At 40.8% G+C, this 72,089-nt stretch overlaps 1 protein-coding gene across 1 annotated transcript; it reads right to left on the minus strand.

Annotated features, from left to right (window-relative positions):
* Positions 1–3,382: 3,382 nt before the first annotated feature.
* Positions 3,383–38,675, minus strand: LOC131412594 (cytochrome P450 4X1-like). The gene is given in 15 exon segments (XM_058552334.1): positions 3,383–3,465; positions 3,467–3,562; positions 4,334–4,416; positions 5,743–5,807; positions 7,197–7,330; positions 12,954–13,088; positions 13,090–13,130; positions 13,686–13,792; positions 22,921–23,075; positions 23,157–23,284; positions 25,260–25,387; positions 26,460–26,504; positions 27,675–27,816; positions 38,500–38,636; positions 38,639–38,675. Coding segments are annotated over 15 exon segments (1,503 nt in total). The 3' UTR covers positions 3,383–3,395.
* Between the last annotated feature and the right edge of the window lie 33,414 nt (positions 38,676–72,089).

Consider the following 72,089-nt stretch of genomic DNA (forward strand, 5'->3'; position numbering starts at 1 on the left):
AGAAAAAGAAATAAAAGGGATCCAAATTGGAACTGAAGAAGTGAAACTATCACTATTTGCAGATGACACGATTTTATATATATAGAAAACCCTACAGAATCCACCAAAAAACTTTTAGAATGAATAAATGAACACAGTAAAGTTGCAGGATACAAAATCAACATACAAAAATCAGCTGTCTTTCTACACACTAACAACAAAGTAGTAGAAAGAGAAATTAAGGATACAATCCCACTTACAATTGCAAAAAAAAAGAATAAAATACCTAGGAATAAATTTAACCAAAGAGGTGAAAGACATGTACATGGAAAACTAAAAAACAGTGCTGAAAGAAATTGAAGAAGACACAAAGAAATGGAAAGATATTCTGTGCTCTTGGATTGGGAGAATTAACATACTTAAAATGTCCAACTTCCTAAAGCAATCTACAGATTCGATGCAATCCCTATCAAAGTTCCAATGACATTTTTCACAAAAATAGAACAAGGAATCCTAAAATTTATATGGAACAACAAAAGACTCCCAATAGCCAAAGCAATCCTGAGAAAAAAGAACAAAGCTGGAGGTATCACACTCTCTGATTTCAAAATATACTACAAAGCTAGTAGTCAAAACAGCGTGGTGCTGGCACAAAAACAAACACACAGATCAATGGAACAGAATCAAGAGCCCAGAAATAAATCCACACATCTATGGACAGCTCATTTTCAACATGGGAGCCAAGAACATATAATGGAGAAAGGACAGTCTCTTCAATAAATGGTGTCGGGAAAACTGCACAGCCATATGAAAAAGAATGAAAGTAGACCATTATCTCTCACCCTATGCAAAAATTAACTCAACATGGATTAAAGACTTGAATGTAAGAACTGAAACCATAAAACTTCTATAAGAAAACATAGGCAGTACACTCTTCAACATCAGTCTTAGCAGCATATTTTCAAATAATGTGTCTGACCAGGCATGGGAAATAATAGAAAAAATAAACAAACGGGACTACATCAAACTAAAAAGCTTCCGCACAGCAAAGGAAACCGTCAACAAAACGAAAAGACAACCTAACAACTGGGAGAAGATATTCACAAACCACATACCTGATAAGGGATTAATATCCAAAATATATAAAGAACTCATACATCTCAACAACAAAAAAACTAACAACCCAATTTAAAAATGGGCAAAAGAACTGAACAGACATTTTTCCAAATAACATATACACATGGCCAACAGCCACATGAAAAGATGTTCAACATCACTAATTATTAGGGAAATGCAAATCAAAATTACAATGAGATATCACCTCACGCCCATCATAATCGCTATAATTAACAAGACAAGAAATAACAAGTGTTGGAGAGGATGTGCAGAAAAGGGAACTCTCATACACTGCTGGTGGAAGTGCAAACTGGTGCAGCCACTATGGAAAACAGTACGGAGATTCCTCAAAAAAATAAGAATAGAACTACCATACAATCCAGCTATTCCACTTCTGGGTATTTATCCAAAGAACATGAAAACACGAATGCATAAAGATATATGCACCCCTCGGTTCACTGCAGCGTTATTCACAATAGCCAAGACTTGGAAGCAACCTAGGTGCCCATCAAGAAACGAATGGATAAAGAAGATGTGGTATATATATGCAATGGAATACTACTCAGCCAGAAAAAAAAGATGAAATCCTACCATTTGCAACAACGTGTGGAACTTGAGAGTATTGTGCTAAGCGAAATAAGTCAGAGGGAAAAAGCCAAATACCGTATGATCTCACTCACAAATAGAAGATAAAACAACAAACAAACACATAGAGACAGAGATTGGATTGGTGGTTACCAGAGGGGAAGCGGGGTGGGAGGAGGGCAAAAGGGGTGATTAGGCACATGTGTGTGGTGATGGATTGTAATTAGTCTTGGGTGATGAACATGATGTAATCTACACAGAAGTCCACATATAATGATATACACCTGAAATTTATATAATGCTTTAAACCAATGTTACCTCAATTTTTAAAAAAAGATTGTTATAAAAATAAAAAACAAAAGTACATACAGATGAATATCTTACAACATTGTATAATAATATACATTAACAAAATATTGCACTATTTTCCTATTTAAAAACGTGTATTTTTTGCACATGCATAAATTAGTGTAGTCTCCTGAAAAGAAAAGAAAAGAAAAGAAAAGAAAAGCAGGAAATTCTGTCATTTGAGACAAAAAGGTTGAATCTTTTGTCATTTTTGGAGGGCATTATGCTAAGTGAAATATGCCAGACAGAGAAAGGCAAATACTGCATGGTATCACTTATATGTGGAATCTAAAAAATAAAATAAAAAAATAAAACCCATTAAAAAAAAAAAAGGAGGAATTCCCATTCAGGCTTCACAACAGTTGTTAGCACCAGGAAAATATGTAGAATAGCTTGATAATATTTCAAATGAAGGCTTTCTTAGCAAAGACTCAAAACCCAAAAAACCATAAAGAAAAGTTTATATATCTTACTTCATGAAAATTTTAAAGTTCCATATGGTAACAGACACCATAAATACAGTTTTAAAAAAGTAAAAAATGGTAAAATATTACAAAGGAAAGTTACAAGCAATATTATCCACAATATATGAAGAATTCATATGAATCGATGAGAAAAAGACAAACAACTCCATAGAAAAATAAACGTAGATGATGTACAAATCACAGAGAACCAAACAAAGATAAACACAAATAGCCAATAAGTACGTTTTTAAAACTACAAATAACTTAAATACCCAATAATAGGAAAATAGTTAAATAAATTATACTAGATCCATATTATAGAATATCATGAAGCCATGATTAGGAATGAGATATATTTTCATCAAGTAAAAATAGCAAGAACAATATAGATATGATCCCACCTATAAGAATACATACATACATATGCACATATGAGATATACAAGAGAAAGTCTGAAAGAATGCACACCAAAGTATTCTGTTTTAGGAAAAGCAGTAGGATTGGTCAGAGCAGGGAGGTGTGGGCTATGTGAAGTGGGACTTTTACTTTTTACTCTACGTACTATTCTAGTGTTGAAAATCTCTTACTGTAGGCATACCTTCACCTCTTGTGTAATTCTAAAAACTATTTTAAAAAACTACAGAAAATAGATGGAAGTCACCTGGGAAAATTCTTGGACTCTAGCATTAATAGTAGCCAGAATCAAACAGAAAAGGTCTAAAAATCTCCCAAAGTCATACAGAACAGATGCTTTTGGATAACGTGCAGCTCCACAGAGACCCCCATCCCACCTACCCCTAGCTCTCCCACCACACTTTGATGCCTCTCCATTTCCTTGGACCATTAGCTGTAATTTAACTTTAAAACAAAACGTATATAATCATTGCACCCTGGGCTGTAGCATTAGGGGAGCTTCTTCAGGTGCAAGTGGACCCCACTCTTGGGTTTGAGGATAACCTGGGGCAAGAAGACAAGGCCTGGTGGGGTCTGGAGTCACCTTGAAGCGGAGCAGAATCAGAGCAATGGCCACCTTTAACTCAGCCATGGCAGAGTGCTGCCCGATGCAGTTCCTGCAGACACCCAGGGAAAGAAAGAGATACTTGAAGAAATGCTGTTTCTTCCGACTCTTTAATAAGATACTAGAATAACAAGTCTGATGTTCACAGGAAAGCAACATTTTCACAGTAAACGCCACAGAAACTTCTGGACTTTGGACTCCTTGCTCCTGTAAAAATGTGAGCTGGCAGGCTTCAACTTTGAGTTGCTCATAGATTGTGCCTCCTGTGAGGATCTAACGTAAAACATGATGACTGTAGTTGATAACACTGTATTGTATAATTGAAATTTTCTAAGAAAGTAGAACTTAACATGTTCTCATACATGCACAGAAAGATAAATATGTGAGTTGAAGGATGTGTTAATTAACTAGATGGGGAAGAATCCTTTCACAACATATATGTTCATCAAATCACCACAACGTACACTTTAAATATTTGACAATTTTATACATAAATTATAACTCAATAAAGCTTAAATTAAGAAAAGAAAAGAATTGTTTCTCCTGCATTGGGTGTGGACTGCATTGAGCCTATGAGCAACAGCTGGCATTTTGGGATGGCTTTCTGAGGCTTGGCTGTACAGGATGTGATAGAGAAGAGGATCGTCCTTTGTCAAACTAACTGGTCCTTTCAGGGGCTCAAATAGGCACCAAGATCTACCTCACGGTCAGGTGAGAAGATGGGGTTACATGGAAGAATTTATAGAACTGAGGGGCTAAAGGGAAAAAACTGTTCCCAAGTAAACATTTTTGTGTATTGTTAAAAATTTTGAATTGTCCTCACCTTGGTCCAGCTGAGAATGGTAAGAAGGAGTGGAGGTGTCTTTGATCAGAATTCTCTTGGGAAAACCTCAAGGGGTCAAAGACCTGAAATGAGAGGGCAACCCAACCACCATACCCAAAACACCATTAACACATTTCTTAAACTACTATTTAGCACCGATCAACAGAAATATCCTGTGAGCCACATATGTAACTTCAAATATTCTGGTAGCCACATTTTTAAAAGGTAAAATTAATTTTAATAATAGAATTTATTTAATAGAAGATATCATCATTCCAACATATACTCAATATAAACAATTATTAAGGAAACATTTCACACTTTTTGCACTACATCTTCAAAATCCAGCATGTGTTTCACATTTCCAGCACATCTCAGTTCTGACTAGGCACGTTTCAAGTGCTCAGTGGCCACGTGTGGCTAATGGCTACCACACTGGACAGAGTAACTCTAGACCTGCAGACGTTGTGTGGCCTCCCGGTGGACTAGTCTGCTACCCAGACTAAGTAGGCGGAAAGCAGAAATACTATGGCCAGTGGTATTATTTCCACATTGGAGGTAAGAGTGCACCCATTTAGAAGTCAAGCCAAAACAACTATGTGATCAGTTGTTACTGAGACATGCAGTCTAATTTCCCATTACACGTAACAGATCTTAAACCCTAGCAGATTATGTAAAAGGATATGTCTGTACACGTTGTGAGTGTTTAGAGTTACAAGAACATTGAATCAAGGCACTCAGGTACGCTACACATCTTCTGTTAGCCTCTCCAGATCCTCTCTCCTCCCTTTCCCACCCTGCTCTGGGCACCAAGAAGCTGATCCACATGGTTTCCTGTTAGGTTTGGCCAATAAAAGGCATTGACAAGCGATCTGGAGGGTGGGAGGAGAGAGTGGTTGGCTTGTTTATCCCAGGGCCCCTCCCTCCCAGGCTGCCTCAGGTTGGCTGCAGGCTCTACTGAAGCCGCAACTCGTGTCTGATGGCCTTTCCCAGCAGCAGTCTCTCTCCTGTGTCCCATTGCCCAGCTTGAGTGTCATCAGTGTCCTGCCAGAATCCTGATTGTTACATTGAGGAGAGGGAGTTTTCCTTGCCCGAATTACTATTGGGAGTCTACACTCTCGCAGATACCTAGGTAGGTACTTGGGAGAGCTTGTTAAGTAAATGACTCCTGTACAGATTCTGACAATTTAGAGCAGGTTATGGGGCATTATGCCAATCTGTTCATTCAAAGCAAAGAGAAAGTAGGAATGGGGGAAGAGGAGAGTTTTCCTTTGGGGGAAAACTTACACTTTTGGTTTTTATGTTTATTTCTGTTTGCTTTGTTTCATTGGCCACTTCCATGCATAGCTACAAAAAGTGAATTGCACAGCATTAGTTCTTTAAAGTTCTTACATGTAAGACAGTCATACCTTTGGGTTTTCCCAGATGGCAGGGTTGTGGTGAAGACCCCAAATACTGAGAACAATATTTATTCCTGAAAAAAAAAGGAAATAAAGAGATTACAGGAGAAAGAGCGAGTTGTGGGCTATAGTTGTATCACTCTTCAGTAAGACTTTTCTTCTTGAAGGGAAAGAGGTGGCTCCTGGCAGAGTTCTGTGTGCTGTAGCTGATGCCCACAGTGAAGGACCCATGGGAAGATGAGGCGTGGTGGCACCTTAGTATTCAAAGCAATGATCTGTTTAATACATGATTCTATCTTAAGGAGCTACTGGTATCATGTCAAAATGGTAACCCATATTTACGTTTTCTGCTACCTCTGGAAATTACTTGTATATCTACTAATGGACTATAAAGCACCCACTGGGGACAGTTTGGTCCCCAGCATAAAACAGAACCGTAATTCCATCATGCAGACCCAATAACAAGGTTTTCCTGGTGCTGTTCAGATATGGAAGCTGAGGAATTTGGGCAAATATCCATGTAGTTCAGATATTGAGAAAAAAAAAAGACAGAGGAGAGAGAATTTGAGGATTATTTGGTTACTAGAAATAATTCTGGTAAATTAACTCTGGATCTGTCAACAAAGTCACAGTTAGTGACAGGCTGTTGGTGTTTGCCACAGGCAATCCTGTGAGCTTGTTTCCAAGGGCAAGAGTCAATAGAATACTGAAGCAGATGAGTGAAGGCTGTCTCGTGTGATCCCTGCCTCCCACTCATCCTGCTCAGAAACCTGTGTTGTTCTGAAGAGCACTGGGCTGTGGGTGCAGGATCTCTGCGTGAGTTCTAGCTCTGCTCATCTGCACATTGGGGTCCCCCAGTGGGTTTTTGGCTGCACCAAAAGTATTTTAAAGTGCTTGTTAACTGGCAAGCACTGCATGGTGTCTGCTAAGATCATGTTCCAAGGGGAAAAACAATGAGATAATCTGTTTGAAGGCTCTCTGTAAACTACTATGTGCTGCACACTTATAAGGGTGATATAATGATGATGATGATGATGATGATGATGATGATGATGATGATGATGATGAAGAAGAAGAAGACAAAGACTCCCCTTGAGTCTTCTAGATAAAGACAATGGTGCTCATCTCCCATGAAGTCTCACCTGGGTCTCAAACTCAACCAAACAAGAATTACCTTAGAAAAAACATCCCACAATGGAAGAAACTCTGGGCTGGGATTCTGGCAATGTGGGTCCTGGGCATAGCTTTGCTGCAAATGGCTATGTGCCTTTGGGGAAGTCTCTGAAACCCACATCTGACCAAGGCATTACCCACTGAGCTTTAATAGGGGCCCAACCCTAAGCCAGCTATCCTTAGGATTGTCTTTTGACTCCTCCAAGAGTTGAGAAACCTGCTGGTCTTCATCACTGTGGTGCCCAGGATCCCACAGTCTCTAGGAACATTTAGGAAAATAATGCAAAGACCTGCAGGCAAGGAGCGTCCATCTGGGAAGGTAATGGGCTTGCTGAGTTCTCTGGAAATGGATGGGACTGGAGGGGCCAATCGGAGTGACTCCTTGATGCACATTGTGGTGTATGACATCTCATCCAGCTGGTCTCTGTGAGGACGAGGGAGGGAGGGAAGAGAACTCAGACTCCATAGCCAGTTTCTAAATACTGATATTTTTTTCTATTTGATGTTTGTTCCTGGTAAATATCATCCTCAGGTTAAAGCTATTTTGCAATTGGTTTTTGTAACAGAACATTAAAATGGGACTCTTTCTGCCTCTGGATCAGCTGAGGTCCCGAAGGAAGAGGAACCAAACAGGCGCCAAATCTCCTAATTATAAAGTGAGGAGGGTGCTAAACTAATGGTAAGGATTTACTAAGGAGATTTCTGAAAACCAGTTTTGCAACCTTTAGCTCACCTTATAAATCAACAATGTATGGGACACGGCACCCCGGGCAGGAGCAGATCCATCTTGGGCCTAGGAATTTATTTCAACAGTACCCTCACATGTTTATTAACGTGTTCCAAGCACATTTGTGGAAGACGTACAGGCTGGGTCAGAGTAGATGATCTGGAGCTGTACAAGCTCATGAAGCCAGGTGTGTAACTTCCATGCACTCACAATCATGTCAGGGAGACCAACATACAATTAACTGAAATTCTGAGATGCTCACTGATTCATTCTAAGAATTCCATCAGCACCTACCACATGCCAGGGAGATACAGGATGCACTTGAGACACAAATAATCAAGAGAAACATTGGGGGAATAAAAAGCCAAACTGGGAGTGATGTCAGCATCATGGCAGAGTGAGCTCTTCCCTTAGACTATCCCTGCTAAGGTACAATGAAAAGGACACTCATAAACCAACAAAGGACAATCATACAAAACAACAGACGTCTGAGAGATCCACGCAGCCATATGTCTGAAGGCAGAGGTGCTGGACCCTCCAGGAGGCAGTGGAAGGAGGTAAGGGGATCTCCTCTCCCTCCTCCAATGACAGCAACCTGGGGCACAGGACTGCACAGGGCTCTTAGAGCAGAGTGAGGAGGAGGCAGTCTTCCACAGGAATGCCTTCACTCTCCAAGTTGCCTCCCAGCCCATGGGAAAGCTCCACACCGAGGAGGCTAAGCAATCACGGGGGCATATTCACCAAGCCGAGCAGCCCAGAAGGGCAGAGAGTGAGTGCAGAGAGGGACCGCCCCGGGGATCGTGCACGTGAAAGAAAGCACCGCCCCCCCCCCCCCCCCCCCGCCACACCAGCTTGGCCAGTCAGTGAGAGCAAGGGACTCCTGTGAGAACACCTGTGTGCCCACATGTGTAAAGCAGCGGTAGCCAGTGGGCAAACACAGACAGGCTCTGTCAGCATAGCTTCCAAAAGACAGGCACAGCTGCCAGGGATCACAGTGAGCTCAGAATATACAGCTCCTGCCCAGCCCCCAGTGGCAGCAGGGGGAATCTATGACCAGATACCACTACTATGAGAAAGCACAAATCCACCTCATCAAATAGAATGAAGAGGTGCACTAATACTCCAGACCAGAAGGAAAATGAAAAGCACCCAGAAATCAATCCTGAAGGCACTGAAATTTACAGCCTAAATGATAGAGAATTCAAAATAGCTATCATAAACAAACTCAACGAGTTCCAAGAAAAGCAATTCTGAGGAAAAAGAGCAAAGCTGGAGGCATCACATTCCCTGACTTCAAAATATACTACAAAGCTATAGCAATCAAAACAGCATAGTACTGGTACAAAAACAGACATACAGATCAATGGAACAGAACTGAAAGCCCAGAAACAAAACCCACACATCTGCAGACAGCTAATCGTCGACAAAGGAGCTAAGAACATACAATGGAGAAAGGAAAGTCTTCAATAAATGGTGTTGGGAAAACTGGGCGGCCACATGCAAAAGAATGAAAGTAGACCATTATCTTACACCATACACAAAAATTAATTCAAAATGGATTAAAGACTTGAAGATAAGATGTGAAACCATAAACCTCTTAGAAGAAGATATAGGCAGTACACTCTTTGACATTAGTATTAGAAGGATCTTTTCAAATACCATGTCTACTCCGGCAAGGGAAACAAAAGGAAAAATAAACAAATGTGACCTCATCAAACTAAAGAGCTTCTGCAAGGCAAAGGAAACCATGAACAAAACGAAAAGACAACCCACCAATTGAGAGAAAATATTTGGAAATCATATATCCAATGAGGGGTTAATCTTCAAAATATATAAAGAATTCATACAACTCAACAACAGAACAACAAATAATCCAATCAAAAAATGGGCAGAGGATATGAACAGACATTTTTCCAAAGAAGATATACAGATGGACAACAGGCATATAAAAAGATGTTCAACATCACTAATCATGAGGGAAATGCAAATCAAAACTACAATGAGATATCACCTTACACCTGTTAGAATGGCTATAATTACCAAGACAGGAAACAGCAAATGTTGGAGAGGATGCAGAGAAAAGGGAACCCTCATACACCGCTGGTGGGAATGCAAACTGGTGCAGCCACTATGGAAAACAGTATGGAGCGTTCTCAAAAAATTAAAAATAGAAATACCATATGACCCACCTATCCCACTACTGGGTATTTATCCAAAGAACTTGAAATCAACAATTCAAAGAGACTTATGCACCCCTAGGTTCATTGCAGCATTATTCACTACAGCCAAGACATGAAAGCAACCCAAGTGCCCATCAACTGATGACTGGATAAAGAAGATGTGGTATATACATACAATGGGATATCAGCCATAAAAAAGACAAAATTGTCCCATTTGCAACAACATGGATGGACCTTGAGGGTATAATGTTAAGTGAAATAAGCCAGACAGAGAAAGACAAACACTGCATGATTTCACTCATATGTGGAAGATAAACAAACACATGAACAAAGAGAACAGATTAGTGGTTGCCAGAGGGGATGGGGTTTGGGGGGTGGGCATAAGGGGTAAAGGGGCACATATATGTGGTGACTAACAAATTATAACATACAACTGAAATTTCACAATGTTATAAACTATTATGACCTCAATAAACTAAAAAATACATTAAAAAATAAAAAGAATGCATAAGGATTGAAGAAAGGAGGCTTAAGAGTCTTGAGAGAAAAAAATCCTTTAAAAAGAATTTTTGGAATGCCAAGTGCCGTGGAGAATGGCAGGCGGTGTTCCTCCCCATGTTAAGCAAAGGAGGGCTTCAGCATAGGACTGATAGGAAAGGCTGCAACTCGGAGCAGACAGAAGGTAAGGAGAGCAGCAGGGCAAGGCAGGAATTCCCTAGTGTGTCCTGAGGGCCAATGATCCCACAGAAGGGAGAGCTACAGAACCAATTTGAAAGGAACTCTGACCTAGGATAAGAATTCCTTTGCCCCACAAATCACCATTGCAAAGTCCCACTGAGGGAATCTCCAAGAAACCCACAGATGCTCCATCAAAAGTAAAAGGAAGCATTGACTATTCACCAAGCTCAGAGGGCAAGATCACAACAGTACCAGCTCCTTTCTCCTTATCCTCTCTCCCTCCTGGTGCCATTTCTAGAAGGGTCAGAAACAGCAGCTACGGGCAGGGGAGGAGCTGGTCAGTAAGAAGAGGCCAACAACAACCCCTCACCCACCACTGGCTTCCAGACTCAGAGAAGTACTGAGCTGGGTCGGGGGAGACGTTCCCAGTAGGTGGGAAATTGAAGTTTTTATTATGACACCAGACCAGACAGCTTAATTACTGAAATGAGACTACCCTTGAGATTTAAACAGATGGGAACTCTATGAGATTCACCCAAGATTACACCCAGGAGATGAGAAGAACTTACCCCACACTGCAGGTGTGAAGTGCCAGCAGGAGAAGAATAAAGTTTCTAATTTGCATCCTAGGTGGTCAGGTTGGTTCAATGAAATGACTAACTGTATTCAGTCTGTTTGCATTATTGTATTTCTATTTTCTTTTCTGATTACTTATTTTGAATGCAGACTTTGGCCACTAGTTAATGTGAAATTTTAATTTTGGATTCTTTCCTCCTCAAACCCAGAATAAAAATAATAATTCTGCTTAGCCTGTCACTTTACACATTTAAGCAAACCAAGGTTGTCCATCTCAACCCTGGCGCAAAAAGAAGAGAGGAATTTTAACCCAAAGCAGAAATGGGCTGACATGGAGCCAAATGGAGACGTTGAACAATTTTCCAGGTTTTCCAGAAATTGCTCTTTGCAGTTTTTATTATCTGTCTAAAACAATTATAAATTCTCAGAATCCTATGTGAAAATTTCATTAAATGTAACTATAAAGCCATATTACAGAATAAAAACGTATTTTATTCTCTGTAATATTGTTGCCATTTCTCTCATTACAATAAATGGTAGTTAATGGATGCTCTGGATTTTTTTTTCTCATCTGGCAAAGATTTCTTTATTGTTTTCACATTTCACATAAGCCAAACAAGAATAAGAGGGGTCAATATTTGAGTTGTATACACATCCATCCTAATCAAGGTTAACATATCTAATTAATGTTGGGAGGTGGTATACAATGTTTCCAAATTCAATGAATGAATGAAAAATGTCTAATAAACACTGCTTTTTGTGCTATATGATTAGATCTTTAATTTATGGTAGGAAATGATAATTATTTCCTTCTCAAAAGCGAGATCTCTACTATACCTATAAATTCAAACTATCCTTTATAAATGTTCTAACTGAGCTGACTTTTGCATTTGAAATATGGTGTTTTCCCACTAGTCATGGAGCTGGATTGCCCTCAGCACTTCTGTCTTTCTGCCCCTCTGACCAGCAGCACAATGATATGTGAAATATCTCACTGGGGTAAAGAGTGTAGTTTATATCAGGGACACATGATCTCTCTGCAAATAGCATGTCTGAGAGGCAAATCCATAACCTGGGCTTCATTAACAGCAAGATAGGCTCAAAGTCTAGCAAAATGGAGTTGAAGTTTTCACCTGGCTACTCATACTCATCCTGTAAGAGGCAGCTTAATGTCAGCTCTCTCAGGAAGTCTCCTTGAGTCCCCGTGTCAGGTTAGATGCCTGTCTTCTAAGTCTCTGTGGAGCCAGCACATATCTCTCTCATCACACTCACCATCTTATACTGCAATTATCTGTACGGGGCCTGGTTCCTGTACTAGAGTGTGAGCTCACTGAGGGCAGGACCCACACCAGATATTGAACATTTTTCTAGGGCCACAGTACTTAAAATGTCCTCAGTCCATATTTGCTAAACTCACCTACAGTGTGTATCATTGAGTACTATGTTTAAAGTCCAAAGCCAGTCCTGAGGAGTAAAGGAGGGGACGGGAGAGAATATCCACAATGAGGCTTAAATGATGCAGATGCTCACTCAGGTCCCTCAGAAGAGGAGCCCGCTTGAGCCCAACCAGTCAAGCTCTAAACGCAAGTCTAGGGATCAAGTCCCCATTTCCAATGCACCAGAACATGGGTGAAAGAAATTTTATAGACCACTGATTAGAAAAGCAATGAAATACATAACTTACAGATGAGCGAAGTTCTTCTGCAAAAGACAAAGGGATAATTTGGGGCCCTCTAGAAAAAGAGCAGAATGGTAGCCTGCCTCTTCTGCTTCCACATACACGTATCTTGAAGCACTATGGTCACCAAGGTGCAAGAGGAAAGAATAAAGCAAAATCCCAGGAGGAGAACTAGGATGTAAAGGTTAGGGATGCAGATCTTACTTACCAGGTGATGGAAGACCCGTCTCCCAGGATGCCCCTGATCTCCTCCCGGCATCTCTCCTGATGCTCAGGGCTCAGAGCCAGGTGGCAGAGGAGCCAGGAAATGCCCCCTGCCATGGTGTTCAGCCCTTCCAGATACGGACCGAAGGTCAGTATCTGAGAAGCTGTCGCCATTTTCAGCCTAGAAAGGACAGGAGAGATACTTCTATGCAATGCCAGTTTATAGATGTTTGGAGCCCCCATCAAAATAATGGTTTTAGGGAAAAAATTAGGGTTTCAAATGAGAGTTTCAATTTTAATTCAGTTCAAGAAATATATACTAGGAGCCATACTCGGCCCAGAGTGTAACTGAGAACAAAGTTAGATAAGGAAACAGGCCTTGCAAAGAGTTCCTCCACTCATCCTGCTCGATTTATCCAGATTTTTCTGACCCTCCTCCTCAGGATTTTACCAGCTTATCCTGTGACTCATTCTCCTGTGCTTCCCTAAAGTACCATGTGTCACTATGATAATCCTGTCAAATCAGTAGAAAGTTTAGTCTTATCTGACTCCTTCTAGTAACAAAGTTGCAGAATTCTATCTTTACTTCAAACTGTATGGAGCAAACCCACCAATTCAAAAGTATTGTTAAAATTAGGAGATCAATTTTGCTTGTGTCTCCCCTCCTCCCCACTCATCCACCTACTCACACAATTAACTAGATACATGAGCAGGCTCAGAAATTTGAAAGATTTACCTGGGCAGAAAGGACAACATCCAGAAAATCGTGGAACTTCCTCTTCTGAGTGTTATCCTGCCTATTCTCATCCTTTAGGGATTTCTTTCTATCCTGGATTGCCTTTTCTGGGGTAGAATAATAATTCCCCATTACCAAAGTGACAGCAAAGTCAGTTACAAGTAAAATAAATTACAGAGCAAGCCGTGGCCCATGAATAGCTTCAAATCTTGCCTAATTTCCCAAAGGTTTATTATATTTAAATAGATTTAATTTTTGCAGATGTTTATTTTCCCATCAAATGACAACCATTGACCAAAGCTCCAAAGACAAACACAACAGACCAAAAATATACTTTTATATAACAAGATAGGTAATATAATTAAGACGATTTCAAACTTAGGCACAAGTGACCAATCCTTCTTTTCTTCCTCAAGCTAATATCTGGTTTTCATGGAAAATTATCAAATTAAATAGAGTGAAATGGAAAACAAGCAAAGAAATGCCAACATATGTATAATTGAAGGGGCTAAAAGAAAAAATAAAAATATGGTGCAGAATATTTAAAACATAATCCAAGAAAACTTTCTGGAAATAAGAGAAAATTTAAATGTACATATTAAAGAGCTTAGCCTATGCCTGGAAAAATTGGAACAGAATAACCAATTCCAATATATATCATAGTAAAATTATTTGACATTAAAGACAGAGAAAAGAAAATCCTCAGAGACTCCAGACAAAAAGACTAAAAGTCTTTTAATGATAAGAAAGTTATACTAGCAGCATACTTCTCAAGAACAACAAAGAAATCAAGGCAAGATTAGAACATTTTCCAGAAACTTGAGGAAACGAAGTATGAGATAAGTATTTTATATTCCACAAAATGGTCCTCCAAGTATCAAGTCTACTGAAAAACGATTATCAACCTACATGAACTCAGAAAATACTATGTTCGTGAGCCCATCCTGAGGAATCTATAGTGGACAAGCTTCATCCAACGAAGAGACGACTAGGAAAACATCATAGATTTAATTCTAGTTCTCAGACTAAAATAAGGATAGGGACATGGGCAGAAGAATAACACATAAACACTAAAAATGAAAATAATGCAACTAAAAATAGGAGGAGTAGAGGGGAGAGAGGGGAAAGTAGAAAAAGATCCCTAATAGTTGACCAGGTGAGAAGCGAAAATCACAGGATGTCATTAAAAACTAACAAACCATCAGCCACCAGTCCCCAAAGGACAGATACTGTATGGTTCCACATACACGAGGTACCTAAATACCTAGTCAAATTCATAGACAGAAAGTAGAATGGCGGTTGCCAGGAGCTGAGGGGGGAGTCGAGTGAGGAGTTATTGTTTGATGGCTATGGAGTTTCAGCTTTGCGGGATGAAAAGAGTTCTGGAGATGGACAGCAGCGATGGTTGCACAACAATGTGAATGTACCTAGTAGCACTGAACTGTACACTTATAAAAGGTGACGTTGGTAAATGTTATATTGTGTGTATTTTATCACAATAAAAAATACTGACAAACCAGATAGCAAAAGTTTAAATAAAAGAGGGATTAAGGATCTATGAAAGGACTAAATACTACCATAGACATAGAACAAAAATATAAACCTTTGTAAATGTTAAAAGATATTACATTTAAAAAGAACAAAAAAGATATACCACATAGAGAAAGAAACACAGTGTACTGGGTTGAATAATGTCCCCCCAAAATTTATGTCCACCCAGTACCTGTAAATGTAGCCTTATTTGGAAATAGGGTCTTCAGAGATGTAATCCAGGAAAGATGATGTCATATTGGATTAGGGTAGGCCTAATTCAATTACTGGTATTCTTTGAAGAACAGGGAAATTTGGACACAGACTCTGCTATAGACTGAATGTTTGTGGTCCCCAAAATTCACATGTTGAAACCTAATCCCCACTGTGATGGTATTTGCAGTTGAGATCTTTGGGAGGTGATTAGGTCATAAGGTCATTGTTTATAAGCCACCCAATCTCTAGTATTCCGTTATAGCAGCCGGAATGGACTAAGATAGACACACAGAAGGAAGACAACCATAGGAAGACAGAGGCATAAATGAGAGTGATACAGCTCCAAGCCAAGGAATGTCAAGGATTACTGGCAACCACCAGAAGGTAGGAAGAGGCAAGGGAGGATTCTTCTCTAGAGCCATCAAGAGGAGTCATGGACCTGCCAACACCTTGGACTTCTAGCCTCCAGAACTGTGAGAGAATAAATTTCTGTTGTTTTAAGCCACCTGGTCTGTGGTTATTTGTTATGGCAGCCCTAGGAAACTAATTATAACATAACACACAGTAAAACATAATAACAGGACAATGTTGAGACCAAACATGTCAGTCATTGCAATAAATAAGAATGGGAATGACTTGCTTACCCAATAAAAAGAGTTTCAAATTGGCTTATAAAGCAAAATTCAACTATGTGCTACATACAAGAAAAACACATGAGACGAAGTAATTCAAAGTGGCTAAAAATAAATGGATGGACAAGAATACACCAGACAAATGGAAATGATAAAAAAGCAGGGGTTGCAATCCTGATATCAGATAAAGTAGATTTTGAGCAAAACTCATTAAATAAGGTCAGTTTCTAGGGCTAAAAATCATGATATCACAAGATATAATAGTTATGAACATATGCACACACTACAAACACAGCAGTACCTATTTAAAGCAGAAACTACAGGAAATGCAAGAAAAAATAGGCAGAATCACATGAATAACAGGAGTCTGTAACATACCACTCTCAGTGCAGGACAGGTGAGGTGGACAAAGATAAGACATAGAGGATCTAAATGAAATAATAAAGAAGAACATATGGGGAGAAATATCAACCACCATACCTAATAAGAGAGAATATATCTTCTTCTCAAGAGCATATGGAAAATTTACAAAAATCCATCATATATTAAATGATTTTTGACAAGGGTGCCAAGACTATTCAAGAGAGATAGGACAATCTTTTCAACAAATGGTACTGGGAAAGAAAACATTAGCAAGTTTCATAAAGGGGAAATATTAAAAACAATGCTCTATAACTGCAATAAAACTAGAAATTTTTAAAAATCAAAAAATAAATGGGCTGGCCTGGTGGCGTAGTGGTTAAGTTCGCATGCTCCACTTTGGTGGCCTGAGGTTCGTGGGTTTGGATCCCAGGCTCACATCTACACACCGCTCATCAAGCCATGCTGTGGCGGCATCCCACATAGAAAATAGAGGAAGATTGGCGCAGATGTTAGCTCAGGGCCAATCTTCCTCACCAAAAAATTAATTAATTAAAAGCCTTTCCACCTAGAAATTTATAAACCTTCAATTAAATACCTTTGGGGTGAAAGGGAAATACAAATAGAAATTACAGAATCTGAGAAAATAATGATAATGAAAAATTTACCCATCAAAATACATGAGATATATTTAATCAGCGAACAAAGGAAAATTCATAGCCTTAAAAACATATAACAATAAAAAATAGAAAACTCCATCTTAAAATTCAGATGGAATCAAAGGACCCCAAACAGCCAAAACAATCTTGAGAAAGAAGAACAAAACTGGAGGACTCACACTTCCTAACTTCAAAACTTACTACAAAGCTACAGTAATCAAAACAATGTGGTATTGGCATAAGGATAGACACATATCATATATGAGTAGATTATATGAATAGAATAGAGAGCCCAGAAATAAACCCTGGCATATATGTTCAAATGATTTTTGACAAGGGTGCAAGACTATTCAATGGAGATAGGACAATCTTTTCAACAAATGGTACTGGGAAAACTAGGCATCCACATGTTAAAAAAAGAATCTAGGGGCTGGCCTGGTTGCATAGTGGTTGGGTTCGCACGCTCTGCTTTGACAGCCCAGGGTTCACGGGCTTGGATCCCAGCCACGGACCTACACACTGCTCATCAAGCCACACTGTGGCGGCGACCCTCATACAAAATAGAGGAAGATTGGCACAGATGTTAGCTCAGCAACAATCTTTCTCAGGCAAAAAGAGGAAGATTGGCAACAGATGTTAGCTCAGGGCCAATCTTCCTCACAAAAAAAAAAAATCTAGACATAGATCTTACACCTTTCCCAAATACTAACTTAAAATGGATCATAGACCTAAATGTAAAATGTAAAACTATAAAACTTCTAGAAAACTACACAGAAGGAAATCTACATGACCTTCGGTTTGGCAATGACTTTTTAGATATAATATCAAAAGCATGATCCATGAGAGAAAAAAATTGATAAGCTGGACTTCATTAAAATTAAAAACTGCTAAGCAAGAGACACAGTTAAGAGAATAAAAAGACAAGCCACAATACTGGGAGAAAATATTTGCAAAAGACACTTCTCATAAAGGATTATTATCCAAATATACAAAGAACTCTTAAAACTCAACAATAAGAAAAAAAACCTGATTAAAAAATGGACCTAAGACTTGAGCAGACACCTCACCAAAGAAGATATGCAGACAGCAAATAAGCATATGAATGGATGCTCCACATCATCCTGTCATGAGAGTGATGCATTTTAAAAACAACAATAGGATACCTGCTACACATCTATTAGAATGGCCAAAATCCAGAGCACTGACAACATCAAATGCTAGCAACGACATGGAGCAACGAGAATTCTCATTCATTGCTGGCAGGAATGCAAAATGGTAATGCCATTTTGGAAGACAATTTGGTAGATTCTTACAAAACTAAACATTTTTTTACCATACTATCCAGCAATCATGCACCTTGGAATTTACCCAAAGGAGTTGAAAACTTATGTCCACACAAAAACCTGTACACAAATGTTTACAGCAGCTTTATTCAAATTGCCAAAACTTGGAAGCAATCAAGATGTCCTTCAACAGGTGAATGGGTAAACAAACTGTGGTACATCCATACAATAGAATATTATTTAGCAATGAAAAGAAATGCACTATCAAGCCATGAAAATACAGGGAGGAACTTTAAATGCATATTGCTAAGTGAAAGAAACCAATCTGAAAAGGTCACGTACAGTACAAGTCCAAATAATGACATGGAAAAGGTAAAACTAACAGTAAAAAAAATCAGTGGCTGCCAGGAGTTCAGGGCGAGGCAAGGAGGGATGAATAGGTGGAGCAGAGGGGAGTTTTCAGGGCAGTGAGACTATTCTGTAGGATACTGTAATGTGAATACACATCATTATATATTTCTCAAAACCCATAGAGTGTAAAACATAGTGAACCCTAAAGTAAACTATGGATTTTAGTTAATAATAATGTATCAATATTGGCTCATCAGTTATAACAAATGTACCACACTAATGCAAGATGTTAATAATAAGGGAAACTGTGAGTGTGGGTGGAGTGAGGAAGTATACGAGAACTCTCTGTGCTTTCTGCTCAATTTTTCTGTAAACCTAAAACTCTAAAAAATAATTATTAATTTAAGAAAAACATACTACAAAGTGTCTTTAAATAAATCAGTTTGAGAGGGGGACATCAGCGTCATGGCCGAGTGAGTTATTCCCTTTGTCTCTCTCCTCTAAGTTACAACCAATCAGACATCCACTGACCAACAAAGGACTCCCTACACAGCACAATAGAACACCTAAGAAATCCACACATCTATACATCCAAAGGTGGGTGGATTGGACCTCTGGGAGGCAGTGGAACTAGGGGAACAACCCCTTCCCCTCCTCCCACAGCAGCAGTCCAAAACTGGATTCTCACACTGGCACATGCACCTGTGTATAGAGGCTACAGGGACAGACAAGATACTTGTAGCTTAGCCTCTGTCCCCTAGCAGCGGTGGGTGGCACACACTTCCTGAAGATTCAGGACAGAGTGGAGCCAGTGACCCAGCCCCCTCCCCCTCCTCCAGCAGTAACCTGATCTTTCCAATAGTGGGGACAGTATCCAAAACACAGATTTTCCTACCTGGCGCAGGGCACCCTGACCTGAGTCTTCAGAACCCACCCGCTAGCACCAGTGACCAGAGCAGACAAAGAAACTCACTCCCTGCTTAGCCCCAGACCGCCCCCCACCCAGCAGTGGCAGGTGGAAGCTGCAAACTGAGGCTTCAGGAACCACAGCAGAACCTGTGACCCAGCCCCCAGTGGCAGCACCCCGAATGACAGCTCTAACAGCAGCAGGGGCTGCATACAAGTCCCCGGGTCCCCAGGCCCCTAGCAGCGACAGCAACATCCATGAACCCAGCACTACTGGCAGCGATGCAACCAGCACCTCCAGACATCCCAGGAGCAGCAGCACAGGTAGTACTTGTGGCAGCAGCATCCAAGCCAGTGGAGAGCCTGTGGAGAGCCAGTAGGGGAACATAAGACCCAGGTGACCCCAGAAGCAGCAGAAGTGCTCACAGCCTGGTGAGCCCAGTGGTAACACCTGAGACCGCAGCAACATCATAAGCAGCAAGGCAGCAGCAGCCTCAGCAACAAACAGTGCAAGGAGGACACTGATGGTACCTCTAGCAGAGGCAGTGGAGGTTGGAAAGCGCAGGCCCTCACATACAACCAGAAGCAGCTCAGAACCCAAGTAACCAAGCCCTACCCAAATAAGAAAGGTGGTTACTACCACAAATGTGCCAGCAGAGGATCAACTCATCAAGTACCATGAAGAACTAGAGTAACACACTAGCACAGAAAGAAAATGACAACTCTCCAGAAACCAAACTTGAAGTCACAGAAGATTACAATCTAACTGACAGAGAATTCAAAATAGCTGTCATGAAGAAACTCAATAAGTTACAAGAAAATTCAGAGAGACAGTTCAATGAGTTCAGGAATAAAATTAATGAATAGAACAAGTACTTCACCAAAGAGATTGAAACTCTAAAAAGAAACCAACCAGAAATTCTGGAGATGAAGAACACAATTAATGAGATGAAAAATAATGTAGAAAGCATTAAAAATAGACTAGACCATAAAGAAGAGAGAAGTAGTGAGCTCAAAGATAGAAATATTCAGATGGAAGAGGTGAGAGAAATAAGATATTTAAAAAATGAAAAAATTCTGTGAGAAATATCTGACTCAATTAGGAAAAGTACCATAAGGGTAATAGGTATCCCAGAAGGAGAAGAGAGGGAGAAAGGAGCAGACAGCTTATTCAAAGAAATAATAGCTGAGAACTTCCCAAATCTGGGGAAGGAAATGGATATACAAGTACCTGAAGCTAATAGGACACCTAATTATCTCAATGCAAAAAGACCTTCTCCAAGCCATATATTAAAACTGTCAAAAGTCAATGAGAAACAAACAATATTAAGGACAGCCAGAGAGAAGAAAATAACCTACAAAGGAACCCCCATCAGGCTTTCAGCAGATTTCTCAGCAGAAGCTGTACAGGCTAGGAGAGAGTGGAACGATATATTCAAAATCAGTGCGATTCTAGCACATGAACAGATAGACAAATGGAATAGACAAGGAAGTACAAAAATAGGTCCAAGTACATATGTCAATTTAGAATATGATAAAGGTGGTTATTCAAATCACTGGAAAAGAGGGAACTTTTTAATAAATGGTGATGAGACAACTGGAGAACCATTTGAAAAAATCAGATCAACACTTCACATCATACGTAAGAATAAACTCTAAATGAGTCAGAGATCTAAATGCAGAAAAACAAAACCATACAAGCACTAGAAGAAAGCACAGGTGAATTTCACTACAGTCCGGGTGTAGGGCAGTGGTTCCCCACCAGGGACAACTTTGACCCCAGGGGACATTGGGTAATGTCTGCAGACATTCTCAGTTGCCACAACTGTCAGAGTCCTACCGGCATCGAGTGGGTGGATGTCAGGGATGCAGCTACACCCTACAATGCACAGGACAGCTCCCCACAGCAGAGACATATCCAGGATAACGTCATTGGTGCCACGGGTGAGATACCCTGGACTAGGGGAAGGCTTTTGACTATTACTCAATATCCAGATGCAATAAAAGAAAACATTGAGAAATTTGACTAAAGAAAAATTAATGTTTTTGAAAAGGTTTTATTTTGAACAAATGTAGCATTTAATCTTTTCCCTAATACTTTGCATCTTGTTTTTTCATCATAATACGTAATACAAAGAAAACATAAAGAATTTTTTCACCAAGTCCCATGTAGATGCCCCCAAATCCACTCCTGTTTCCTCCAATGAGCCACACAAGCATTAACATTTTCTGTGTGGGCCATGACATGAACAGGTTGAGAACTCCTGCTATAAATAATGCCCATTTCTGTCTTAATTGTTTCTAACCTGCTTATCTGAGTGTCTTCCTTACAATATCTATGTTCATGTGGGCACGTGTGAGTGTGCATGTAGGTGTGTCTTGTAAACTTCCTGGGGCAAATATATGTGATATTTAACATTTATTCCATGCCAGACACTTTATGCAAGTGCTTTACATATATTACCATATTTAATCACCACCACAAACTATGAGATAGGTTCTTTTCCATCCCCATTTTACAGATGACACTGAGACAAAGCAGTAAGTCACCTGCCCAAAGTCACACTGCTAGTAAGTGGTGGAGCTGAGGAAGGATTAGCGAACTGCTTGATAAATATTCTCCCTATGGTGTTCACGAGAAGCCATGGTGAATTGCTTAAAAAGCTTAATCTATTCATGTTTGTTTTGTTGAAATAATTTATTTTTGAACCGAGCTTCTTTTATTTTCTTTTTTTATTGTGGTAAGAACACTTACCCTAAGATCTACCCATGTAACAGATTTGTAAGCATACAAGAGAGCGTAGTGAACTAAGGGCACTGTGTTGTACAGCAGAGCTCCAGAACTTACTCATCTGGCATAACCGAAACTTCACACCCATTGAATGACTCCCCATTTCCCTCTTCTTTTGAATGTGTGTCCATGTTTACTCTGTTCTCCTCTTCATTCCTATGTTGCATGAATGCTTTCAGCTTGTCATCATTACTGCAATCACTGGGCAAAAAGCCATAGGCCATGTGTACTTTGAAACACTAAATGCCCACTTGTTATGCTATATTGGTATTAATAAAAATTGTACGTAATAAAAACTGTATAATATATAGAAAATTTCTGATAAGACTGCCACTATGGATGTAGCAAACTCCTCTAAAGGACATGTATTTCATTGGAGCAGTGTCCACATAAGAGCTCCATTAGGACAAGAATTCTTTCTCTTTTCACACTGAGGCCTATTCCTCTAGACAGACACGGTACAGTGATGACAGTGTATGGCCCTGGGGAGTGAAACCCAAGAACTACCTGTGTACTGATGCAGCATTTTGCATATTTCCTTTAGGCGGTGGCCCTCGGGGCTGAATTTGAAAAGTATGTTGTGGTGACGTAAGAAACAGCACAAGCGGTAGAAGATGATTTTGCTGGCTTCCAACGTCAATTTTACATAAAGATCACGGGTGCTAGAAGAGAAAGTGGGGATAATGTCAATAAATGACTTAGATACTGGCAAACAAGTGTCTTTTGGTCCTCCTGTCACTGACCTGTTTATCTGGCAGTTGGTCTCCCGGCTGAAAGCACATTTCATGAGTATGTCCAGGGTCATCAAGTTGATGTGCTCAAAGACCTCCACAATTGTGTCCTGAGTGTCACAAATCTTCTCCCACTTTGCCTGGCACAGGAGGTCAAATCAACAACATCACCATCATCAGACTGCCTGTATCTGAAGGCTCCTCCCTAACCCCGCCCTTATGATGTAGGGGAGACGACCCTGACAAAGCAGGAGCCAAACGGTATGTGAGTAAATAAGTCAAGTGCTTCCTTGACATGAGGAAGGGGAAATGCACCCAGCTGGGTGAGAAAGAGCCTGGGACAAATCCGGTATCCGGTAAACGGCTGAGTTAAGTATCTTTGGCCTTTCTGTTACTACCATAACTCTGCTTTAAAACAAATCAGAGTCTTGGTAAAAAGTCTCTGATACAAAACCCATAATTACAGGGCTTCCTCCATCATCAGTCCCCAAATTGCTAGACACCTGACCCCATCACTACTCTCAACCATCAAAACCACACTTAAAAAAAACTTGGAATATTTAAAAAAAAAAACGTTTTCGATTCGGAAGCGACGGACAGAGAGAAGCCGGGAATAGGAGCAGCTGCTGGACCTGGTTCCCAGCCAAGTGCTGCCTGTGTCCACTTTACTTCCCCCAAAAATAAACTACTCACACCCCCTGAAATGTTTTCTGGCTTAAACTGCCACAAAGTTCCTTGACGAGCATGTATTTGTCATAATAAGCATTCTTTGTATAAAAATACAAATAAATCTAAATGTTTATGTTCAGATCAACCTACATTTGTTGAGCGCCTACGCCTATGGCTGAGTGCTAAGGATTCGGAGGCCATGGAAAAAAAGGCAAAGAGATTTTTTTAAAGCTTTTACCTAAATGTCAATTGTTTAGTCAATTGCTTTTACCCTGAATTATGTAAGTTTTACTGAGTACAAAAAGTGAGTTGAGAAGAAATGAGAGCAAAGAGGAGGCTCCAAGCTGGAGGCACTTTGGAACAACTCAGCGGAGGGAGGAGCTGTGAGAGGAATCTCAGGGAAACGTGGGACTGAGAAGCCAGGAAGATGGCAGTGGTTTATCGAAATGGAGATAAACTCAAATACCACCACCGGCTGATGTGCACTTGTGTGTAAAGCTGCACAGCACCCGAATCAGAACTCTATAGCCTGTACCTCTAGCTCTCTGCCTTGAGAATTCACACACGTATTTCACCACAATCCAGAAAATTCCAGGTTAAATCTGCTTTGTGAGGTTGGCTGAGAACCCAGCCAACCAGCTGGTAACAGAGGATCTATGGAAAAGGGACGGGTTAGCAGAAGGTGGAGGGAACCTTTGGCTTTGTCTGTGGTGTTTGAAGTGTCTATGATGAAACTGTATTAATGAATCAATTGTCTGATTTTTAAATAAGTACAATTTAAAAATATATCACGTACAGTGGAGTTTTGGAATAGAACTCATTTGTACATCATAGAACATAGGAACATAGGAATGTTCCTCTGCAACGCCTTCCTGCCCCTTTGGAAGGGCTCAAGTCAGCTCCTAACGATCATCTTCTGTCTACAAGAGGAAACTCTCATCTGTGACTTTAATGTAGACACTTATTCTTTGCTAGGGCCTTTACAGCCTTCAGGCGAGTCCATTCCAAACTCCAAACCTTTGTTCATGCTGACTCACTCTGCCTAGGATTCCCCCTTCCATATTATCCACATATTCAAGTCCAGCTCAGATTTCATGGCAAATTGGAGTCTCCTCTGAATCTGAAGCTGTTATAGCTGCTCCTGGTTTCCTTACTCGTCACCTACAGCACTTACCGTCTGAATCTCACTACTTGGTCCTTGGTTTACTGCCATGGGATCTCAAAATACATCTAAGACAGACAACCAGATCTTCATCTTTTCTTATCACACAAAGAACCATCGCAAAGGTTTACATAGACACCTATTGCTCAGTGGGTACTTGTACACTCATTAATTTCTAGAAATCATCCTCCTTTGACTCTCACTACCCACTAAACGTATGTCCAATCCATTCCCTGTTGGAAGCATTCTGCAACACAACAGAGCACTTCTGTCCCTTCACTTACCAGCATTGTGCTCACAGAATGGGCCATCACCTCGACATATGATTTCAAGATGTTAAAATTGAATCCAGGAGTTAGTAGGCTACGGTGCTGGAACCACTTGGGTCCATCAAGACTCACCAGTCCTTTTCCTTGAGAAATAAAAGGCACACAACCTCATGCCACTTTATTAGATGAGATGAGGATGGAGAGGTGAGGAACACAGACATCATGGAGCAACCGCGACGCACAGGTAGTCATGACATGGTGGATTATCAAAGTAGTGCTCATCTATTAAGATTGAGCTGAGTTTTGGGGCCGGCCCGGTGGCGCAAGCAGTTAAGTGCGCACGCTCCGCTGCGGCAGCCCAGGGTTCGCCGGTTCGGATCCCGGGCCCACACCGATGCCCTGCTTGGCAAGCCAGGGGCAGCGTCCCATATAAAGTGGAGGAAGATGCGCACAGATGTTAGCTCAGGGCCAGTCTTCCTCAGCAAAAAAAGAGGAGGATTAGCAGATGTTAGCACAGGGATGATCATCCTCACAAAAAAAAAAAAAAAAAAAAAAAAAACATTGAGTTGAGTTTGATGCTTACATCTGGAATGGATGTATTTAGTATTGTGAGAAAGACCCCAAGTTTCGAAGCCTGATGAGAGTGTTAATCCTGAAATCCCCAGTTACTACCTTTGTAATATAGTCATGTGTCGCTTAACGATGGGGATACATTCTGAAAAATGTGTTGTTAGGTGATTTCGTGGATGTGCGAACATCACAGAGTATACTTACACAAATCTAGATGGTACAGCCTACTACACACTTAGGCTATAATGTACTAATATTATGAGACCACCATCATGTATGTCGTCCATCATTGACTGAAATGTCGTTATGCAGAGCATGACTGTAATGAAGCCACTTAACCTTCCTGAAGCTTGGTTTTCTCAATGATAAAGTATGATAATAAACATGTACTTCACTCTATCGCTGTGCACATTAAATGAAGGTGTATACATAAGGCACCTAGTCTGGTCTCTAGCTCAAAGTAGACACAACAAATATTCATCTCCTCTCCACTCCAAACCAATCCATGAACTATACCGGGAACACAAAATTCACAAGGAATTAACGCTTTTGTGAATTCCGATTTGAGTTTCTTTGGAATGCTCTCCCATGGAAAGGGGACTTAAGTGAGAGAGTGGGGTACCCCTCTCCTTTGCACATACATACCAAGACACGGAATCAAAACCTTGTACAGGTTCTTGGACTTGAGATCTGCAGAATGAAGCAGAGGAAACAGGAGACAGCATTAGAGGAAAGTAACCAGTCACAGCTGGTGAAGGTTCTCTTCATTTGCCTGCACCAACCACAAACAGTGAGCAAAAGGGGGCCCAGAGCTCACTCCCTGCAGCCCTTGGCAGGCCCAGGGAAACCCCACGTCTTGGTTCAGGAACCAGAGAATAGCAAGCCCATGAGACAGACAGGTACACAAACCCAGATTCTTCCCTTGTTTACACGTCCTCCAACAGACACAGAGATTGCCCAAGGGTCGCAAGTTTCCAGAACAGGACTTGGGGCAATGTATCATATCCTTTTCGAAAAGCAAGTCAACTCTTAGAGCAGGGGCGGCAGACACCAGAGAGTGAGGCGCTAATGCCTCCTGGGGTTCTCGGGAACTCTCACTGGACGTGCTTTACAGCTCTTGGCCTTTAAGAGGTGAGCTTGAGACGAATCAGCTGGGGGATGGGGAAACATGGAGACTTTCAGGGAAAGGCTGTTTTCTTTTATTAGGTTTTACTAAGAGGAATGGAGACAAGGGCACAGGAAAGAAAGATGAGAACATCAGACCTTAGTTTTACAGAGTTCATGGAGCGAAAACTGGACATTTTAATTTTGTGCTATGAGATAATCCACCGTGGAAGCCTTGGAAAAGGGTTGGATGGGAGAGTCAGATGACCTGTGCCCCAAGAGGGAACACAGTTGAGAAATGGGCAGAAATCAAAAACAAAATCTGGACCACAATCAAGAGGGTAGACTGGTAAATTAATGACCTGGCACTCAGGTTCAGGTACTGAACAGCAGAGGCAGAGCCAATTCTGAATCCCCTGAAGATTTCTGCTCAAGAAAGGGCTGGGGGTGGGGAGTGTTGCTGACACAGAACACACAAAAGCAAGAGAGGCCAAGGAAGCCCCTGGTGATCTGGTGGTGCCACCTGGGCTCTAAGATACACTGACCTAAAAGGGCCCATGAGAGCCTGAACTAGACGGGGGGCTGGGGAACATGGGACCCCCTTCAGGATTGATGGGAAACCTCCCCACCCTTTCTCCACTGTCTCTTAAAGGCCCAATAGAGGCCTCTGCTGCAGAATTCCTTTAGAATCCTGCCTGTAGGCTGTGCATATAACTCCTGGGAGGATTAGCTTCCTGAGATTCCCTCTTTTCTTACCTGTTCTGCTCAGAAATGTCTTTGCATAGTCTGGGTCATAGATATAGAAAACTGCCTGGAAGGGCCCAACCCAGCAAGGAAAGGCACAAGGGTATTTTTCAACAAGTTCCTCAAGCTTCTCCATTTTACCATCCTGAAGTAACTGCAGTGAAAAAAGTGAAGGAAATTGGAGAAGCCAACCAGTCTGGACTCGCCCCTCCTACAGGCACAAACTGAGCTCAGGGCCCAGACTGAAATCGCACAGGCAGAAGGGCCCAATCCTTTTTCTGGAAGTGGCTGAACTGCTTTCCTTGGGATTTCTAAGCTTGGGATATAATTTTCTAAACAAGGTTAGCGTATTTATTTTCTCACTATAAATACATGTTGTATCCCCAGACCAAGTCACTATCAAACGACACATACTGTGAGCTGTTTTCCCAACAGAGAGGGTGGAGTGAGCAGAGTCACACACTCTGTCTCACCACGAACGTCACACACTTAGATTAGAAGTGGAGTCTGGAAGATGAAAAAGTTCTTTTTTCCTATGTGGGAAGCAAACTGTTAGTAGATTGACATGGCCCACCAACCAGCTGACCGCACCATTCCCTCTCTCTATTTATTGATGAGTGATTCTTTCTCATGACTTAATAGTAAACACTTCTTTCTAAAAACCTGCCAACTCCATCTACAAAGAAAATCCAATTTTTTCCCTTATGACAGTAAAAGGCTCATTTATACAGGTGTGTGAAGCTTGAAGCAAACTCAAATACAAAACTCTCAGCTTCCAACCTTTATAAATCAGTACAAATACTACCATCAGAAATGAACTTTTTGCCTTGACAAGCAGATTACTAATGTGTCATTTAAGCAGTTCCTCCTCTAAATCACTGACAATGAGACTCATTTACATTCACTTCTTGTATAAAGTGGGGGGTGGGGGGGCACCCGTATGTGTGTGTCTGAGTGTATGTGTTTGACCGGGTGTACGTGTGTGTCTGGGTGTACGTGTGTGTCTGGGTGTATGTGTGTGGGTGCATGTGTGTGTCTGGGTGTATGTGTTTGTATTGTATGTCTGGGTGTATTGTGTCTAAGCATATGTGTGTGTGTGGGTGTATCTGTGTGTCTGGATGTACGTGTGTGGGTGTATGCGTGTGTCTGGGTGTACATGTGTTTCTGGGTGTACGTGTGTATCTGGGTGTATGTGTGTATCTGGGTGTACATGTGTGGCTGTGTGTGTGTGTCTGACTGTATGTGCATGTCTGGGTGTACGTGTGTGGGTGTATGTGTTTGTCTGGATGTATGTGTGTGTCTGGATGTATGCGTGTTTAAGTGTATGTGTGTGTGGGTGTATGTGTGTGTCTGGGTGTACATGTGTGTCTGGATGTATATGTGTTTCTGGGTGTGCCTACACATTTGAGCATGATCGTGGGGGTCCTGACTTGCAAAGAAAGCTTAAGGCTGTCAAGTTCTTTCTTGTGTGACCAGTCACACAGGATTTGCCCTGTGACTGTTTGTTCCTACCCTGAGAAGGGTGTTTCCACCTCAGAAGAGATGGAAAACTTTAGCTCCCAATTTCCTCTGTTACCAGCTAGCCCCTCTAAGCCATGAAGTGCTCCCTGCATAGTTTAGGGCCCCTAAAATGTTGAGACTCTTGACATCTAATTCCTGAAATGCTACAGACTTTTTGCTCCCATTCCCACAACAAAGCCAGTGATAAGTGCCCACTGATGACCCAAGCAGTGTTTCCCAACAATGTGAATATTTATTCATCTGCAAGCAATAAACAGACGAGAATTTATTAAGTGCCTATTATATGTGCCATAGAGATTCAGATAAATATAAGACAGGCAAGATCTTTGCCCTCATGGAAATTATAGCCTCATATGAAGATTATTTCTTTAGGTTAGACATTGTCAGGGATACCCTCAGCCACAAGCATTTGGTTATACTTTTAGTAACTTATGTGTGGACAAAAAGGACAGAAAGCTATTGTGAATCTTGTAATTTATGAGTTTATATTTCTTCACCCACAGCAACATCTAAATACATTTGAAAATACATATTACACATATTTAGGAAATGGTCAGAAATATTCGGAAAATGCTTAGTACCCAGAGAAACAGCACCTCTTCCTACACACCTTATCTTATGCATCTCTTCCATCTGGATGTTCATCTATAACCTAAAGTTATATATGAATGTTAAATTAAATTAAATTTCAGAACACCAGAGGCAAAGTAAAGACGTTACAACTGCTAGACAGGAAGAGCAAAGGGTCAAATAACAAGTATTAAGAACGAGAAAGGTGAGAGGATTCTGGAAAGATGGCAGACTAGGAAGTACCAGTATTCTGTCTCCCCACCTAGACAACTATCACACTGGCAGAATCTGTCTGATGTACCTATTTTGGAACTCTGGAGTTGAAGCCTTGCAACTTTCAGGGGGAAGGCTTAGACTGTAAATCGTGGATAATTTTGGTCAATTTCAGCTCTTTGCACAGTAGCAGCTACCCATTCCCCACCTCTAGGCCTTTGGCAAGCAGCTGCAAGTGTTCCCGGAGCAGCTTGCAGACAGCTTGTGGGAGCCAGAGGAACAAAAAGACCCTGTCCTCCAAATATTGGGAATCTGTCCTGTGATTACTGCTTCCTTCCTCTGTCACAGAGGTGCAGACAAAAAGGCCAGTGGCCATTGTTGTTGCACCTCCCCTCATTGTTGCAAGCCCTTCCCACTCTGGCTGAAGGGACTTCCAGGGGATTTACGGTTGGTGACTTTTTCCCCCATCACTTTTCTCTTTTTTCCCTTTTGAGAGCCAGACATTGAAGACTAGGACATTCAAAAGCAACTGTACATATGGGGAAAATTAGAAAGTGACCGCACATGCCCAAGGAAAGGTATAGATCCAGAAAAGACCCTCAAATACATTAAGTTTACACCTCATGCTGATCCTTGGCATACAGAGAGCCTCAAACAACTAAAAACAAAAAAAAAGCAAACCCTGGGGAAGGGGGAGAATCTGATTTCCAGAGTTATCATATCATTAGATTGAAATGTCCAGCTTTCAACAAAGAATCACAAGGCATACAAAGAAAAAGGAAAATATAGCCCATATAAAGGAAAAAATTAAATCAACAGAAACTGTCCCTGAAAAAGACCTTGTGGCAGCACTACTAGACAAAGACTTTAAAATAACTGTCTTATAGATGTTCAAAGAACTAAAGCAAGATGTGGAGAAAGTCAAGAAAATGATGTATGAACAAAATGGAAATATCATTAAAGAGATAGAAAACCTAAAAAGAAACCAAAAAGAAATGCTGGAGATGAAAAGTACAATAACTGAAATAAAAAACTCACTAGGGGGATTCAAAGGTAGATATGATCAGACAAAGAGAGAATCAATGAACTTGAAGACAGAACAATGGAAATTACTGAGTCTGAGGAACAGAAAGAAAAATGATTGAAGAAAAGTGAACAGAGCCTAAGGGACCTATGGGACACCATCAAGCAGACCAACCTACAGTCCCAGAAGGAGAAGAGAGAGGAGAAGGGAATAGAGAGAATATTTGAAGAAATAATGGCTAAAAACTTCCCAAATTTGATGAGAGACATGAATATAAACATCTAACAAGCTCAGTGAACTCCAAGTAAGATGAACTCAAAGGGATCCACACTGAGTCATATTATAATCAAACTTTTGAAAGACAAAGACAAAAAGAGAATCTTGAAACCAGCAAGAAAGAAGTAGCTCATTACATACAAGGGATCCTCAATAAGATTATCAGTATATTTCTCATCAGAAACTTTGGAAGACAGAAGACAGTGGGCTGATATATTCCAAGTGCTCACAGAAAAAAAAAACCCTGTCAACCAAGTGTCCTATAAGCTGGCAAAACTGTCCTTCAAAAGTGAGGGGGAAATTAAGACATTCTCTGATAGACAAAAGCTAAGGGAGCTTATACCACTAGACTTGCCCTGCAAGAAATGCTCAAAGGAGTTCTGCAGGATGAAATGAAAGGACACTAGACAGTAACTCAAAGCCATATGAAGAAATAAAGATCTCAGTAAAGGTAAATACATTGGCAGTTATAAAAGCTAATATTATTGTAACAATGGTTTGTAACCCTACTTTTTTTTTCTACATGATTTTAGAGACTAATGCATTTAAAAGAATTATTAGTTTAGGTTTGGGGCTACAACATATAAAGATATAATTTTATGACATCAACAACTAAAATGGGTGGGGACAGAGTTGTAAAGGAGCAGAGTTTTTGTATGTTATTGAAGTTAAGCTGATATAATTCCAAATTAGTGTGTTATAACTTTAGGATATTAAATGTAATCCCCATGGTAACCACAAAGAAAATAGCTATAGAATATACATAAAAGAAAATAAGAAAGGAATTTAAATATTTCAGTACAAAAAATCAACTAAACACAAAAGAAGATAGTAATGCAGGAAATGAGGGACAAAAAAAAAGCTACAAAGCATATAGAAAACAAATAGCAAAAAGACAAAGAAAGTCCCTCCTTATCAGTAATTACTTTAAAAGTAAATGGATTAAACTCTCAAATCAAAACACAGAGATTGACATAATGTATTTTAAAAAAACATAATCCAACTATATGCTGTCTACAAGACTCATTTGGAATCTAAAGACGTAATTAGATTAAAAGTGAAAGGATGGAAAGAGATATTCCATGCAATAGAAACCAAAAGAGAGCAGGGGTGGCTATATTAATATCAGACAAAGTATACTTTAAATCAAAAAAGGTTACAGAGACAAAAAGGACATTATATACTGAAAAAAAGTTCAATACAAGAAGATAGAACAATTATACATTTTTTGCACCTAACGACAGACCATCAAAATATATGAAGCAGAAGCTGAGAGAATTGAAGAAAGAAATAAGCAGTTCTACAATAATTGTTGGGGATTTCAACACCCCATTTTCAATAATGGATAGAACAATCATACAGAAGTTAAGTGAGCAAACAGAGGACTTAACACAATAAAACAACTAGATCTAACAGACATATACAGAACGCTCTACCCAACAACAGTGGCATACATATTCTTTTCAAGTGCATATGGGACATTTTCCAGGATAAACCATACATTAGGCCACAAATTAATTCTCAGTAGATTTTAAAAGATAGATATCATGCAAAATATCTTCTCCGACCACAAAGAGATGAAGTTAGAAATCAATAACAAGGAAAATGGAAAAATTCACAAATTTGTGGAAATCAAACAATCTTACACAACCAATAGATCAAAGAATAAATCACAAGGGAAATAAGAAAATACTTAGAGATGAATGAAAATGAAAATACAACGTACCAAAATTTATGGAACACAGAAAAGGCAGTAAAGGGGGAAATGTATAGCTAGAAATACTTACATTAAGAAATAAGAAAGATCTCAAATCAACAAACTAACTTTACAACTTAAGGAACTCGAAAAAGAAAAACAAAACTAAACCCAAAGCTAGCAAAGGGAAGGAAAAAATAATGATTAGAGCAGAGATAAACAAAATAAAGAATAGAGAAAACCAATGAAACTAAAAATTGGTTCTTTGAAAAGATAACAAAATCTACATATCTTTAGCTAGATGGACTAAGAAAAAAAGAGAGAAGACTCTTCTTTTTTTTTTTCTTTTTTCTGAGGAAGATTAGCCCTGAGCTAACATCTGTTGACAATCTTCCTCTTTTTGCTTGAGGAAGATTTGCCCAGAGCTAACATCTATTCTGATCTTCCTCTATTTTGTATGTGGGTCGCCACCACAGCATGGCCACCAACAAGTGGTGTAGGTCCACACCCAGGAACTGAACCCAGGCCACTGAAGTGCAGCATGCCACAGAGCCAGCCCAAGACTCTTCTTTCTTAAATGACTAAAATCAGAAATGAAATTGGGGACATTACTACTGATTCTACAGAAATAAAAAGGATTATAAGAGAGTACTATGAACAACTGAATACCAACAAATTGGATGAAATGGACAAATTCCTAGAAACACAAAACCCACCAACACTAAATCACAAAGAAATAGAAAATCAGAATAGACCGATAAGTAATAGGGAATTGAATTAGTAATCAAAAATCTCCCAACAAAGAGATGCCTTGGACCTGATGGCTTCACTGGTGAATTCTACCAAACATTTAAAGAAGAACTAATACCAATCCTTCTCAAAATTTTCCAAAATATTGAAGAGGAGGGAACATTTCCTAACTCATTCTGTTAGGCCAAAGTCAGACAAAGTCACTACAAAAAAGGAAAACTACAGATCGATATTCCTTATGAACACTGATGCAAAAATCCTCAACAAAATACTAGGAAACTGAATTCAGCAGCATATTAAAAGAATTATATACCATGACCAAGTGGGATTTATCCCTGGAAAGCAAGGATGCTTCAACACATGAAAATCAATCAATATAATACACCACATTAACAGAATGAAGGAAAAAAAACCTCATGATTATCTCAATTGATACAGAAAAAGCATTTGACAAAATTCAACACTCCCTCATGATAAAAAAACATGCAAGAAACTAGGAATAGAAGGAAACTACCTCAACATTATAAAAGTCATATATGAAAAACCCACAATGAACATCACACTCAATGGTAAAAGATTAAAAGATTTTCCTCTAAAATAAGGAACAAGGCAAGAATGCCCATTTTTGCCACTTCTATTCAACATAGTACTAGAAGTTGTAGCCAGTGCAATTAGGCAAGAAAAAGAAATAGAAGGCATCCAAATTGGAAAAGAAGAAGTAAAATTATCTCTCTTCACAGATATTATGATCTTATATGTAGAAAACCCTAAAGATTCCACCAAAAAACCCTGTTATAACTATTAAATGAATTCAGCAAAGTATAGGATACAAAGTCAGTTGTATTTCTACACTAAAATGTAGAAAACCTACATTTCTACACAAAACCCAGTTGCATTTCTATACACTAACAATGAACAATCTGAAAAGAAAATTACAAAAACAAATACATTTACAATAGCATCAAAAAGAATAAAATACTTAGAAGGTGAAACCAAGTATTGGAAAACCAAGTATTTCCAACCAATGAGGTGAAAGACATGTACAGTGAAAACTACAAAACATTGCTGAAAGAAATTTAAAAAGATATAAATAAATAGAAACATATCCCATGTTCATGGATTGGAAGACTTAATATTGGTAAGATGTCTATATTACCCAAAGCAATCTACAGATTCACTGTAATCCCTGTCAAAATCCCAATGATGTGTTTTACACAAATAGAAAAATCTATCCTAAAATTCATATGGAATATCAAAGGACCTTGAATAGCCAAAACAATCTTCAGTAAGAACAACAAAGCTGGAAGACTTACATTTCCTGATTCCAAACTTACTACAAAGCTACAGGAATCAAAACAGAATGGTTCTGGCATGAAGATAGACATATAGACAAATGTAATGGAATAAAAAGCCCAGAAATAAACCCTCTGATATATAGTCAAATGATTTTTGACAAAGGCACCAGGACCATTCAATGAGGAAAGGACAGTCTTTTCAACAAATGGTGCTGGGAAAACTGAATATCCACATGCAACAGAATGAAGTTGGACCCTAACCTAACACCATATACAAAAATGAACTCAAAATAGATCAAAGACCTAAATGTAAGACCTAAAACTATAGAAGAAAACATAGGGCAAAAGCTTTACAACATTGTATCTGGCAATGATTTCTTCAATAAGACACCAAAGGCACAAGCAAAAAAGAAAAAAATAGACAAACTGGAGTTCATGAAAATTAAAAAATTTTGTGCATGAAAAGATAATATCAACAGAGTAAAAAGGCAACCCATAGAATGGGAGAAAATATTTGCCAATCATATATCTGATAAGGGATTAATACCTAGAATTTATAGAGAACTGCTAAAATTCAACAACAAAAAACAAACAACCTGATTCAAAAATGGGCAAAGGACTTAAATAGACATTTCTCCAAAGAAGATATAAAAATGGCATTGAACACATGAAAAGATGCTCAATATCACTGATAACTAGGAAAATGCAAATCATAATTACAAGACACTACCTCACACCCATTAGGATGGCTACTATCAAAAAAAAAAACAGACAATAACAAGTATTGGTGAGGATGTGGAGAAATTGGAACGCCTGTGCACTTTTGGTGGAAATGTAAAATGGTACTGCCACTATGGAAAACAGTATGGTGGTTTCTCGAAAAATTAAAAATAGAATTACCATATGATCCAGCAATTCCACTTCTGGGTATATATCTAAAAGAATAGAAAGCAGGGTCTCAAAGAGATATTTGTACACCTATGTTCACAATAGCTAAAATGTGGACACAAGCCACTGTCCATCAATGGATGAATGGATAAACAAAATGTGGTATATATATTCAATGGAATATTAGCCTTAAAAAGGAAGGAAAGTCTGACGTATGCTATAATATAGATAAACCTTGAGGACTTATGCTAAGTGAAATAATCTAGTCACAAAAAGATAAATACCACATAACTCCACTTATATGAGATACTTAGAGTAGTCAAAATCATAGAGACAGAAAATAGACTGATGGTTACCAGGGGCTGAGGAGAGGCAGAAATGGGGAGTTATTGTTTAATGGATATAGAGTTTCAGTTTTACAAGATGAAAATAGCTACAGAGTTGGATAGTATTGATAGTTGCACAACATTATAAATGCATTTAATATCACTGAACTGTACACTTTAAAAAATGGTTAATATGATAAATTTTATGTTGTCTGTATTTTACCACAATAAAAAAGTTGGAAAAAAATCAGAAAGGTATCAGAATTTTCAACAGGTATCCTGAAAGCTAGAAAACAATGGAACAATGTCTTCAAAGTTCTGAGAGAAAATTATTTCCAAAGTATAATTTTATACCCAGCCAAACTATCATTCAAGCTTGACATTATAATAAAGACCTTTACAGCCATTCTAGAGCTCAAAAAATTCACCTGACATTCCTTCACTCATTCTCAAGAAGCTACCCATAAAAATGATGAAATAAATCAAGAACAAAAGAAGACAGCATATCCAGGAGACAGGAGATGTGACACAGGACAGCACAACATCTGTGTATCAGGCCTAGAGACCAACCAGTCCAGACTGGAACAGGGGAAGTCTGCAGAAGAAATGCCTCCAGAAAAGCATATGGATGGACAGATTGTTTGATATGCTTGAATATTTGGAAATACTATTGAGACGTGTTTGACAGATCTATTAAAGCATTTGTAAAAAAAAAAAAATAGTGATAGATATGGAAAAACTAAGCATATGAGAAAAGGAGGAAGTTAATAACACCATGGGGGAAAAAAGCTCTATGCAAAAAGGAACAAAATCCACCATTAGGTCAGTGGCAAGTAACATTTACATAATCAAAAAATATAAAGACTAGTTTTTCTATTTAACAAAAAAATACAATATAACTATACTGGGACAGTAAAAGATGAGGTATAAGTGATTACTCATCATGAGGTAGTTAATAAATGGATATCTAAAATTACTAAATTAAGAAGTGCAACACAGAGCCAGCCCTGACCGCCTAGTGGTTAAGGTTCAGTGCTCTCACCACTTCGGTAGCCCGGGTTTGTTTCCTGGTCATGGAACCACACCACCCGTCTGTCAGCAGCCATGCTCTGGCAGTGGCTCACCCAGCAGAACTAGAAGGACTTAGAACTAGGATATACAACCATGCACTGGGGCTTTGGGGAGGGGAAAAAGAAGAGGAAGATTGGCAACAGATGTTAGCTCAGAGCCAATCTTTCCCTGCAAAAAATAAAAAGATATGCAACATAGTAATATTACTTTACAAGTAAGGATGTAAATAAACAGATGACGACTTGAAAGCAGTTGCCTTAGGGAAGAGAACTAGGAGTAGGGGAGACAGAGGATCACTTAGCAGCTCTGCTGGGAACACACTCCCCACCCCACTCACCCTTTACCACTCTGCTCAGCCTTTCAGACTTTCCTTCCTCCTTTAGGTAGAGATATGTACTTCCCTCCAAGATCCCCTTATCCCTAGGCCTCTGTCAAAGCACTCATTACCCTGTATTTTCATTTTCTCTCTGTGGTCTAAATATGCATCCGACTTGGGCCCCCTGAGAGCAGGCACCTGTCTCCTCCTTGTAATCCCATCACCTATCACACACCTGCCGCTCAAAGTTGGTTGAATGACTAAAACAAGGAATCAGGGGTGGGAGTGAAGTGAGAACAGCAGAAACCAAAAGCTCAGGGTCTCCCTCTACTTGACAAATTTCATGTAGTCACTATTTTTTGAGTGATTGGCTGGGGCTGCTCCCTACTTCTCAAGAATCTTAGGAAAAGAAAGTTAATTTTCTCTGGTTGGAATGGACTAAGGGTGGCAACTATTGCGTCCAATTTTGCATATTTTCTGCAATTAATAAGTGTTACTCAGGATAACATACTATTTTTTAGCAATATATGTGGAAGGCTTTTTAAAATGCAATACAAATAAGTGCAATATAAATAAAATGCATCTATATGCAAGAGATTGGTGAAGCAATTAGACACAGACCTGAGTTACACCACGCTCTCTTTTTCTGTGTTCTGTCTCTTTAAATAACCCCCTCCCAGCTCCCCAAGATTCCTCTCTAATGGCTCCAGGGTGTTTCCCTTTCCCTGTAGGCTGTGAGGGAGCAAGTCTGGCGTAAGGAAAAGATGCCCAGAGCCACACGCTGGGCTAGAGAGGTCTGTGCAGGTCGGAGGAATGGGAGGAAGGGAAGGAAGCAGCCGCCTCTCCCCGCCCAATTTCCAGCATCCTCCTTCTCCTCTCCCTTCCATCTACCTTCCGGTGCCCGTAGAACCAGTGGGTGGGGGGCGCGGGGAAGGGGCGCAGGTCTCGTAGCAGCCGCTGCCTCCGCAGGTAGAGCTTGATGGCCTGCATCAGTCCCAGGGCCAGACAGAACACGAAAGCCAGGTAAAAGGCCGCGCCCAGCGCGTCTCCAGCCAGGAGGACTCCATCGCTGTGCGCCGCGCGGATTGCCGGCAGTCTGCGCGGCCGAGGAGAGCGGGAGCGTTCTCGAGCCCCGCGCTTGGGGAGGATCACCCAGCCCACCCGTCTCTGTGGCCTCCGGGAAGATCGAAGAGGAAGAAGGAAGAGCGGTGGGAGGGGCAGCTCGGGCTCCGCCGGAGGAGGCAGGAGCGAGTTCCCGGATTTCTAAGCCTGTCTCAACTGATGCAAACCTTCATTCGGGACGACTTCTTGTGCCCCCCTGGAGTGTCACACGTCATGTGTGACAGTTTTCAGTCGCAGGAGGTCTGAAATTAGGTTTTGAAATAATGCCAGGGCTGAGGTCATTGTTTCTCTTTTTTGCCGCAAATAGTAAACTGCTATACAAAAAACTTTCTTTCCTACTCTGAAATTCCATGAAAACCCACAGGGGTCTGGGGGCTGGTGGTGGGCATGTATGATCATTATACATACACAGTGTGGCCTGTCCACTGGTGTGCTGGTAAATGTTTCACAACTGGTTCTTGCTCTGTTTTCTAGCGTCTACCAATGTCCACCACCTCCTGTTTCAAGCTGCCAACAGAGGACACTGAACGCTGCATGGGAAGAGATGAGAAATAGCATACCATTATATAGTATTTCCAGCATACATACAATCAGGGCACGCTACATAATCTGTGGATCCCAGCGCAAAATGAAAATGCGAGGCCCTTGTTAAAAATGTATTAACAGTTTCAAGATGATGACGGCAGAGTGTTCAACCAGGCATGCACCCTTCTGAGTGCAGGGCCCTGTGTGACTGCTCAGGCCCATGCCCATGGAGCCAGCCCTGGTTACAAGAGACGTAAATAACCTCAAGAGCATAGATGGTAGTAAAATAATTAGAAAGTAATGACTTCTTAGTATTTATTACCTAATGGGTGGTGAACTAGGATCCAACAACCTGACTGCCCAAGCTGCTATCCCCACTCCCAGCCTTCTTTATAGGCATTGCCCACAGTTCATTCATTCATTCATTCATTTATGCTAAGACAGGCACATGTTAGGTGCTGGATTTATAGCCCTGAACAATAACCTCAATCTCTGCTACAGCTCCCTGTTCTCCTCCCCATCACTGTCCCTCACTCTTCAAGCCCCACCCCAGTCTCTGGAGCCGGATTTCATCTGGCAGGTTAATAGTTAACACTCCAGTGGTAATGACTTCATTTGGACCAAGTACTGGCCCCTTGAATGTTCTATATGCACCACACCTTAAGTGTGTCAGCTCCCTCTTCCCCAGACCTTTCCACCTCCTGCCCACCTCCATCCCTCAACCAGGAGTTGTTATTCAACAGTGTCTCAGAATCTTCTGGTTTATGCAGTCTCTTCTGGGTAACTCATGGCATTTTAGTTTTTCAGATTCTTCTATGCCCTGCTCCTTCCGCAAATCATGATGGGTGTATGGTGGCCTTCATATGACTGCATCATGGTGCTCAGGCCGAAGACCTGAGATCCATGCTCTGCCCTCAGGAACCCAGCTAGTCTCAGCCTCATGAGATCTTGTCTGGTCTGGTCCCTGGGTCCTTTGTGCTGACAAATAGTAGGGAGTGGTTGGTGAACTTCTAGTTAGTTCTTTCAGCAGGGTCAGGGGCTGGGGACTCCTTAGCTGACCCAGTCCCACTCAGGCTCTTGCTAGAGGTGTTAATCCCTCTGAGACCTGGCTAGTCCATCAGCCACATTCCATGTCTTTCCTTGGAAAACAAAGGAACTCTGGGACTTTTTGCACTATACGCAGGACCTAGGAGAGGCTCGAGGGTGCTGGCTCAAGCCTTCTCTCTGCTTCACTGCCATTGTCACTCTGCTTTCTACAAAAAAAAAAAACAGCAAGGCAAAATCCCCTGTACTCTCAACTTTTCCCTCAATCTATCCAAACCCCTATCCCAGGATTTTACCCCAGAAGGGAAAAATCAGATATTCTCCTGACCACCTGCTTCCCAGCCTCTGCCAATTTTTGCTCTAGTCCACCAGGCTGGAAGAGGTGGGCTTTTCCAGAACCTCCACTTCATGTAGAAGAAACTTTCCTTATGATGTCACCTGTGTTCTCTCTACCCCGATAGAGAGTGAAGATCTAAAACCTACTCCAACAGGACATGCTAATGGGGGATTCAGGAATTTAGAAAATCATTTATTCTGGCCAAGGACTGGCTTTCAATACGTATTGCAACTCAAAACTCCCATTTTGGGGACCAAAAGCAGAGCATCAATCCCTTCCTTCTCTTGGCATTCCTGTGCAAATGTCCACCGAATTGAATTTCCTTGGCTGCAGTATAGGGGACAGGGGACACTGAAAAAGCCCCAGCAACATAATGATGCCTGGTAGGCCCAGGTAAGGAGTTCAGACTTTACCTAAGGCCGTGGGAATCCACTGAAGGGATTTAAGACGGAAAGTGACATGGTTAGATAGATCACTCTGACAGCTATTTGGAAGACAATAATAGCAGGCAAATAGTTATTGTGTGCTTACTAAGTGCCAAGTACTGTTCTAAAGTGATTTACATGTAGTAACTCACTTAATCCTCATAATAAACATTTGAGGTAGATATTACCATTATCCCCATTTTACATGTGTGGAAACTGAGACACAGAGAAATTATGCAGTCTGCACAGGGACATCAAAGGGTAAGAATGGGATCAGGATTTGAATCCAGGCAGTCTCGAGAATCCAGTTCCCAGGATCTTAACATTTAGGAGAACAAATTATGTGTGTGTGTAGGGAGTGTAAAACTGGAACGAGGAGACCAGTTTTAATGCTATTGCAATATTCAGATATGATGTGATGGTGGCCTGGACTGGACAGGTGCCATGGGACAGAGAGGCAGAATGAATGGGAGAAATATTGGAGTGTGTGTTTGATGGGAGATATGGGCACAGTTGGGAAGAAATCTAGGATGATCCCTATGTTTCTATTCATTGAGATAGAAAAAGCAAGAAGAGCCAATCTTCTCTAATACCCCTCTGGCCTCCCCCGCCCATCCTGTGTCTTCTGTTCTTCTTAAACTGTCCTCAAGACCTACCTCCTCTGCAATGCTTCTCTAACCAGCCCAGGACATGGGAATCTACCCTATGAACAATTAAAGCATTCATTTTCTTTTTTTTTAATTTTTTGTTTATTGCAGTAACATTGGTTTATAACATTGTATAAATTTCAGGTGGACATGATTATACTTCTATCTCTGCATAGATTACATCATGTTCACCACCCAAATACTAATTACAACCCATCACCACACACATGTGCTGAATTATCCCTTTTGCCCTCCTCCCTCCCCCCTTCGCCTCTGGTAACCACCAATCCAATCTCTGTCTCTATGTGTTTGTTTATTGTTGTTGTTATCTACCACTTAATGAAGGAAATCATATAGTATTTGACCTTCTCCCTCTGACTTATTTCATTTGCATGATACCCTCAATGTCCATCCATGTTGTCGCAAATGGCTGGATTTCATCATTTCTTATGGCTGAGTAGTATTCCATTGTGTATATATACCACATCTTCTTTATCCATTCGTCCTTTGATGGGCACTTAGGTTGCTTCCAAGTCTTGGCTATTGTGAATAACGCTGCAATGAACACAGGGGTGCATGTATCTTTATGCATTGGTGTTTTCAAGTTCTTTGGATAAATACCCAGCAGTGGAATAGCTGGATCATATGGTAGTTCTATCCTTGACTTTTTGAGGAATCTCCATACGGTTTCCATAGTGGCTGCACCAGTTTGCACTCCCACCAGCAGTGTATGAGAGTTCCCTTCTCTCCACATTCTCTCCAACACATGTTGTTTCCTGTCTTGTTAATTATAGCCATTCTGACGGGCGTGAGGTGATATCTCATTGTAGTTTTGATTTGCATTTCCCTGATAGTTAATGATGATGAACATCTTTTCCTGTGTCTGTTGGTCATCTGTATATCTTCTTTGGAGAAATGTCTGTTCAGGTCTTTTGCCCATTTTTTAATTGGGTTGTTAGTTTTTTTGTTGTTGAGATGCATGAGTTCTTTATATATTTTAGATATTAACCCCTTATCAGATGTATGGTTTGCAAATATCTTCTCACGATTGTTAGGTTGTCTTTTCGTTTTGTTGATGGTTTCCTTTGCTGTGCAGAAGCTTTTTAGTTTGATGTAGTCCCATTTGTTTATTTTTTCTATTGTTTCTCTTGCCCGATCAGACATGGTGCTTGAAAATATGTTGCTAAGACCGATGTCGAAGAGCGTACTGCCTATGTTTTCTTCTAGAAGTTTCATAGTTTCAGGTCTTACATTCAAGTCTTTAATCCATTTGGAGTTAAGTTTTGTGTATGGTGTAAGATAAGGGTCTACTTTCATTTTTTTGCATATGGCTATCCAGTTTTTCCAACACCATTTGTTGAAGAGACTTTCTTTTCTCCATTGTATGGTCTTGGCTCCTTTGTCAAAGATTAGCTGTCCATAGATGTGTGGGTTCATTTCTGGGCTTTCGATTCTATTCCATTGATCTGTGTGTCTGTTTTTGTGCCAGTACCATGCTGTTTTAGTTACTGTAGCTTTGTAGTATATTTTGAAATCAGGGAGTGTGATACCTCCAGCTTTGTCCTTTTTTCTCAGGATTCCTTTAGCTATTCTGGGTCTTTTGTTGTTCCATATAAATTTTAGGATTCTTTGTTCTATTTCTGTGAAAAGTGTTGTTGGAACTTTGCTAGGGATTGCATTGAATCTATAGATGGCTTTAGGAAATATAGACATCTTAACTATGTTAATTCTTCCAATCCAAGAGCATGGAATATCTTTCCATTTCTTTGTGTCTTCTTCAATTTCTTTTAGCAATGTTTTATAGTTTTCGGTGTACAGTTCTTTCACCTCTTTGGTTAAGTTTCTTCCTAGGCGTTTTATTCTTCTTGTTGCAATTGTAAATGGGATGGTATTCTTAATTTCTCTTTCTGCTACTTCATTGTTAGTGTATAGAAATGCAACTGATTTTTGTATGTTGATTTTGTATCCTGCAACTTTACCTTATTCGTTTATTACTTCTAAAAGTTTTCTGGTGGATTCTTTAGAGTTTTCTATATATAAAATCATGTCATCTGCAAATAGTGACAGTTTCACTTCTTCCTTTCCAATTTGGATCCCTTTTATTTCTTTCTCTTGCCTGGTTGCTCTGGCTAGGACTTCCAGTACTATGTTAAATAGGAGTGGTGACAGTGGGCATCCTTGTCTGGTTCCTGTTCTTAGAGGGATAGCTTTCAGTTTTTCACCATTGAGGAAGATATTAGCTGTGGGTTTCTCATATATGGTCTTTATTATGTTGAGGTACTTTCCTTCTATACCCATTCTATTCAGAGTTTTTATCATAAATGGATGCTGTATCTTGTCAAATGCTTTCTCTGCATCTATTGAGATGATCATGTGATTTTTATTCTTCATTTTATTAATGTGGTGTATCACGTTGATTGATTTGCGAATGTTAAACCATCCCTGCATACCTGGAATAAATCCCACTTGATAATGGTGTATGATCTTTTTAACGTATTGTTGTATGCGATTTGCTAGTATTTTGTTGAGGATTTTTGCATCGATGTTCATCAGTGATATTGGCCTGTAATTTTCTTTTTTTGGGTTGTCCGTGTCTGGTTTTGGTATCAAGGTAATGTCGGCTTCGTAGAATGAGTTAGGGAGCTTCCCTCCCTCCTCAATTTTTTGGAAGAGTTTGAGAAGGATAGGTATTAAGTCTTCTTTGAATGTTTGGTAGAATTCACCGGGGAAGCCATCTGGTCCTGGACTTTTATTTTTGGGGAGGTTTGTGATTACTGTTTCAATCTCCTTACTGGTGATTGGTCTATTCAAATTCTCTACTTCTTTCTCTTATAATCTTTTGTATTTCTGAGGTGTCTGTTTTAATTTCTCCTCTTTCATTTCTGATTTTACTTATTTGTGCCTTCTCTCTTTTTTTCTTGGTGAGTCTAGCTAAATGTTTGTCAATTTTGTTGATCTTTTCAAAGAACCAGCTCTTGGTTTTATTAATTTTTTCTATTGTTTTTTTTTTTTGGTCTCTATTTCATTTATTTCTGCTCTGATTTTTATTATTTCCCTTCTTCTACTGATTTGGGGCTTGATTTGTTCTTCTTTTTCCAGTTCCTTTAGATGCATTGTTAGATTGTTTATTTGAGATTTTTCTTCTTTGTTGAGATAGGCCTGTATTGCTGTAAACTTCCCTCTTAGAACCACTTTTGCTGTATCCCATAAATTCTGGCATGTCGTATTTTCATTTCATTTGTCTCCAGGTATTTTTTGATTTCTTCTTTGATTTCTTTGTTGACCCAGTCGTTGTTCAGTAGCATTTTGTTTAATCTCCACGTATTTGTGGCTTTTCTGATTTTCTTCCTATAGTTGATTTCCAGTTTCATACCGTTGTGGTCAGAAAAGATGCTTGGTATTATTTCAATCTTCTTAAATTTATGGAGACTCGTTTTGTGGTCTAATATGTAATCAGTCCTGGAGAATGTTCCATGTGCATTTGAAAAGAACGTGTATTCTTCAGTTTTTGGGTGGAATGCTCTGTATTCTGCTAGGTCCATCTGTTCTAGTGTGTCATTTAATGTTTCCTTATTGATCTTCTGTTTGGATGATCTATCCGTTGGTGTAAGTGGAGTGTTAAAGTCCCCTACTATTATTGTGTTACTGTCTATTTCTCTTTTTATGTCTGTTAATAATTGCTTTATATATTTAGGTGCACCTACATTGGGTGCGTAGATATTTACAAGTGTTATATCCTCTTGTTGGATTGTTCCCTTGATCATTATGTAATGCCCTTCTTTGTCTCTTTTTACAGTTTTTGTTTTAAAGTCTATTTTGTCTGATATGAGTACTGCTACTCCAGGTTTCTTTTCATTGCCATTTGCATGGAGTATCTTTTTCCATCCCTTCACTTTCAGTTTGTGAGTGTCTTTAGGTCTGAAGTGTATCTCTTGTATGCAGCATATATATGGGTCTTGGTGTTTTATCCAATCAGCCACTCTATGCCTTTTAATTGGAGCATTTAGTCCATTGACGTTTAAAGTAGCTATTGATAAGTATGTACTTACTGCCATTTTTTAACTTTTTTTCTCAGTGTTTAGTAGTCCTTCTCTGTTCCTTTCTCCTTATATACAGAATTGATGGTCTCTTTAGTTTGACCTCTGTCTGAAAGCTCTACTCTTTAACTCCCTTCCTCCCTCCTTTTATGTTTTTGATATCATATCTAACTTCTTTTTTGTGCATTTGTATCCATTGCCCTCTTATCACGGAAATAGATAATTTTTCCTATTTGTGGTCTTCTCTTTTCCCCTTAAATAAGTCCCTTTAACATTTCTTGTAGCACTGGTTTCTTGGTGACAAACTCCTTTAATTTTTACTTGTCTGGGAAATTTTTGATCTCTCCTTCCATTTTGAATGATAACCTTGCTGGGTAGAGTATTCTTATCTGTAAGTTTTTTCCTTTTAGCACTTTAAATATATCTTGCCACTCTCTTCTAGCCTGTAAGGTTTCTGCTGAGAAGTCAGCTGATAGCCTTATGGGGTTTGCTTTGTATGTAACTTGTCTTTCTCTGGAAGCTTTTAGGATTCTCTCTTTGTCTTTAATTCTAGACATTTTGACTAATATGTGTCTTGTTGTGGGCCTCTTGGGGTTTATCTTGTTTGGGGCTCTCTGTGCTTCCTGTACCTGGATGTCTGCTTCCTTCCTTAGGTTAGGGAAGTTTTCATCTATTATTTCTTGAAATAGATTCTCTGCCCCTTTGTCTCGCTCTTCTCCTTCCAGGACACCTATAACACAGATGTTAGTGCGCTTGATCTCAGAGGTCCCTTAGACTGTCCTCACTCTTTTTAATTCTTTTCTCTGTTACCTGTTCAGCTTGGGTAATTTCTTCTAGTCTTTTGTCCAGCTCGCAGATCCGTTCTTCTGTATCCGCTACTCTGCTTTTGAGTCCTTCTAGTGAATTTTTCATTTCCAGTATCGTATTCTTCATTTCTGATTGGTTCTTTTTTATATCTTCCATTTCTTTGTTAACATTCTCACTGAGTTCATCTATTCTTCTCCCCACATCAGTGAGCATCCTTAACACTCTTAGTTTGAACTCCCTTTTGGGTAGGTTGCTCATTTCTGTTTCACTTAGTTCCTTTTCTGGAGTTTTGTCCTGTTTCCTACTTGGAATGTATTCCTTTGCCTCCTCATTTTGCCTCTTTCCCTGTGCTTGTGTCTACGTATTAGGTAGGTCAGCTATGTCTCCTGCTCGCGGATAGGTGACCTTATACAAGTGATGCCTTAGGAGTCCTGCAGTGTGCTTCCCTCAGTTCTCAATGTTCCAGGGATGATCCCTATGTGGGCTACGTGTGTCCTTGTATTGTGGCATGTTTGCTCTCCCTGTATGCGCCCAGGTAGGCCAAGTTATGCTCCTGGCCAGCTGTTGTAATGCTCAGCTGTTTGTAGTTGTTGTGGGCCCTTCAGTCTCTTTATCAGGTATGGGGAGCCCCAGCTCAGTTGGCTGAAAGTTCTAATACCACATTTGTGTTGCAGTATTTCTTTTAAGTGAGTAGGCCCCCAGCGTGGCAGGTTGTTAGGTTCAGGGGCTTATAATTGCTATGAGCCTCCAGCCTTTAGGTCTCTTGTCAGCTCTCTGAGGATTGCAGCTGTGTGGGGCTGGCCTCAGGCACAGGAGCACCCAATTTTTTCAGGCTTTGGAAGGTGGGGCAAACCCCCTATGTGGGTCTTTGAGAAGCACAAGTCTTCTGCAGCTGACAAGCCCTGCCGCCTACAGGTCCACATACACAGTCAACACAGTCTTGCCCCGTGTGTGTACCCTGACCTCCCGAAGTGGACCCAGTCTCTCCACAGTGGGAGCCCCACACACTCCACCACTGCCCCACACTCTCCACCTGCTCCTTGTGCACGTCCTGCCCCACTGAAGTCGGCTCAGTTGCCAGGCTGCAGAGAATACAGTCACCAACCTATGCAGGCCCACAAGTTGCCTGAGGGCTTGTTGTTGGGTGGGGCCAGTCTCTAGGGTGGGCTGCCCACCCTGGCTGAGCTGGATTAAATCAGTGCTCTAGTGGGTGGGGCAGACCTGGGCTAGCAGGCCCCAGGGAGAACTCCAATGGCGTCTGTGTCAGCACGCCCACACCAGGCCACAACAATGGCCGCTGCCAATGTCCCAGTCCCTGGAGAGGTCTCACCTCTCACCAAGATGCACTCAGGGCCTATCAGGTGAGTCTCTCTTCAGCAAAGCACTGTGCACCTTTCTTTCTGGTGATTTTAGGTTGCTTTCTGAAATGGGTGTGTTTGCGCATGGGCCCTTTAAGAGCCAGTTTTAATTTCTTTGTGAACCAAGTTCTGTGGGTACTCCCCAATGTTTTAGTAGCAGGCAAAGTCAGATATTATGCCACTGGTCTCGTTTGGGCTGGGTCCACAAAATGCCTACAGCGGGGGTGTTCCCCGGCTCAGGACCCTGCGCCTCCAGGGAGGATGTGTACCTTTGGGCTGCTCCCAGGCGGCCGAGAAGCTGGCGGCTTGTGAAGGTGGCGTTTTTTCTCTCCAGAAGGGAGTTTCTGCCTCTTCCACCTCAATTAGGATTGTCCTTTGTTGCAGGATTTCCTCTTATCCAGTTTTCAGTTCTGTCTCAGGGGTGATTTTTCCACGGGTAGTTGTAAATTGGCTGTGTCTGCGGGAGGAGGTGAGTTCAGAGTCTGCCTATGCCGCCATCTTGACTTCTCTCTCAAAGCGTTCATTTTCATACCTCTCCTTGGACACTCCATTTGTTCATGTTTTCATTTACTATCAATTCCACAATCAGCTATCCTGTGCAGCCTCATTGTGTAACTCTTTCTATATTCAACTTATCTTCCTAACTAAGTTTTAAAATTCTACCATGGTTCAAACATTTTTTTTCATCTCTTGGATTCCCTTGGAGCCCATCTTTGGGCTAGGCACACAGTAGATGTTCTATAAATAGTTATTTAATTTACTTGAACTGGGGAGAAAAATGGGTGGTGGGGGAGATTTAGGAAAAAGCAGGATGAGGAATACAGAGTAATGATCTACAAAGCAAGTGAGCAACAAAGAAATGGAGACATCCCAGGTCAAGGAATTTCTCTACTAAGAGAATAAATATAAGGCAAAGGTGGGAAGGGAGGGGAGGAGATGAAGAGTAAAGTAAAATTATGGCCGTTTTCACAACAGGGAGCCTGGTGCTTGTTCATAAGGGAGACGGTGCTGATGGAGAGCAAGGATGGAAGGGGCTGAGGGAGGGGCAAGAAGAGAGGAAAAATAGGTCCAGGAGATGAATGCAGCATTGAATAGAATAGAGGAGCTGGATGGCCTGGGGCACAGAAACTTCAGAGATGGCCAGTCCCAGACGTTTTCTGAAAGTGTGGAGGCTGGGTAATGATCACTTCATTCTGCTCTTAATTAACACAGTAGTTGTAGTTTTTAAGGGATTTGTTGACTGAAATAAAGAGTCTAGGTAAAGGTTAAATGAAGGCATTTGTTCAGTCATCGAAGTGAGGAACTCGAGTCCTGGAAAACAGTCCAACAGAATATTCTGAGGAACTGCTCCCGGGTCTACAGAGCTGAGTGCAGTTTATATACTTTTTAACAAAGCAGTTACATGCAGGAAAGGACTTACACATCTAACAGTCATATCCTTCAAAGAGAACATAAACAAGAACTTTTGGTTATACATCAAACAAGGCTTGTAATGGTGGTGGTATCTACATGTGGAGGAAGGTGAGGACCAGGGTCGTTACTTTCCCCTCAGTCTCTAAGAAATGCAGCTGGGAAATGTGCAAGCGAGGGACTCATTATCTTTTCCTGTAGTGGATCTGTCCAGCTGGCATCTTCATTCATGAGATGTGGGGTTCCAAGGTCATTCTAACACAGGCTTAAGATGGCCTGCATGGCTGATTCCCAGTACAGCATGGATTTTATTCTACCGACTTAAAGCCTGTGCAGCTCACTTGCTAGATTCGCCTGTTAGCCCAGGGAGAGGTGTCCCAAAAGTTTGTTCACAGATTCAACTGGGAAGACCAACACATTAGAGGCATAAGAGGCAGGAGAGGGGAGAGAGTGAGCAGATTAGATCTCTGATGCCAGATATCCTCAATTTTCCTAGAAGATCCTGAGGCATCTTCTGCCCTGGCAGAGGCGAGGCGGATTGAGTGCCTGAGCAGGGTGGGGATTTGGAACAGCTGCTCCAGTTAATACTGAGGGCACTAGCAAGCGGGTTGTTAAAGGCTGAGGAACCAGTGGAATTTACAAAGCAGTTTTCATGCAGAGAGCCAAGGGCACATGGTTCCGTTCTTTTCTCCCACAACAGCCTGGAGATAAGAGAATAGGATGTTCAGGAAGGAGAACAGTCCCCATCCTCACTGCTGCTTCCTGTACACCGGCCAGTGCTGGATGATGCCAGGACACAAAGACAGATCAAGGGTCAGCCTTTCCCTGGGACAGCTCACAATCTGGTGGAGGGGACAGATAGATGAGCAAAGAGAGACAGTACAATGGATAAATGTTACAACTGAAAGGGCACATACGGATTATCTAGACCTCGTCCTGTCTGACGAATAAGGAAATTAAATCCAAAAAGAAGAGCGGCTTGCCCTCAACCCCATCTCTCCAGATGGAGAATTCTAAGATCCTTTCTCCTCTCCTCCTTGTCACCATGTGCACACCAGTTGTGCTGGTCTCCCCAGTTCCTTTGGATGACACATCCAGAGACTCAGGGAAACCTTTGAATGTGTCTGATCATATTGGTCTGTAACCTCAAGTATTTCCAGTATTTTAAAAGCTGGGTGGGGAAGTGTGAGCCTCCAGAGGAGGAAGAGGAGCAAGCAGAGAGGTCTGAGGGCAACCAGGAGCATCAGTGCCATTGAATACAAGGAGAGAGCACGGAATCACTTGAAGTGAAAGATGAATGTCGAGTGCTCCTCAGATAACAGGGATCGAGTTTAAAATGTGTTTCTTGGAATTAGTATCATGGAAGTCAGTCATAACCACAGGAAAAGTTGTTGAAATGATAGATATAGCAGGCAAAATAAAGTGGGTTGAGAAGTGAACAGGATGGCAATTAATTGAGACTGTGGAGAAAGCATTAATTCTGAAAGTTTGGCCATGAAAAAGAGAGAGAGTTAGGATGTTACCCAGATGGAGGTGTGAGAGTGGAAGTGAAGCTCTCTCTCTCTGTGTCTCTGTCTCTGTCTTTCTCTCTCTCCCCGATTCCTAGAAGAGTGAGAGATGTTGGGATCCATAGTTTAGTCACTAGCCTTGAACTAGAAGGAAGAAGGAAAGGTTGGGGCAGATGCAGAGTTTCACATTTTGTGGTATTTCAAACCATAACAGAGAATGGCACAAAATATAAATTCCATAAAATCCCATAAAAAATCTCCAGGTCATAGACAGTTTTGAATTATATTAATATCACTCAATTTTACAACCTCAAGATCCAGTCTCTATTATAAATGTACTAACTTGAAATAGTTGAATTTAAGAGAACACTGAAGTCATCTGATCAAGAGTATACTTGTATAATATCAAGTTAAATAAATTGTTATTCTCAATACTAAGTTAAATGCCTTCAGCAGGCCCTCACATTTGTTTGAATTGGGTGCCGTTCAAAAACTAATAACTTTACTTGAGCATCACATAAGTAACATAACTATATAGTTATGAGGCTCTGTCAAGCTAGACCCTCATCTGGAGTAATAATAGTGTCAAAATAATGCTGATCCCATACTGCATGCCAGGCACTTGACATGCACCGACTGTCTCCACTCTCCCAGGCGCTTGACATGCACTGTCTCCACTCTCCCAGGTGCCTTACCTGCACTGTCTCCACTCTCCCAGGCGCTTTACCATCCCCTCTCTACAGATAAGCAAATGGAGACCTAATCTTGACATAGGTCTGTCCTCTGTGTCACACGGTGCCTCCAAGGTATCAGAAGACTCCTCCCCTGCCAGTTCTTCTCATGATACAGACACATATAGTGAGTCATAAATATATCAAAATGTTCTAATATTAACCTGCGTTCATTACTAACTAAACATTAACATTTTTACCCTGGTAAGAAATAAAAAAGGAAAATCAGCCTGAATTACACATTTTGAAGTGTTTGATATTACCAAATTCAAATCATCTATTTCTAAGTATTTTTCCACATGACTGCTATTCATATTTCCTCAAATTACTTAAATTCCTGACACTTAGAGCAGAGTTACCTACTCTAACTAAAATGAATTCTGGACCCCACTCAAAATTAGAAAAATATACCCAAGTCCCTACATTCTTGTAAAACAGGACCCGAACTTCTCTATGGACAGCAAAAAGAGCTTATTTTTCTATACGTAAATACCACATAACTTTGTTAATAAAATGGTAACCATTTTGGTAAACCACAATGCTATATAAACAAATATGGAAACTTCAAACTTTAAAGAAAAACTTGACAAAGCATAAAGACAATGCTTTGCCTTTACAAGTACATATATACAATTTTAATAAATTTAAAATATTCTTTGTAATTTGACATCAGCAAAATTATAAATAACTGTTACTACTTCCATTATTTTCAATTTCTTGAGCTTCCGTGATGAATAGCACTAGCTCTATTAATCATGGTTATCCCATTGTGTTACTTAAATAGTTTTTAATTTTTAATATGGAGAAAAACATTTTACTATAGAGACAAAGATGGGAATAGTCAAAATAAACTTAATGAAGAGACTATTTTGCAAAACTTGCATGTATATTATATTTATGATAATGATCTCAACAGATTTGCAGAAGTATTAATGTTTTCAATTTCATCCTTAATGATTTTATTCAAAGCATTAATTGTATTGGTAATAGTTCTGATGGGTCATTTGATTTTTTTTTTGCATCCTTTATATTTTTTACAATAGATTTTCATCCACTTGAAATAATTGGGCTGGAAGAAGAAATGCAAGTATGTCGGCATCAGTAGTTTAGTTCTTGAAATATGATAAATGCTAGGTAATCGCTCTATCAATTGCATAACAAAAATGATGTTTTGTAACCTTTTGGCCTAAAAATCTGCTCAGAGTTGGGAGCATCTCATCTGGATCTCAGCCAGTGGGAAAACAAAGCAAGAGAAGAAACCAGCTTTCTGCCCTGCCTGTCCTGCATTAAACCTTCCCCAGGACAAGAAACCACCGAACCAGTAAATGGCAGCAAGAAAGAAGATATGTGGATTAATGTCTCCAAAAATTACCCTACTTTGCGTTGGATCCACTTACAAATCACACCACTCACCAGCTTCCCGCAGTGCTGCTTCTGTGGAGGGAACTAACTCCTGGACTCATGTGGTACTTAAGCAAGTGGCAAGCTCTCTAAGCCTCAGTTTCCCCCAACTGTAAAAAATGGGGATGACAATAGCACCCACCGTCAGTTATTGTGAGAATTAGATGAGGTAATGAATGCATAACACTGCACACGGTGCTGGAGCCATGAACGCACACGTGTTTAAATACTGTAATTATCAGAGAGACAAGGGCTCCAGCCAGGGGCCCAGGGAAGAGAAGCAAGGGGCATGTCATTCATCCATTCCGTCACTACACAAATATACATTAAACAAATAATATGTATACTACACAAACATATTCCATCAATAAACAAATACACAAAGAGCTAGAGAGACTGTCATGCAGCTTACTATCTACCATGTTTCCCCCTGGTGAATGTCTATTAAGTGAATGAATTAACCACGGTTCAAGCCTCTTCTTAAATGCTTTAATCCCTGCATTTTCAAAAACTCTAAATGAACCAGCTACACCAGCCCACCATTGAGGAAATGGTGGGGTGGCCTTTGTTATGAGAGGTTCGGGGATTTGATCGGAGATGCAAAAGAAACTTTCCACTCCAAACAAATGGACTGAAGATACATTTTATCATATAGAGGATAGTAAAGGCAATAGTCTGCAAACAGATCCGAATAGGTCAAACATTAAGAGGGAAAAACATCAGCTCGACTGGAAAGGGAAAACATCCACATCGACTGAAATAGCGGCAGATTCTAATAGGTCATATAATGAGAGGGAAAAACATCAGATCGACTGGAAAGGGAAACCATCCACATCAACTGAAGGGAAATGACACAAATCAACTGGAAAGAGAAACACCAGGTTGACTGAAAAGAGAACACATCAGATTGGTTACTCACAGCACCCACGTCCCACTGCTGGGGAGAGTCCCTTCAACTGACATGGCTGGGCGGGAATGGGATCATCAGAGGTCCTGGGCCGGGCGACCCCTCCACAGGTGAGACTCTCACCAGGCCTCAGTTTTCAGTAGTTTATATAAGCAGTTACAGAGTTTACAGAGCAAGCATTCAATGTTCCCGTGCACAAATGGTTATCAGTGGCATACGTGCACTGAGCCTCCTGGCTATCGTCCCAGCCCGGCAGTTGTGTACGAGCTTTGTTTTCCCTGGTTATCGTCCCAGCCTGGCACAGATGGCCAGTGTGCCCCAGGCCATGATGCCCAAACAACCTTGAAATGATACAAATTGCAACTATCTCCGTGGGAGAAAGGCCAGTTTCTGGGAAAAAGGCCAGTTCCCACCACACAGATAGCAGCTTTTTTTTTTTTTAATTTTATTTATTTATTTATTTTTCCCCCAAAGCCCCAGTAGATAGTTGTATGTCATAGCTGCACATCCTTCTAGTTGCTGTGTGTGGGATGCGGCCTCAGCATGGCCGGAGAAGCGGTACATCGGTGCGCGCCCGGGATCCGAACCCAGGCCGCCAGCAGCGTAGCACGCCCAATTAACCGCTAAGCCACGGGGCCAGCCCAGAAAGCAGCTTTGTATTTCTTTGTGTGCTGGTGGCTGTAGGTTAATGGAACGGCCAAACATGCCTGTACTCATGTCAAGACAGCCTTCCCCCCAGAATGAAGCTGAAAGCTGGGAATTACTTGATGTGCTGTGAAAGAAACATAGCCCAAACCTTTTCAACAGAAAAGAAACATGTTCAAATGTGCACATGGAGTAAAGTAACAAGATTAAGTAAAGGACTTTAATTATTTTTTGTTACAGACAAAGGGACTGACTTTGAAGACAAATGGACTTTAAGACTCTTTTGAAATTTTTTGAAAATCCACACTTGGAACACAAGGAAGTGGAAATAATAAGAGCTTACAGAAATATGTCACTTTCAGAAATATTCCCTCACTTGATCCTTCCAACCCCTCTGTGAAATGTAGGGCAACATAAGATTCACGTCACAGACAAGGACGCGGAGACACAGAGCGCTCCCAGCATGAGCCAAACGTACAAGTGAGTCTAAATCCAGGTCCCTGGGCCCAGCTTGGGCTCTTGACAGCTGTTGCAAAAGGGCTGGCATGTGTATTTGTTTCGCATTTTTGCCAGGCTTTCTCCCAGGATTTTCTCAGAACTGGTTGGAGGGCATGCATGAGCTGCCAAGGAAGGAATATGTAGGGAAGGAGAAAGGGGAGGTCAGACGACCAGCCACTCTTCAGTGGGCCTAAGGAATCAGAAAATTGAGCTAAGGAATCAGAAAAAATGCAATGTCTGGGATAGGGGCTGAGTTACATAAGTCAGAGAGACCCACCTGAGGATCTCCAAGGGATACTAATATCTGGGCACAGATGAGGAAGTCATGGTCAGGGTGTGGATCAAAACCCAGTGCAGAGAATTGGGGTGTAGTGATGAGGATAGAGCTAAATCCCCCAGATTCCAGGGTGGAATAGACAGCCTACCCTCATGTTCCAGAGGCCCTTCCTTAGCTCATATTTTGAGAGTCAGAGTGGAAGCCCCTCAGTCAATTCTCTTGATGCTGGGGGCTCAGGAAGTGTTTGCCCTCCCCACCCCTCACCTTGGTCTGGGTGCTTCCTATATGTGCTTGGTATTTTTAAAGTAACTTAGGCTCTGCATGAGGTCCTACTCAGACTTCTTAATGAGCCCAGTGGGTGCCCTGTGTGGTTAACTGACATTTTGGTCCCTGAGGGATTAATGGTGACTTCTCTAAGTGTTCACAGGTCCATTCTCTTCCTGTCCAGCCTAACAAACTGTTGGCTCTACCTTTGAAACATTTCAAATCTGATCCCTCCTCTCTGCTGATGCCATGGTTATAGGTCAGACCTTCTAGCTAGTCTCTCTGCCACCAGGCGATCTCTCACCCAGTGGCCAGTGGGATCATGTCAATGCCTTGTTTCAAAACCATCATGGGTTTTGAATCGGTACTGCCCATAAAAAGCCCTCTTCTCGAGACAGCATACAAGGCCCATCACAAGTTACACCCCTATGCTTACTTCCAGCTCTGTCTTCCACCGCCCATACCTCTTTTCACCCCTCACCCACACTGAACTTCTCACCCTTCCCTAAAAACATCGCTCCGTGTTTCCCTTTGCTCTTCCTTCCTTCTGATTCCTTCTAAATTCATCTCCTCCCCAATTGCATGGGCTCTGAAGATCCCAGCAGAAAATTCACAGCCAGGAGAGGATTGTGGAGGAAAAGGCCAGGGATTCATTTCATACCAGGAATACCCCTGGGAACAGTTTCAGCCAGGTCTGTCTTGAGGCCTCTCCTCCCACACACCCCTGCCCCCAGAGCCTTACTCAGTCCCACAGGAGGTAGTGGATTCCAGGTCTACAGCTGACTCTGCCCCAGCTGCTGTCATTGTTCTCACTGCCACCAGGTGGCACTGTTGGAAACTGGTTTTGCTCCCTGTCAGGCCACCTGGGAGTGCTGCTGAGGGACCACTGAGCCTGCCCAAGCTTCAGTCAGGGACCCCACCTACAGGGTTGCCAAGGTCACAGCTCTTTTTAGTCGACACCCTCTCCCCATTTCAGCCACTGTTCCTCAAAGCACCGCACCAGAAAAAGCTACCAGAACCAGCCACAAACCAAGCCAAAAATCATTCCTTTCCAGGGGGCCGGCCAGGTGGTGCAAGCAGTTAAGTGCATCCGCTCCGCTGCGGCAGCCCGGGATTCGCCGGTTCGGATCCTGGGCGTGCACCAGTGCACTGCTTGGCAAGCCATGCTGTGGCAGCATCCCATATAAAATAGAGGAAGATGGGCATGGATGTTAGCCCAGGGCCAGTCTTCCTCAGCAAAAAAAAAGATGATTCCTTCCCCTGAAAACTCCTAAGTCCTCAGGTTGAGCTTAGTGTGCAGTCTAGAACCTCCCTTTGCATGAGGCAATTTTATTTCTATGGAATTACTGCCCTTCCCTCCACTGAGACCGTCCGGACCACGTTGTTGATCCCCCAGATCTCCCTAACTTCCAACTATGCAGCTGAGGATGGAGTACTCGTCCCTTCCTTACCTGTCTGCATACAGAGCTTTGACTCAGAGAGGGACAGATTCTGCAAAACCTCACAAACAAAATGTCCTATTGCAGCCTGAGGTGTCCCAGATAAATGGATACCTGTTCTCCCACAACTCAAGGGACTCGCATAGGACAAAGTGAGTCAGCTTCAAGGGGAGCATCTGGTTCTTCTTCTGTGAACAGCAGCTGAAGATTTCTCAGTTAAGACAGTGCAGCTCGTATAGCTACACGAATGGAGGAGGCAGGAATAATCTCAGAGGAAGGTGTCTTAGTTTTCTTTACTCCTGTAACAAATTATCACAAACAGTGGCCTAAAATAACACTCATTTATTATCTCACAGTTCTGTAGACCAGAAGTCTGACATGGGTCTAGCTGGGCTAAAATCAATGTGTCAGCAGGGCTGCATTTCCTTCTGGATGATCTAGGGGAGAATCCATTTCCTTGCTTTTTCCATCTTCCAGAGACCACCCACATTCCTTGGTTCATGGACGCCTTCCTACCTCTCCAAAACCAGCAACATTGGATCTCTCTGACACTTCGTCTGTAGTAACACCCCCCTCTGATCACAGCCAGGAAAGGTTCTCTTCTTTTAAGGACCCCATGTTATTAGATTGGACCCACGCAAATAATACAGGATAGTCTCCTCATCTCAAAGTCTTTAACTTAATCACATCTGCAAAGTCCCTTCTGTCATGTAAGGCTACATATTCACAGGTTCTGAGGATAAGGACATGGACATATTTGGAGGGCTGTTATTCTGCCTGCCACAGAAAGGAATCCAAAAGTTAACTGAGGACTTGGTCCAAGTAACTAAGCGAGTGTTTGAAGCTGACATATTGGGCAAATACATCCAAGATAATATAGCATATTGGGTAAGATCCCTGGCTCAGTATTCAGAACAAACCAGTTTCAAATAATGGGCACAATTTACTATCTGTGTAGCCTTGAGAAAGTTGCTTTGCCCCTTTGGAGACTTAGTTTCCACTCTTATAAAATGGGCAGTTTTACAGTACTTATTCATAAGACATATACCAGAAGCCCTGGGTCACCTCCAAGATCCCCCTGTAGAACCACGGCTCTCATTCCTCAGGGTCCCTGCTGTGTTGGGTGCTAATGGCTCAAAGCAGCATCCCTCTCCAGGGATGGCCCTGCTGCAGCCAGAGGGCAGAAAGGACTGAAGACCAGCTCCAGGACTTAATTCCAAGAAGAACAGAGCTCCAAAGGAGGTTAAATTTTCAACCTCATCAAGACTGCCACACCAAGGTCAGGGTACCAGTTGGACAGAATGAGACCCTAATACATGAGATAGGACATCTGAGTCAATGCACTTGAAAATCTTGGGTCGCCAGATTTCCCACAAAAAATTCCAGCCATTTGAAAACAGCTCTTGACATGCTACTGGGCCCTGGTAGAGATAGAGGGCCTAACCATGGAGCACCAAGTGACCATGTAGCCACAATTGTCTGTTTGAGCTGGTTCTGTCAGACCTACTAAGTCATAAGGTTGGGCAGGCACAGCAGCACTAGATCATAAGATAGAAGTGGTACAACTGGGACCACATAACTAGGACCAGAGGACACAAATAAGCTGCACGAGCAGATGACTCAAACCTTCATGTTGTCCACCCACTGTTGCCTGGTCAAGTCTCCCTCAGTTCATACCAATAGCTGAATGTGGGGTCCTTTATGACCCACTGAAGGAAGAGAAAAAATGCTGATCTTGCTGCACACATGCGTGGGTTCAGTATGTGAGTGCAAGTTGATAATGGATTGCTGCTGCTCTACAGCCCCACTCAGGGGCGGCTCTGAAGGCCAGCAGTGAGACGAAATCTTACCAATGGACAAAGGTTTGAGAAGTGCATCTGGTCATCCATTTAATGAGAAACAGAAGTGATTCAGAATAAGAATACAAATGGACACATGAGCAGTGGTGAATGGCTTGGCTGGTTTGACTGGGGCTTGGAAGGAGAAAGATTAGAAAGTAGGGGACAAGGAGGTCTGGGAAAGCATGTGGAGGGAAAAATGGCAGTGGGCATGAAGTCTGAAGATCTTTGTATGCTATCCTAATACTCACCCAAGAGCTTCTATCACAGAAGGGGCATGAAAAACCCGGTAGACAAAGTGACTCAATCAGTTAACATCAGCCACCCTCTGTCATCACATGTCCCAGTACTGTCACAAAGGGTCCATGAGCAGAGTAGCCATAGTGGCAGGGATGGAGGCTATGAAGGGGCCCAATAACATGGGCTCCCACCTACTCACTAAGGTTGACTTAGCTATTGTCACTGCAAAACATCCATCCTGCCAGCAAAAGAGACCAATGCTAAGCCGAGGAAACAGTACCATCCCCTGAGAAGATAAGCACACGAGACGTGTTGTATCCTGAAAAAGACAGAATTCATCTTTCATGGATTTGGCCAAGTTCCACTTATGGGTTTACTATGCTTGCCTTCAGGACTTCAGCTAACACCACTGTCCAAGGGCTCACATATTGTTTGACATATTAGCACAAGATCTCACATAACATCACCTTGGACCACGGGACCTGCTTTACAGGAAAGGAGGTGTGGCAGTGAACACATAACCATGGGACCCATGGGCCCGTCACATACGGCCCACCAAAAAGTTCCTGTCCTGAAAAGGTGATGGAATGGCCTTTTGAAGGCACAGCTGAGGCACCAACTTGGAGACTATACCATGTGAGGATGGGACCCAAATATACAACCTACTTATTGACCTGTGGCCTTGAGACCACAAATAGTCATCTCATCAGCCTTCCTCTTCTAATTTTTCCAAGGAATTTACTGTAGGAAGCAAGTGGACCCCAGCAGTGAATAGGGTGTATTGTAGGGATATTATGGCACACCATTGAGAGCCCCCTTCAGGACTCAGGCACTTATTCCCCTAACTTCCAGGAGTATTAGCTGCTGATGGCTCACATCTGAGTTCCTCTCTGGGAAATTGCCTAGGCCACACGAACCGGCCTTACCCAAGTTTACACTCATCCTTTAGGGGTAGCCAGCAACCAATGACTGGTCAGTGTGGAGGTACAATGGTGAATTCCCCTCACCTCCTCTCAGGAAATCTCACTTTCTCAGAACTTTCCTCTGACTCCATTCAGATAGGAAGTGGTGATACACAATGTTCCCAACTGAAGAGAAATTTGACAGCTCTGTGCTTTCGCTTGGATGGGAAATACAGGCAAATATTTGGGTTTAGAAGACCCTCTGCCAGAGTGATATTAGGGAAGACGGCAATGTAGGAAGCTCCAGGAATCCATATCTCCACTGAAACAAGACTTGAACCGGCAGGAGGTGTCTGAAGCAACTGTTTTGGAACTCTGAGTCCAGTAGAACACGTGCAGCATCCAGGGGAGAGCTTGATGAAAAGACTGGTAAATTTCACTAAATTTCAGCTTTCTACACTAGTGGCTACCATCTCCCATTCCCCAACCCCAGGGCAGGCAGCTGTGGGGACAGTGGCTCATGTTCCCAGGGCAGCTTGCTGGAGCCAGGGTGGACAAATAAGGCCTTGTCCTCCCTGAGTTGCAGTTGTGTGTTTGGGTAACTGGTTGCTGCTATTGGATGCTGAGGGACTAACACAAATTGTTTTGGCCCCCACAGGCTGAAGTGGCTTCCCAGCTAAGAGGGGATTTGAAGTGACAGGATCTATTTCTCCCCATCTTGTGAGCCAGACTTTAAAGAAATATTTGTCAGGTCACTGGCTGAACACAGAGACAATGGAAAGCAACTGGCTGCCCACACACAACAAGGAATCACACTTTGCAAAAATAGTTTGGATGAGTCACAAAAGGATGGCTCCAGCCCTCAAAAGCAAAATCCAAGTAATCACTGAGCAATGAGAGAATTAGACTTCCAAGTTGCTACAACATAATAGTCAGAACTTCTAGTTTTCAACAAAAAATTACAAAACATACAAAGAAACAGGAAAATATGGCCCACTCACAGGAGGTAAAGAAAATGATATAAACCATTGCTGAGGAAGCTCAGACATTGGAATTATTAGGCAAAGATGTTAATCAACACTCTTAAATATATTCAAGGAGCTAAAGAAAACCATGGACAAAGAACTGAAGGAAATCATGAAAATGATGTCTGAACAAAATGAGAATATCAACAAAAAGATAGAAATTACAAAAAGGAATCAAACAGAAATTCTGGAGCTGAAAAGTACGATAACTTAGAGGCCATATATGACAAACCCACAGCCAACATCATACTCAACAGGGAAAAACTGAAAGCCATTCCTCTGAGAACAGGAACAAGACAAGGGTGCCCACTCTCACCACTCTTATTCAACATAGTACTGGAGGTTTTGGCCAGAACATTTAGGCAAGAAAGGGGAATAAAAAGAATACAAATAGGCAACAAAGAGGTGAAACTCTTGCTGTTTGCATACAACATGACTCTATATATAGAAAGCCCTAAAGAATCCATTGGAAAACTATTAGAAATAATCAACAACTACAGCCAAGTGGCAGGGTACAAAATCAACCTAAAAAAATCAGTTGCATTTCTATATGCTAATAACAAACTAACAAAGAGAACTCAAAAAGACAATCCCATTTACAATCTCAACAAAAACAATAAAATGTCTGGGAATAAATGTAACCAAGGAGGTGAAAGACCTATACAATGAAAACTATAAGACATTATTGAAAGAAATCGATGAAGACATAAAGAAATGGAAAAACATCCCATGCACATGGATTGGAAGAATAAACATAGTTAAAATGTCCATACTACCTAAAGCAATCTACAGATTCAATGCAATCCCAATCAGAATCCCAATGACATTCTTCACAGAAATAGAAAAAAGAATACTAAAATTTATATGGGGCAACAAAAGACCCCGAATAGCTAAAGAAATCCTAAAGAAAAAGAACAAAGCAGGAGGCATCACAATCCCTTACTTCAAAACACACAGATCAATGGAACAGAATTGAAAGCCCAGAAATAAAACCACACATATATGGACAGCTAATTTTCGACAAAGGTGCTAAGAACATGCAATGGAGAAAGGAAAGTCTCTTTAATAAATGGTGTTGGGAAAACTGGACAGCCACATGCAAAAGAATGAAAGTGGACCATGTGCTATCGCCATTCACAAAAATTAACTCAAAATGGATCAAAGACCTGAAGGTGAGACCTGAAACTATAAAACTCATAGAAGAAAATATAGGCAACACACTATTTGACATTGGTTTTAAAGGAATCTTTTCAGATGACATGCCTACCCAGACTAGGGAAACTAAAGAAAAAATAAACAAGTGGGACTTTATCAGATTAAAGAGCTTTTATAAGACAAATGAAACCAGAATCAAGATAAACAAACAACCAACCTGCTGGGAGAGAATATTTGCAAAACATACATCTGACAAGGGGTTGATCTCTATAATATATAAAGAACTCACACAATTGAACAACAAAAAAACAAACAACCCGATCAAAAAATGGGCAGAGGAAATGAACAGACACTTCTCCAAGGAAGATATACAGATGGCCAATAGGCACATGAAAAGATGCTCAACATCACTAATCATCAGGGAAATGCACATCAAAACAACACTAACATACCACCTCACGCCCGTTAGAATGGCTATAATCACCAAGACAAAAAACAACAAATGTTGGAGAGGATGTGGAGAAACAGGAACCCTCATACACAGCTGGTGGGAATGCAAATTGGTGCAGCCTCTATGGAAAACGGTATGGAGATTCCTCAAAGAATTAAAAATAGAGATGCCCTATGATCCAGCCATCCCACTACTGGGAATCTATCCAACGCACCTGAAATCAGCAATCCAAAGAGGCTTATGCACCCCTATATTCATTGCAGCATTATTCACCATAGCCAAGAAGTGGAAGCAACCTAAGTGTCCCTCGACTGACGATTGGATTAAGAAAATGTGGTATATATATACAATGGAATACTACTCAGCCATAAAAAAAGACAAAATCGTCCCATTTGCAACAACATGGATGGGCCTGGAGCATATTGTGTTAAGTGAAATAAGCCAGAAAGAGAAAGACAAACACTGTATGATCTCACTCATATGTGGAATATAAACCAACACATGGACAGAGAAAACTGGACTGTGGTTACCAGGGCAGTGGGGGTGGGGGGTGGGCACAAGGGGTGAAGGGTGTCGTATATGTGGTGATGGACAAACAAAAATGTACAACCCAAAATTTCACAATGTTAGAAACCATTAAAACATCAATAAAAAAAAAAAGAATACCATCCCATTTACAATTGCAACAAAAAGAATAAAATGCCTAGGAAGAAACTTAACCAAAGAGGTGAAAGAACTGTACACCGAAAACTATAAAGCATTGCTAAAAGAAATTGAAGAAGACACAAAGAAATGGAAAGATATTCCATGCTCTTGGATTGGAAGAATTAACATAGTTAAGATGTCCATACTTCCTAAAGCCATCTATAGATTCAGTGCAATCCCTATCAAAGTTCCAACAACATTTTTCACAGAAATAGAACAAAGAATCCTAAAATTTATATGGAACAACAAAAGACCCCGAATAGCTAAAGGAATCCTGAGAAAAAAGGACAAAGCTGGAGGTATCACACTCCCTGATTTCAAAATATACTACAAAGCTATAGTAACCAAAACGGCATGGTACTGGCACAAAAACAGACACACAGATCAATGGAATAGAATCGAAAGCCCAGAAATAAGCCCACACATCTATGGACAGCTAATCTTTGACAAAGGAGCCAAGACCATACAATGGAGAAAAGAAAGTCTCTTCAACAAATGGTGTTGGGAAAACTGGACAGCCACATGCAAAAAAATGAAAGGAGACCCTTATCTTACACCATACACAAAACTTAACTCCAAATGGATTAAAGACTTGAATGTAAGACCTGATACTATGAAACCTCTAGAAGAAAATATAGGCAGTACGCTCTTCGACATCGGTCTTAGCAACATATTTTCAAGCACCATGTCTGACTGGGCAAGAGAAACAATAGAAAAAATAAACAAATGGGACTACATCAAACTAAAAAGCTTCTGCACAGCAAAGGAAACCATCAACAAAACCAAAAGACAACCTAACAATTAGGAGAAGATATTTGTAAACCATACATCTGATAAGTGCTTAATCTCCAAAATATATAAAGAACTCATGCATCTCAACAACAAAAAAACTAACAACCCAATTCGAAAATAGGCAAAAGACCTGAACAGACATTTCTCCAAAGAAGATATACAGATGGCCAACAGACACAGGATAAGATGTTCCAAATCATTAACTATCAGGGAAATGCAAATCAAAACTACAATGAGATATCACCTCACGCCCGTCAGAATGGCTATAATTAACAAGACAGGAAACAACATGTGTTGGAGAGGATGTGGAGAGAAGGGAACTCTCATACACTGCTGGTGGGAGTGCAAACTGGTGCAGCCACTATTGAAAACAGTATGGAGATTCCTCAAAAAGTCAAGGATAGAACTACCATATGATCCAGCTATTCCACTGCTGGGTATTTATCCAAAGAACTTGAAAACACCAATGCATAAAGATACATGCACCCCTGTGTTCATTGCAGCGTTATTCACAATAACCAAGACTTGGAAGCCACCTAAGTGCCCATCAAGGGATGAATGGATAAAGAAGATGTGGTATATATACACAATGGAATACTACTCAGCCATAAGAAATGATGAAATCCAGCCATTTGTGACAACATGGATGGACATTGAGGGTATTATGCAAAGTGAAATAAGTCAGAGGGAGAAGGTCAAATGCCGTATGATTTCCTTCATTAAGTAGTAGATAATAACAACAATAAACAAACACATAGAGACAGAGATTGGATTGGTGGTTACCAGAGTGGAAGCGGGGGGGGGAGGAGGGCGAAAGGGATAATTCGGCACATGTGTGTGGTGATGGGTTCTAATTAGTATTTGGGTGGTGAACATGATGTAATCTATGCAGGAATAGAAGTATAATGATGTACACCCGAAATTTATATAATGTTATAAACCAATGTTACTGCAATAAACAAAAAATTTTTTTAAAAAAGTTTATCATGACATTGCAGCAATTCAGTCTCATCCTGAGGCTCCACTTCTAATTCTAGTTCTCTTGCCATTTCTGCCACATTTGCAGTTGCTTCCTCCACTACAGTCTTGAACCCCTCAAAGTCATCCATGGAGGTTGGAATCAACTTCTTCCAAACTCCTGTAAATGTTGATATTTTTGACCTGTTCCATGAATTTCAAATTTCATCTAGAATGGTGAATCCTTTCTGGAAGTTTTTCGATTTACTCTTCCTGGACCCCTCAGAGGAATCCCTATCTATGCAGCTATAGCCTTACAAAATGTATTTCTTAAATAATAAGACTTGCAAGTTGAAATTACTCCTTGATTCATGGGCAACAGGATGAATGTTGTGTTAGCAGGATGAAGCCAACATTCATCTCATTGCACATCTCCATTGGAGCTCTTGGGTGACCAGGTGCATTGCCAATGAGCAGTAATTTTATGAAAGAAATCTTTTTTTCTCAGCAATAAGTCTTAACAGTGGGCTTAAAATACTCACTGAACCGTGTTTTAAACAGATGTGCTGTCATCCAGGCTTTGCAGTTCCATTTCTAGAGCATCATTCTTAAGGGCAGTAGGATCTTCAGAATGGTAAATGAGCGCTGGCTTCAACTGAAAGTCACCAGCTGCATGAGCCCCTAAGAAGAGAGTCAGCCAGTCCTTTGAAGCTTTGAAGCCAGTCATTGCCTTCTCCTCTCTAGCTATGAAAGTCCCAGATGGCATCTTCTTCCAATATAAGGCTGTTTTCCCACATTGAAAATCTGTTGTTTAGTGTAGCCACCTTCATTAATGATCTTAACTAGGTCTTCTGGATAACTTGCTGCAGCTTCTACATCAGCACTTGCTGCTTCCCCTTGCACTTTTATGTTATGGAGACAGCTTCTTTCCTTAAACCTCATGAATCAACCTCTGCTAGCTTCAGACTTTTCTTCTGAAGCTTCCTCGCCTCTCTTGGCCTTCATAGAATTGAAGAGAGTGAGGGCCTTGCTCTGGATTAGGCTTTGGCTTAAAGGAATGTTGTGGTTGGTTTGATCTTCTATCCAGACCACTAAAACTTTCTCCAGGTCAGCAATAAGGTTGTTTTGCTTTCTCATCATTTGTGTGCTCACTGGAGTAGCACTTTTAATTTCCTTCAAGAACATTTCCTTTGCAGTCACAGCTTGGCTAACTGGCGCAAGAGGCCTAGCTTTCAGCCTATCTCAGCTTCTGACATGCCTTCCTCACTAAGCTTAATCATTTCTAGCTTTTGATTTACAGTGAGAGATGTGTGACTCACTCTTTCACTTGAACACTTAGAGGCCATTATATGGTTATTAATTGGTCTAATTTCAATATTGCTGTGTCTCAGGGAATAGGGAGGCCTTGGGGGGTGGGGCGGAGTACCAGCTGGTGGAGCAGTCAGAACACACATAACATTTATCAATTAAGTTTGCTGTCTTTTATGGGCATGGTTAGTGGCACCCCAAAATAATTACAATAGTAACATCAAAGATTACAATCACACATCACTGATTGCAGATCACCATAACAAATATAATAATAATGAAAAAGTTTGAAACTTGTGAGAATTACCAAAATGTGACACAGAGACACGAAGTCAGCAAATGCTGTTGGAAAATTGGCACTGATAGACTTGCTCGACGCAGGGTTGCCACAAACCTTCAATTTGTAAAAACACGTTATCTGCAAAGTGCAATAAAGTGAAGTGCAATAAAACGAAAGTGCCTGTATCTGAGAACAACTGATATTTTTCCCATATTGAGTCTGACAATCCATAAACATGGAATATCCCTCCATCTATCTTGGTCTTCTTAAATTTACCTCAGTTATGTCTGACAGCTTTTACGTAGAGACCATACACATTTTTTGTTCGATTTATTCATAGATATTTGATATTCTGAGTGAAAAAATAAATTGTATGGCTGTTAAATTTAATTTTCTAAGTACACATTGGTGATGTATAATTTTATTTATTTATTTATTTTTCCCCCAAAGCCCCAGTAGATAGTTGTATGTCATGGCTGCACATCCTTCTAGTTGCTGTATATGGGATGTGGCCTCAGCATGGCCGGAGAAGCGGTGCGTCGGTGCGCACCCGGGATCTGAACCCGGGCCGCCAGTAGCAGAGTGTGCACATTTAACCATTAAGCCACGGGGCCGGCCCCACATTGGTGATATATAAAATGCAATTAAGTTTTGTTCGCAGACATATCCAACAACTTTGTTAAACTAGCTACTAAATCTATTAATTTACCTGGATCTTCTACAATATCACTCACATCATCCAAAAATAATGAGAGTTTTATATCTTCCTTTCCAGTCCTCATGCTGTGTGTGTGCGTATGTGTGGTTTTTGTATGTGGAGTTTTCCTTTTTTGGCCTTACAGCATTGCCTAGGAATTCTAGCATAATGTTAAACAGAAGTGGATGGAATAGTGGACACCCTTGTCTAACTCCTGATCGGGGGACAAATTTCAATATTGCACTATTAAGTATAATGTCTCTGTTGAGTTTTTTGTATAATTTCTTTATCAGAGCACATTAGTTATCTAAATCCACATTTAAAAAATACCCCAAAATTTGCCAGCTCAAACAACAAACATTTATTGCTGTTTCTGAGGGTCAGGAATTCAGCAACTTAGCCGGTGGTACTGGCTGAGAGTCACTCGTGAGGTTCAGTCAGCAAGGCTAGTACCCCTTCCAAAGGGCTTCCTCACAGGCCTCAGCTCCTCACCACACGGGTCTCTCCATAAGCTTCTTGAGTATCCTCTCGGTACATCAATTGGCTTCCCCTGGAGCAAGTGATCCAAGAGAGAGTGAGGAGCAAGGAGGGAGCCACAGTGCCTTTTCCTACCTGGTCTCTGAGGTCACACACACTGTCACTGCTGCTTTATTCTATTTGTTAGACGGGAGTCACTAAGTCCAGCCCACAGTCAAGGGGAGGGGAACTGGGCTCCACAACTTGAAGAGAGCAATGTCAAAGCATTTGTACACATAGCCTGTTGGTTGTTCATAGGGCATAATGAAATTGTGACTTTATATCTTCATTAGTTCAGGAAAACTCTCAGATATCATTTCTTCAAATATTGCTTGATTCCCTTCCTTCTTCTCACTCTGGGACTCCAGTTGCACATGTATTAGACCTTGTCACCTATCCTCAATGTCTCTATTACATTTTGTTCCTATATTTTCCATCTTCTGTCTCTCTGAGCTTCAGTCTGAACATAGTAATCTGATATATCATACTATTCACTAATTCTCTTGAGTGAAATCTGATGCCAATGTATCCACTGAGATCTTATTTTTTGGTATTAATATTTCAGTTATAGAATTTCTTTCATATTTTTGATAATTTCCAATTACCCATTGAAATTTTCAGTCATGTCTTTTATCTCCTACTTAGTAAGAAAAAATATTTTTAAATTGTCTCATAATTCCAATATCTGGAACTCCTGTGGATCTGTGCTTGTTGTGTGTTGTTTCTGCTGGGGTTTGTTTTTTTTTTTTTTTTTCGTGTTGTCTGTGCTCATTTTGTACCCGGCTACTTTTTACTGTGTACCAGATAAATTGTTGGCAAAATTACTTATAGACTTAAGATGATGTAACCTTCTTCCAAAGAGGATTAACATTTGTTTATGCCAGGTGCCTGCAATCATGCAATTCAGAATCCCCTGAATCTAAATATAAGAATTTGGATAATTAAAGCTGAGCTGTAGATCCAGTAACCATTTGTGTACTTGAAGTTTATTCCTTTTACTAAGGTGCCCCTTTGAACTCCCAATTCAAAGTAGGTGGATTCCCCAGGCACCTTCCCCAGGGGGCCCTGGAATCTGTTCCTTGTCCACGTAGCCACATGAAGCTGCCCACAACACTTCTAAGCTTCTTGGCTCACCTTTTTGGAATTGGCAAGCTACCAAACATCTCCAAATCCCAGGATCGAATCTCTTCTCCCCCTGGCCCAACAACTCTTCACTACATTATTAGCTTTCTGACGCATTCAAGTAGTATGTGCATCCTACTGACATTAAACGAATAATTAGGAAATATTACAAACAACCATACGCCAAAAAATACAACAATATAATTGACCAAACTGCCTGAGAAGAAATAGAATACCTGAACAGCCCTTTATCTACTAAAGAAATTGAATTCATAATTTAAAATCTTTCCACAAAGCAAACACCAGTTTCCAGCGGCTCCATTGGCAAATTCTATCAAATATTTAAGGAAGAAATGATATAAAGCCTTTCAAACTCTTTGAGAAAATAGAGGAAGAAAACTCAAACCAATTCATTTCATAAGGCCAGATTTACTCTAATATGAAAACCAGAAAAAGACATTACAAGGAAAAAGAAAAACTACAGACCAATTTTGTTCAAGAGCATAGCCATAAAACCCTTATCACAATATTACCCAGTAAGTCCAGCAATATATAAAAAGAGTGATACACTATGACCAAATGGGGTTCATCCAACAAGCAAGTTAGGTTTGACATTTAAAAATCATTCAACGTTAAAAAAGAAAACCGTATGTTCATCTCAGTAGATGTAGAAAAGCATTTGACAAAATTCAACATCTATTAATCTTAAAAACGCTCAGCAAATTAAGAATAAAAAAGAATTCCCTTAACCTGATAAAAGTCATCTATTAAGAACTCACAGCTAACTTTCTACTTAGTGGTGTAGACTGGGTGCTTTCCCCCTAAGACTAGGAGTAAGATAAGGATGTCCTCTTATCATTTCTATTCAGTGTTGTATTGCAGGTCCTCACCATTGCAAAAAGACAAGAAAAAGTAATAAAAAGTATACTTATAAAGAAGGAAAACGTAAGTCTACCTTTGTCACCTAGAAAAATGTATATTTAACTATCCTAAGTGTACCTCGCACCCATTGGGATGGCTACTATCAAAAAAAACAAATAAACAGAAAATAACAAGTGTTGGTGAGGATGTGGAGAAATTGGAACTCTTGTACACTGTTGATGGAATTGTAAAATGATGCCACCACTATGGAAAACAGTATGCTGTTCTCTCAAAAAATTAAAAATAGAACTACCCTACCATATGATCCAGCAATCCCACGTCTGGCTATTTATCCAAAAGAATTGAAAGTAGGATCTCAAAGAGATATTCATACACCCATGTTCATAGCAGCATTATTCATAATAACCATGAGGTGGAAGCAGCCCAGATGTTCATTGATGGATGAATGGACTAACAAAATGTGGTGTATGCACATACCATATATATTACATGGAATGATCCATGTAATAACAGAGTAGAGTCAGAAACATCAGTAAGAACTCATATTTAATTTAATATAGATAAAGATGGTTACATATAGAGATATTTATAGGTACGTGTATATACCCAGGATAGCATATATATCTTTGCTCTGTCAGATAAGAGAGCCTAAAAAAAGTAACACCCCAGTAGCAACGACCACACCTAGCACTCAGATCTTGGTTTCTAATACCCTTCTCCAAGAAAAGGACCGAAGGCTTCCTGGAGAAATGGCTGACTCTAGGACTGGGGCAGGAAATACACAAGATGATCTTGGAGTATCTTGTAGTGCCAGAAAGTAAGCAAAAAAGAAACAAACAAAACCCCATTGATGGGTACATGTCAAAGAAGCGCAGGAACCAACTGAAAGAGCTCTCAATAGCCAAAGCCAGAACAATTTGAACCAGATAAATAAAGTAGTAACGCATTATAACCCAAAATATAAAATAAATTCCCATGAGTTCATACTGCCATAAATAAATGATAGAATAAATTAATAAAAGGAGAAAAAAGATAGATCTCCCATGCAGAAGAATTCCAAATAATTTATGTAGATACTCTGCCCCCAAGGGAGGGAAACATAACTCCCCACTCCTTAGGTGTGAGCTGTACCTAGTGACTTCCTTGCAAAGAGCATAGTGCGAAAAGAGGAAAGGAAAAAGTAACTTTACAGAGGAGAGAGCTGACAAACACTACCTTAGCCAGGTGGCTGAGGTCAACATCAACAGTCAGAAATCACGTTAACAGCATGTACGAAGTGATAAAAACGTCACTTTATCTCTGTAGTCTTCTTCCCAATGACCCTAATCCAGTCTTATCATGACAAAGAAGATCAAATTCCAATAATGGGGCATCTTAAAAAACACCTGACCAGTACTCCTGAAAACGGGTGAAGTCATCAAAAACAAGGAAAGTCTCAGAAACTCTCCCAGCCAAGTGGAGCCATAGGAGACGTGACAACTAAATACAACATAGAACAGAAAAAGGACATTAGGTAAAAACTAAAGGAATTTGAATAAACTATAGATGTAACAACCATGTATCAATATTGGTTCACTAATTGTAACAAATGGACCACATTAATGTAAGGTGTCAATAACAGGAAAAACTGGGGACAAGATATATGGGAACTTTGTACTATCATCTCAATTTTTCTGTAAATATGAGACTACTCTAAAAAATAAAGTCAATTAGGGGCTGGCCCCATGGCGTAGTGGTTGCGTTCATGCACTCCGCTTTGGTGGCCTGGGGTTCACAGGTTCAGATCCTGGGCGCGGACTACGCACCGCTTGTCAGGCTGTGCTGAAGCAGGAGTCCTACATATAGGGTGGAGGAAGATGGGTGCGGATGTTAGCCCAGGGCCAATCTTCCTCAGCAAAAAGAGGAGGAGTGGCAACAGATGTTGGCTCAGGGCTAACCTTCCTCACCAAAATAAATAAATAAATGAATAAGTCAATTTAAAAACCCTAAGGGCTCTACAAAAAAGCTGCTAAAACTATTAAATGAGTTGGGAAGGTTGTGCAGTAAAGAGTTAACTCGACAGTCTTGAGATGTCCAAACACTTCACATTCCAAAAGACAGACTGGCTTTTGACAGACTCCCAGGAGATAAACTCTCAGCTCTTGGAACATCTTGCCTGATGAGAGTGTCTTTGTACACCTGCAGCCTGCAGCCACACCAGAAAGTTTATGCTAAACTGTGATTTATGGT

This window comes from Diceros bicornis, chromosome 13 (genome assembly GCF_020826845.1).
Source record: "Diceros bicornis minor isolate mBicDic1 chromosome 13, mDicBic1.mat.cur, whole genome shotgun sequence".
Taxonomy (NCBI): domain Eukaryota; kingdom Metazoa; phylum Chordata; class Mammalia; order Perissodactyla; family Rhinocerotidae; genus Diceros; species Diceros bicornis.